General features: G+C 42.9%; 1 protein-coding gene and 1 long non-coding RNA gene across 5 annotated transcripts; both read left to right on the forward strand.

Annotated features, from left to right (window-relative positions):
• The first annotated feature begins 7826 nt into the window (after nucleotides 1-7826).
• Nucleotides 7827-18951, forward strand: LOC121331810 (UAP56-interacting factor-like). 3 transcript variants are annotated; one of them, XM_041396575.1, is made up of 9 exons: nucleotides 7827-8070; nucleotides 10385-10528; nucleotides 14219-14361; nucleotides 15637-15758; nucleotides 16578-16659; nucleotides 17073-17116; nucleotides 17198-17272; nucleotides 17905-18095; nucleotides 18772-18951. In XM_041396575.1, exons 1-9 carry the CDS (start codon nucleotides 7989-7991, stop codon nucleotides 18789-18791), a joined length of 903 nt encoding a protein of 300 aa, XP_041252509.1. In that variant the 5' UTR covers nucleotides 7827-7988; the 3' UTR covers nucleotides 18792-18951. The 3 variants fall into 3 exon arrangements, with proteins under 3 accessions (XP_041252509.1, XP_041252511.1, XP_041252510.1); XM_041396577.1 differs by having other exon boundaries at nucleotides 7832-8070; nucleotides 16581-16659; nucleotides 17905-18016; XM_041396576.1 differs by having other exon boundaries at nucleotides 7834-8070; nucleotides 17905-18016.
• A 2709-nt stretch (nucleotides 18952-21660) lies between these two features.
• LOC121331879 lies at nucleotides 21661-25350 on the forward strand. Of its 2 annotated transcripts, XR_005952075.1 has the most exons (4): nucleotides 21661-21816; nucleotides 22357-22684; nucleotides 23030-23094; nucleotides 24841-25350. It is a non-coding gene; the product is annotated as an uncharacterized LOC121331879 (long non-coding RNA). The 2 variants fall into 2 exon arrangements; XR_005952074.1 differs by lacking the exon at nucleotides 21661-21816 and having other exon boundaries at nucleotides 22341-22684.
• Nucleotides 25351-71686: the final 46336 nt, after the last annotated feature.

Genomic DNA, 71686 nt, shown 5'->3' on the forward strand with positions numbered 1-71686 from the left:
AACACTGAGATTTAAAATAAATGGACAAAAAAAAAAAAAACTCTACCAAAATGCACACAGCAATAATTAGAAGCAAACAAAAAGTACAGACCCTTGATGCTCCAGCTTCAGGGTACATTAAGTCTTTTTAATAACAGATTGCCTACATGCCTAGTGCTTTGGTTACTGAATATCTACACAAAGCAGTGACCAACAACATTGCTAAATACACTTGTATGCTACTACAAGGAAAACTCCAGCTTCTATTATTTTCATATAACCACTTTTTATTTCCAGCTACCACCATGGACAGTTTCCTATTCCAAACAATATGCCAGCTATTCATAACCCACGGGGAAAGAAAAGCCCCAAACAGCATCAATTCACTCAAACAATATTTTCAAAAGCCACTACTATTTGTGAACAAAAGATCCTGGGCCTCTCAGTAATATTTTCGTCTAGCACATTGTTTAAAATTATCCATTTTCAGCAACTACCCCAGCAGCAAAAAACGCTACAAGCAAATGGAGATGAGACACAATACGAGAGAACCTCCGTGGAAAAGGTAGCTTTGTTTTCCAGGAAGCATACAGAAAAATGCCTCCATATTTACTTCACCTAAAAGCCTGGGTAAATCCAGGCCCACACGCACTATATCCAACACAGTGAACGCACCAAGCTCTCCACACGCACTGCTGGATGGTGACACATCCCTCGCACCCGCACTTGGAAGCACCTTCCTGCTGAGCGGGGACGGCGATACCCCAGGCGACACAGCTTTTGCTGCAAGGGATCCGACACCCTTGAAGGTACAGCCCAGCCACAACACGGATCTCTCATTCACTCGAGCGCGAACTCATGCGCTCCCCTCACCCTGCACACCCTGCTCCCGACACACCAAGGCAATGCCCCATCCTCAAGGCACGTATGGACCAACACAAGGGACAAACGCCCGATTCCCTGAGACACACAGGGAATCGGTCACACTGCGGGCACACAGACCGCAGCACCTTCCCCTCGCCGCGCACGGAGCCGTTCTCCGACCCGCACAGCCCGGGCACACCGACAGCGCCGGCTGCGCTCCCACCACCCAGGGGGACAGCGACTTCCATCGCCGGAACACCGAGCACCACTGAGCTCGGACAAGCAGGCCGGGCTGTGCAGGAGCCCCTCCGCCGGCACAGCCCCGTGCCCCGCACACACAACACACACACACACAGAGCCCTGTGCCCTTCCACACTCACACACGCCCCTGTGCTTTCGCACACGCTCACACAGAGCCGCTCGCCCCCCCGCCTCCCCAGGCACCTCCGGGTGCCCCGCTCCGCTCGCACCCCGCAGGCTCAGCGCGCTCCGCTCACAGGCCACACCTGCACGGACACTCGCCCCACACTCACGCGGCAGAACCGCCCCAGTGCGCCCAGCTGGGCTGCCCCGACACTGCAGCCCCACATCCTCCACACCCCGGCCCGGTGCCTGCACGAAGAGCCCCCCAAAAGCGGAGCGTCCCCGCTGTCCCTCACCGCCCGCACCCAGCGGGATCCCCGCTCACCACCCACAGCGGCCGCTCCCGTGAGCAGGAGCCAGGACCAGCTCCAGCACATAAATTCTACTAAACATTAGAGATAGTTGCTCGGAGTTTCCAAAGCGTGTGGCACGGCACAGGGCCAGCTCAGAGATGCAGTTTGGCTGTCCTCCCTCTCAGCCACATCACTCAGCCTCTTGCTCTTTAGAGCCCAACTTAGATAAAAAAAGCGGTTTAGCTCTCTTTGTATGAAATAGCCCTGACAAATTACCAAAGAGTTCTTTTGTCACCAGAGTTCTCACATATTAGGGGCCTTTTTATCTTTAACCAAATACTCACTGTACCTGCAGGTGCTCATACAAAAAGCAATCCAAGCTTGCTCAGTCTCACATCTCACATCTTCAAAGGAACTGAAGTTTCCCATACCGTAGGCTGCAAGCAATGTCTGAGGTTTTTCCTAACTGCTCACCAAAAATTCCCAATCTGCAAACTGCCATGAGCAAATTGCTGCTGATTCAGGCAAAAGCTTGAAAGCTGACTGCACGTTCCTGTGGTAGAGCAAATTTACCTGTGGGGGTCATTTATCACCTCCAGTAGCTGCAGAACCAGAATAGATGGCTGGAATGCTAAGGTCTAATTGCTTTTATTTATAATTTCACAACCTTTCAACAGTTCTTTTTTCCCATGTCCTCCTTTCTTTGTCATTCCCCAAGCAAAACCAGTGTTACTAGTCTAGTGGCAGAAGGCTCCTCAAAGCAACCTTCTTGGCACAATGAGCAGTGAGCCATAGCTGTGCCATCCCTCAGTTTCTCCTGTAAACCAGAGATTGTTGCATTTTCGTATTCATTATGGAAGTTGAGTAGAGGAAGAGGTGGAAACGCTCACATGTTGTCATGAGACTGCACAAGACAAACATATTTTCTTGCAGCTATGCCAGAGTTGAGTTTCAGGAGTTTGAAAATTTCTGAAAATCCCACACTTCCATGAAGAGCTTCCACTTTAAAAGTCTTTGTGGCTACCCACATCTGCTCTAGACGAGATGAAAACTCATAAAGATATGACTTAAACAAATTTAATGTTAATGCCTTGAGGAATGAGATCTTGATCAGGCTTTGATCTATCTAACTTTCAACATGGGATGCAAGATGTGGTTACTCACAGCTCTTGCAGTGAGGTAGCCCGAGGCACAGCTGGCCCAAGGCATGCTCAGAACAAGGGAGTGAGGGCTGTGTGTCCGTCCTGCTGCTCTGCCTGCTGCTCCTCCTCAGCCCTGCTCAGCATCATCGCTCACAGACCCAGAGCTCCCCAGGGCACTGCCTTCTGCAGAGAGCCAGACTGCATTCTCTGTAGCGTTGGTGTGAAATTGATTGTGACAGCAGGGACTGCAAGAGTGGAGTCCTCGGTTATCTTTGTCACTGTGCAGCGTGTGCTGCAGGCTGTGTCCCAGGGCAGGCCAGCGCCTGTGGTGAGGACATCAAAGCACAGTGACAAACTGAGGTGCTGCCCAGGGCGTTGTGCAGAGTGATGCTCCCTCCACACCTCCACAGTGCTGGCAGGCCTCTGCCAGGCCACACAAGCTCTGGCACCTCTGGCCAAGCAACAGGGATTGTCAACAGCAGGGAGACCCCTGAAGCTTTCAGTGTTCCTGAGTTAAGTCCCTGAGGTGAACACACAGTGGGGGTTTGTCAGTCTAGATTGCCATTTGCTTAGAGAAATTAAATCCTCCTGAAATGTCAGCAGAGCTTTTTTGCATCCTTTAGAGACTTCCTTTTGTTTTAAGCAATTAAACGAGAGCTTTCCTACTGTTCTTGCTGTACTTCTTTATAAGTACACTCAGTACTCCTCCATGGGTGAGCCACTGAGGTAACATAGTCACTGTTCCTTCAACACTCGCATGATCCTTGTGCCATCTCCATGATGCCTCTTCAAATCCTTTGTGTTTACTTTGCTTATCAGCACATGCTCTATGTGGCATGGATATTGCTTTTCTACTTCGAGACCTGCAGGTGTGCACAGCTTCCCACAGGCAGTTAAAATAATCTCCAAATACCTGGATTCAAGATTCATACTAAAGTGGCACCATCTGGCCCATTTTGAAAGTGAAGCAAGCAAATTATACATATATTCCTTCTTAGATCAAAAGGCAAATGCCACTCTATCTCTGCTAAAGGGCAGTCATTTATCTGAAACACCATTTTAAAGAGCTAGAAATAGCTCAAAATACTCCAGCATCTGATGCTTGAATAGAAAAGAAGCAGGCAGGATTCTGTCTAGCTGCCTTGGCAAGCTATATCTGTTCTTTAAGTCTTTTTGTACAGACCACAATGAGAGAGCAGATCCATTAATGAGAATATTCCCAATACCTTTCCCATTGGGAGCATCTGATTCATTGCACTAGCAATGCTTCACTGAGCATGAGGAAACAGTTCTGAAGGCAATGGGGAGGGGAGCATCTCTCCTTAAAGTCATCATTTCAATCCCCACCTATTCCAGCTACATGCACTGCAAATATCTTGCAGTGCTGCAGAGGCCTTTGTCCTTTGCTGAGCATTTTGGTGTGATTTCAAACAGGATTTGTCCTTTTATTCTATTCTGAATAACTTGTTTGCTGTGCAGTAGCATACTTGTCTTGCTTGTTTCTTGGAGAGATTAGAAATGTAGCCCTTTCAGTGAAGGTTTACTTTAACACTGAGAGATCCCTAAAAGCAGGATAAACTGAAACTACTCCTACATGACAACAAGCAGCACAGCCAAGGGTGGTGTACCTGTGGATCTCCACTTACTGGAATGTTGCTTGGCTGGCTACAGATTGCACTGAAACTTCCAGGTCCCTGACATCCTGTTCATGTGCTTTTTTATGGGATGATTGTGGGACACTCTGCATAGTCCAGAGGTACAGATTATGGGTGTTGAAGCAGTGTTTTTGCATGTGTCAGGCTGAGATGACAATTTTAATACATACAGAGAGAGAGGGGGAGAAAAAGCCAACAACCTCTCTATAAAAAACTCAGTTTTGCTCTATGCAGGCTGCATCTGCTAAATTTGTTAAGAAGCAAAGCAAGGATTTTGTCATTGTCCATGGCTGATCTTTTTTTCCCTAAGCAGAGCTCAGTGATGTGTGTACCTCAGCCACTTTATGGCACACAGTGCATACATTCTGGATAAAAACTGAATTATTATCATCAGTGTAGTTCATTCTGGGAATGACTAAAATAAAGAAATATTTGTGTAACTGGAATTTTCTTCCAAGAGCCTGAAGAAGTGTTTTGTTTTCTTCCATCTTCTCAAGAAGATGATTTTCAAGTGGTAACATATGGTTGAAATGCCATGTTCAGCATCTAACAATAAAACATAAGCTCTTTCTAGTGGTGGTTCACCAATTTTGGAGCAAGCTATTGTAGCTGTACTGCTGCCACTGTGCCTTGTGGAGAGCTGAGAATGATGGGCCTGGGGTTCTTATAAATTAAAAGGACTAAACATCCCCCTTGTGGGCAAAATACAGTGTCACAAAAGTGATCAGAGTTTTGGCCCATTGAATTAAGTGATTGTTTGTGCTTTGAGCAATTCTGGGAGAGGCTGGAAAGCTTCCACACCCTCAGATAAAAAAATGTGTGCATGTAGATTTACCTTGACACATATTACTTTACTTGTAAGCCTTACCTTGACACATATTCCTACAGCCACCCGGGCTTAGTTCCCAAGAAAAAAACCTTAAACACCTATTAGCATTTGAGTCATGTAGTTTTGGGTCCGTTTCACTGAAAGGGAACAATCATATATTTTGCAACTTTGTATTAAATAACTGTGATATGAGGTACCCCTGAGGATAAAAGACAAAGTGGCCAGTGTTAATTTTGCAATCACAGTGTAAGATTTGTTACAATAATAAATCATGACAAGTAATTTAACATGCAGAAGATTCACTAAATCTACTTAGAGACCAAGAACACATTTCAGATAATACAAGTGTTTGGTTCCTGGCATGTGTCCTTTCTCCCACTGAGTTTATTTTTGTTTAGTTTTAACTAAAAGCCTTCTAGGGCTCTTTGGGGTTTCATTGTATGACAAGCAGAGCATCTGATAAATTGAAAGGCCCAGTGCCCCAAAGTAACACTTGCTCTTTTGGAACAAGTTGGTCCTGTCTGTGCCTAAGAAGGGGAAGGATACCTGGCACCCTTGGCAGGGGTGCCCCAGTGCTCTTTGGGGGCTCAGCTTGATGGTTTGTTACCACAGTATCAGTGAGTCAACACAAAACACTTCTAGAAGAAAGCATAACATAAATATTTCCCCTCCCCCCTTATTTGATTCTTTTTTCATTGTTCATTTATTAATCTCCCTTTTTAGTTGTGAAAGTCACATTCCTGATGTTCATTTTTTTAGGATGCAGAATCAAGTCTGTGTGCCAGACACCTGCAATCTCTCCAGGGCAAGGGGATTGTGCTTTAGAGGAGACTCTGGCTCTTCAGCCTTTTCACCAACTCCAGCATGTGTCACCTCCACTGTTGATGTGAGAAATTACTCAGGACTAAGGTGATGGCAGTGCTCAGACATACTAAGCAAATGGGACACTTGCCAAGATGTTAAGAGGTCACAGACTGGCAGTTGAGAGATAAGAGCACATATCAGCTCATACTTCCCAGATGAATAAATATGGCTTGGAAAGGTTTTATCATTGCCTTTAATGCTATGCACTTGAAGGAAAGCAGCTAATTAAACCTCTCAGCTGGTGAAGTGGAATTTGCTGCAAAAACTGCGTTGTAGTTCCACGGAAAAATGTCTTTTGAATATTTTAGAAGTTGCCATTTCTAAACTCTGCCTTTGTTTTCTTTAGCCCCAGATGTTTCTTTCACTAAATGTGATCAAATAGAAACACTGCTGGAAACCTCTCAGCTGTTGCTTCCAGAGTTTCTGAAGATACAAGTGTCCAAGATTTTACAGTAAGCCAGGAAAGTTCATGACACAGAGTGACCAACTCCAGCTGCTGCCCTGTGTGGAAACCTGGTTCATTCAGCTCACGGCTGGCCTTACCCGAGGAGATTCCAGACCCCTGCTGCAGCCCTTCCCTCGTGTCTCTGGACAGCTCTGCTTTTCAGGACACTGCCCAGAGCTCTGCTTCAGCACCCTCTTTGGGTGCTAGGAAACGATACAGCTCCTCTCTCAGTACATCACTAAAAGCTGGGCTTACATGGATACTTCCAGCCCTTTCCCAGCAGCCACAGCTTCTTGGGATACTCTGGCTAAATTGCTGGGAAATCTCAAGGATTCTTTTTGGAGGAAAGCTCTTGGACTAGGGCAGCGTTAGAGCCAGGCTCCCCAGAGAACAGCAGAGCCCCCAGCACACCTTGTGTGCCACAGAACATTGCAAACAAGGTATCAACCCCAGCTCCTCACATCTCACACCAATCCGCTTCCATGGTCGCTCTGCAGCATCACTGCAAAATACAGCAAAGGTTATTTGTTGCTCCCTCAGCACTGTTCTATTGTTTTCTTTCATGAAAGAACAACTCCCTAAACCAACACTTTCAGAAGCACTTGATCTTCCCAAGAGCTGTACACATACCAGGAGGCAATTCTTGCCCTGATTGATCTGCTTGTAGAAATTTCTCTCCCATTTGAAGCGAAGGTGGAAAAAAACCACTGTATTGAAAACACAGAACATGCAGACACTGTTCACTATTTATGTGGCCCCTATTACATACGTGGTGAGAAAGTTTATTTCACAGCATTTATCTTATGGAAACTTCAGAGAAAAGCATGCTCCTCACTTGATGCACGGCAGCCCTTTGGAAGATACTGTTCTCCTATCTCTTTTTTATTTCTTCACCTGTCTTTTAAAGTAGAGGAAGATGGTTTAGCTCACATTTTGTATTCAAACTGTAGAATAGCTTCGGTGCCATAACCAATGCTGCAGAGACTGAAAGATGCCTGAGTTCTGTGAGTGATCGGGATGCTGCCCCAAGACCAGTCCCAAATGGGTGCTTCCTCCTCCGAGCGCTCACAAATACAAGAACATGCACGAATATGAGCCACGAGTATCTCTGTTCGTAGAGTTGCCTTGTTTTTCTGGCCTTCAGAAGGAAGCAAGGTCATTCTATCGTTCACATGGCTCAGAACTGACTGCCGCGTTGTTAAGATACATCTGCTGCTGGCATAAACCCCGGGGGAGGGTTCGGGGGGAGAACGGGAAGAGTGTCAGCCCGGAGGCTGGGGCACGGTGCTTTAGGCAAACAGGGGTGGAGGGGAGGTGCTGATGGAAAGGATCGCCGGGGAGGGTGCGGAGGGCAGGCAGCCAGGGCAGGGCTGAGCGCGGGCGGGGAGCGGCGCTGGCCGCGGGCGGCGCAGGGGCCGCTCGGTGCGGGAAGCGCAGCCGGGCACAGCGGCCGGGACAGCCGGGGCGAGGCCCGGGGCGGCCGGGGCGGGCGGGGGCCGCCGCGGGGCCGGCACATTCCGGGCAGGCGCAGTGAGCGCACAGCGCTCCGGGCCCATGGAGGCGGCGGGGCCGCAGCCCGCGCCGGGCCCCGCGGCGGGGCCGCAGCCGGGGGCCGAGGAGATCGACATGTCCCTGGGTAGGTGCGGGGCGCTGCCGGGCGGCGGGGCCGGGCCGGGCCCTCCGTGCGGGCGGGGAGCCGGGGTGGCTGTGCGGGATGGCTCGGGCCGGAGGTGGCCCCGCCGTGCGGGTGCCCCTGTCCGGGTGGCAGCACGGGCCGTGTGCGGGGCAGTGTGCGGGGCCCGGGCTCGGCGCTGGGCTGGCAGCAGCCTGGGGCTCACGGGAGAGCGGCCCGGGGGGCTCAGGCAGAGCAGCCCCGGTGACAGGGGAAGGGGGGCCATGGCCTCGCCGTGCTATTTATAGCAGCTTGCTCCGATGCTCGCCATTCCTTTGGCACAGAGAATGTGGACTGAGCATAAACAGCCAACAGCCGCCCTGTCATGAACTCCCCAGGCCTGGATTCTGACGCATGGATGAGAGATCTTGGTGGATTATCGTGTTGGTGTCTGTGCTGCGAAAGGAAAGGCCACCAGCACCTTTTGTTACTGGATCAGCTTCCTAACTGAATCCTTGTGTCATTTCTTCCCAGCGAAGAGTCATTTGTTAGGAACGAGGAACATTTTCCACTGCAAACCCAAACTGATCCCTTGGCTTATGCACCCTTATTTTAATGTTTCTATGAGGAGCTATAGCAACAGTGGATCCCTCATTTTTTATTTATTTTTCTCCCATAGTGTTGCACACCCTTTTTCTCTTTGCTGATGTGTGATGCTGCCTTTGCTTTTGCTCTCCCTTACTGCTTCCCTCAGTCAGACCTCCTGTGGTCCAGCCCCATATTCCATCCAGAATACACCTTACTCAGCGTAGAAGAGAGAATTGGAAAACAAGAGGCCCCTGGTGAAGAGCTTTTTCCAACAGGTGGTTTTTCTATGCTTTCAGATACATTTGTGCCTTACATGAGTTAGCAGTCACAAAAAAACTTCAGGAGCTGCTTTAAAGCTGCCCTGATAGATCTAATTCTGCCTCGAGGGCATAGATGTACCATAAATGACCTCTCAGGATCCCCTTGCAGCCTTGTGTGGTAGTCCATTACAGTGCTCTGTTAACCCCATCATGTTTATGAGCACAAAATGCAGTGTAACAACTCATACCGAAACAAAAAAGACACTGAAAGGTGACAGATCAGGCACCTGAGCATTCAGCCCCTCTCATGTTCCTCCTCATGCTGTGGACAGCCCACCCTTGGATGAGTGTGGTCACCTCCCTGCAGAGCATGCAGGGATGCTTTCAAAACGCTTCAAAGCATCCTGTGCTCCAAATCACACATGTCCCAAAGGCACATTTAGCTGAGACCATTAGCAAATTCATCCCAAGAACATGGCCCAGCATCTCCCAGCCTGTTCTTTTCCTGGCAGACTTGAAAGAGAAATCACAAAAGCAGCGTGTTCTTACATGTGCTCTTGTTTCTTTTCCCTGGGCTTTGTATTCATTTGGACACAGGAGTTTCTTGATAGGAAATGACAAGGGAGCAGTGCTGGAGGTCTGATAACTTACAGAAAGCACCCACTGAAAGCTGATGGTACTTCTGCCCTCTGACTTCAGTGATACATTAAGGAGCTGTAGTAGCCACTGGCTGGGAAAGGGCCTGTTTTGGATGCTTCATTTCTTGCTAATTCGTTCAATTTAAAACATTCTGCCTGCAGCTTCACAGATGTGCCTTTATTATTTTTAATTTGCAAAGATTTGCAAAGTATTTTCTGGAAGATTTGAGGTTAAAAGAAGAAAATATTGGAAAATACGAATTAATGAAGAGACGTCCCTTTGCCTTTGCCATTCCTCTTCATCAGAACTGCTTGAATTAAGAGGATCCCGTTGATTGCAGACCAGCTGATTGAGATTGAGGGGCCTGAGCTGTTTCTTGATAGAGCTCTGCATCTGACAGTACTTTGTGCATGATCCAAGTAGCTCAACAGCTGTCACATCCTCCCCACTTTGGCCACCTTTCCTACAACAGTTCAAGTCAGACCTTCTCAGAAAAGTCTTTGCCTAGCACTGAGCTCCTGGTGCCCCTGCAAAAACATCCTCCCTTAGGCTTGTGGGAAGCCTGCAGGATCAGATCCCTCAGTGGATGGGGTCTGAAATCTCTGTCCTGCCCATGGTGGGGACCTGCTGGGTGGTGGCACATTTGTAAATCATTTGCTGCACTCTAATCTCCAGCCTGCAGGAGCCCAGTAAATGGATCCTATACTTTCTAAGCTGAGCTTAATCTTTCATTGTCTGCCCAGCGTAGCTCACAGAGCAGCAAGCTCCATGGACAATTCCGAGCCCCCAAAGAGGGAATGACTGTTGGTGGAAAGTGCAGTTTCTATGGGTTTCTCCTCATTTCATTCCAGATGACATCATAAAGCGCCACAGGAAAGAGCAGACAGATGCCAGCGCCGTGGGCGACAGCAGAAGGCAGCAGGTCAAGAACAGGAGTTCAGCCTCCGGCTATGGGCGACCCCGATACCGAGCCTGGAAGCAGAGGAATTTGCAAGGTAGATGGGCACTTGGGGCAGCAGAGGCTGGCCAGGCTGGGAAATGCATTTTTAGCAAAATCCAGCTCTTAAATCCTTCTCCTGTCCAATTTCTGTGTGCGTATAAGATGCGCTCAGGCTCTGATTAGCTTTTCTCCCCATAACAATGGAATATCAGGGCCCTTTCAGAGCATAATTCATCCATTTCTCTCCCTTCCACTCTCATGAATTACTAATTTAAAGTGACTTAATATCTATTCTCTATTCCCCTTGGCTTTGCATATTTTAATTATGCTTCTTCCTAATCCTCATTTTCCCAGAGCAGACTGAAATTATCCAAATTACCCCCTCAGTAACTGTATTTGATAGCTCAGTTATTGAAGCTAAATTGTCACTTTTGCCAAGCATGCTATTTTTATGGTGAGGCTTTTTTATAATACCGAGTGATCACACCTTCGTTTTGTTCCACTGGCTTTTACCTACAAACCAAAGTTATCTGCTGCATGAAGTGACATCTCTATGAAATTTTTTCTTTTTAATTACTGCTAAGTCACTGCCTGAAGATTTTAGTGATATTTTGCAGAAGTATCTTTTCAGTCTTATATTGGAGTGCTAATCACAGATCAGGACAGTGGGATCACTGGGAGCAATCCTGCCTCCTAGTTTTGTGTTCTTGGTGACCACCACAGACTCCCTTACAGAGGATTGTTCTAGTTCAAATCATAATGGTGATAAATGCCCTTAGCAAATTGATTTTTCTGTCAAAACCCACATGCTTTGGTATTCTCCCGCACTCAAGCAATTACTGCACCCAGAGGCAAATCCAAGAAAATATTTTTTCCCTATTTCTTAGATGGGAGAGCTTTTCTGTTAATTGATGTAATTATTCCTGCTAGTTTTAGTATTTCATAGGTTATCAGGGAGTCTGAATTCAACCCTGCCAAGTGCAGAGACCTGCCATGCTGTGTGGTGCTGATTGTCAGTAGCAATTTGGGGAATCTCAGCATGACTGGGAATTTAGCCCATAATTCATCAGGAGCTCAGTTCACTTCGGTCCCTATTGAAATGCAGTCCTGTCTGGGCTGAGATGTGATAACCATTATCAAAATGATGATCTGAGGAGCCCAGCACTGCAATGACAGAGGAGGGGGAAGGGTATTATGCTGATTAAACCAGCAAGCAAAGTGCTGTTAATCCCTCTTGGAATATGGCTTAAACCTTCTCCCTAGTGGGTGAAAGATGATTTTTAATGATGAGAAATTTGAATTTCAAATCTCCTTGGAAAAAAGAGTCTGTCCGACATGGGAACTTGTGCTCAGACTGGACTGGCTGAGCAGAGGTGCCTTTTGGCCATCCCAGGTGTGCTCAGAGCCAAGCTCTGATCACACACCCAAACATGGGGTGTGTGTGTAGGGGTTCTTTCCCAGCTGCTGACGCTGTGGGGTTTTATTGAAATGTTCTTACATTATTAAATATCTGCCAGACCTTTTGCAGACATGAAGCCTCCCATGTGTCACACTTCAGGACGCAGATGACAGAGCGAGGCCTTGGTCCCCAGCTGGTGTGATGGGGTTCCCCTTGGAGGCTGATGGCTCTGTCATGTGTTATTTGTGTTGGGTGAGCTGTGCCTGAGTGCACTGCTGAGCACAGGCTCTCTAATAGGAACAGACTGACAGGGACACGATTTTCTAGTCAGAGCTGCCTTCTGCAGCAGTCCCTCCCATTGCCCTGATGGAGTGTCCAGGAAAGGCAGCTGAGCTCAGTCCTCTCCAGGGTGTAGGAGAGCTGTGCAGCAAAGCTGAGTGTCCAGGAGAAGAGCAGCCCAGCAAACAGGCAAGAGATAGGGACAGGCCCACGGTGGGGGCTGAAGAGAAACAAGACAGGGCAAAAACAGACTGGGGGAATAGAAGCAGGAGAAAAAATCAAAGGGACATGGACTACAGAAAGTCCACATGTGGTCAAAAAGAAACAGTTTACCGAAACTGAATGTTTGTCACGAGAGGAACATTTACATACCTGTACTTCTGCAATGAGAGGGTATTGTCTGCAAAGGAAATAACAACTGGCCCCAGAGCTTGTGAACTGTGTTGTGTTTTTGTGCACGTTCCCAACCAGCACCTCTGGCCATGGGACACAAAGTACCCCACCATGGTGTTTGGTATCTGCTTCCCAAGGGCCTGTCCTGGTGCCCTTCTGTTTTAGAGCCAGAGCAGCTCAAATCATCTTCAAGCATGTTCCAGTGTAAGCAGCTCAGGCTGGTGCTGGCTGGTGTTACACCCTGAGGCTGGAGCCTTCATTCATTGTGGCAGTGGTGGCCCCACAGAGCAATGCCGCTGCTGCCTCAGAGCACTTCATTTCCAGTTGCTCCAGGGCAGTATAAATTGCTGTCACGTAGCAGTCGTTGTAAGATCAATATATGCACCTCACTGCTCTGTGCTTTGTGTCAGTGAGGTTCTGCTGTGAGATCCAGGGTCTGAGTGCACTCCCATTGCCCTCTGCCATGCACAGCTTTGTGCCTGATTTATTCACCCCCAAGGTGTGGGTGCATCTCACTGGTGTAGCGGCTGTTGGGCGGGAATGGGCTGAAAACAGAGGAGCTTCAGTGACCTTGCAGCTGGGGATAGATAGCGAAGTGTGAAGCAGCAGTGAAGGAAAACACACATCTACTGCTGTTTACCCTCTGTGTGCACTGAGAAGTAGAACATCTGGTTATAGATAACGGAGGCGTTTGGTAGACTTGGACATTCTTGAGCTCCCTGCCTCGGTACAGAGATCAGCATGGTGGTGACCCTATGCAGGCGAACCCTTGAGAAACTAGTGTGAAGGGCAGCCTGGTGATTCTCCAGCAATTGGCCAAGCTTAATGGTGCTGGTGCCCAAGTGGCTGTGCTTAGGTGTTGCTTCAGGGATCTGCTGCTTTGTGAGGTAACAGAAAAAAATTCCATCTTGGCATTCCAGCTGTGGGTTTGTGATTGTTGTTGTGCCTGTGTCAACTCACAGAGTGACTCAGAAATTTGCTGTCTCATTACGACTACAGAATTTTATTATGTGGAGTAATTAGGTTTGGAAGCACTGTGCCTCAGTCTGACAGGGCTTTCCTCTTGCTCAGCACTTCACACTTCAGCACTCAAAATCATCAGCAGGCTTAGGGGAGAAGGTTAAATGCAGGACGAACAGCGCGTGTGTGTGTATCATAAAAGAGCACCAGGAGACTTCTCCTTCAATACGAGAAGCTATGGTATATCAAGCTAAAAGAAAAATAAAAATTATACTATATTATATTATATTATATGATGTGGGCCCTTAGAGCTGTTTCAGGCTGCTGTGGGCTTGGCTTTGGGATGCTTAAGTCATGTGTATATCTGTATCTAAATGCTTTTTCTGTTTCATCGTTAATTCATAGCAGTGTGAGCTCTGACAACAGATTGACAGGTCTCCTGATGTGGGTGTTCCTGTCTTTATGAGGAATCAGAATTGTAAAAGGCTTTTCTCTTCTGTATTCTTTCACATCAAATAATGTGTATGGCAGTCCTATATACAGTAAGAGTGCTAGAGAGACATTGGAAAAAATAATTATTTAATATAAATCAGCGTGACTTTTGCACCACTATTTCTGTAGTATCAGATTAAGTTAATCTTATAATCTATTTACAAAACTGTAGTCATAAACCAAATTTTGAAAGATGCTAAAGTAAGAGGGCTTTGTTTTTAGGACCTCACCGTTTCAGAAGAGGCTTTGGACAGCAGCAGTTCAGTCGGAGACAATTCAGGAATGCCCTGCCTGGTCGCAAGAGGAGAGCAGCTGCTGCGTTCGATGGAGTGAGCCCTTTAAATCGCCAGGCGTCGGCTCAGGAGGTAGGGCAGTAAGGAAGGTATGGCTTTTCCCAAATGTCATGTGGAAATCTGCTCAATTTTATGATCCTGGAGCACCCCAAAGAACAATCTGCATAAAAAACATCTTTTAATGCCTGTGCACAGCATTTGTATGCATAGGTACAGAGTACAGACATACATGAATATGGAAAAGCAATTTTACAGTTAGCTTTATAAAGCTTCTGACTTAGCATAATTTTACTGATCAGTTCCCATGGGCTTTGCTAAAAAAGATTTTTTAAAATTGGTATGAAAAGGTTTAAAAATATTTCCATAAAATTAATTCCATGGCATCTCATCTTACTATTATAATTTAGAGGAGGTGTGTTAAGATTCTTTGTTATTTGTTCTCCACCCAGAGCATTTTCCAAGTTCCTGTGAAGTCAAAGGACAGACTTGGTGACTTGTCAGGTGACTCTGGTTCAGAGATATACTTTCACCAGAGACACTGATTCCCAGTACTGTGACAGATAGTGTGAGAGGCAGCTGGGTTTTCCTGCACTGATGAAAATCCTCTCAGTTAGGAGGTCATAGATGTTCAGTGAGCTTTTTAACAAAATGCGAGTGCTGAGGAGGATGGCACATTTAGTGAATGTGTTATAGGGGTATAAATAAGAAAGCCCTAACCTGAGCATGCATGTGCAAGGAGTGAGGTTATTCCTGAAAAGAAAGACCGGGATGACTCAGATATTGAGTGTGGCTGGTATTTACAGAGAGTAATAAGCAGTTGCTAGGAGGCAGAATTCTACAGTAACTTGCAGGAATAAACCAAGGGGGAAGAATATGGAAATAGACCTCAGTTAGTTGGTACTAACATGATGGTAGCTGTCCCACAGAAGTCACCAGGCTGGAACCTGGGGCAGTGTGTGTTGGAACTGCAGGACAGACCCTGCTGAGGGACCTTCTGGTGTGTTCCATGCATCAGGGTGTGGTCCAGGCAATGCATGTGTCCAGACAAGAAAGAGCTGATGACCAAAAGGAAACTTGATCGGGGCTGTAATGCACAGCTTCTGTGAGACTTGCTCTGCATGGACTAATCTTTTATTTCTTCTTTGGCTTCTGCAGCATTAGAAGAAGCATTCTCCCTGGCACCTGTAGTTCCATGTGCAGGAAGGGAGGCACACCCCCTGACTGATTGTTGTCAGCAGCAGTCAGCAGAGAGCTGCCCCTTGTGTGCTGTCCCTTGCCCTCACCCCCTGTTCTTGTACCAAGATTGTGCTGCAGGTGACAGCTGCTGAGGTCTCGCTGCTCTTTCAGGGCACCAAGAGCAATGCTTTTGCCAAAAGCAGCAGTGGGCAGCAGGAGGAACAGCCACAGCCATCTCCAGGCCCCAAGAGATTCAGAGCAGATGCTGCCAGCATCCACACCCCAGGGAGAAGGTAAAATCTTTGGTAACTCTGGGTTATTTTGGTTTTCAGTGGTTTTCACCTGTGCAACTCATGGGATTTCTCTCTTTGCATGTGCCAGCTGGGTGTGGCTACAGCCATGTGCATGTACAGCACCAGAAAAATACCCCTGGGTATGTTAGGAAGGCACCTGGAAAGAAAACAGTCTCATGCTCATAGTTAATAATGGCAGTTTTATTTCGGGAAGCACAGAAAATGTGACCTTTGTATTTTTAATAAACTTTGTCACTTGGGGAAACACTTTTGAAGGGTGAAATAGCATTTATTTTCATACAGGCAGGAAATACAGATTCCAGCCATAAGGGATGGGCAGAGACAGGGCGTCTGTCCCAGCAAGGGGCTGCAGGAGCAGACTGTGCCCCAGGAGCTGTGAGGAAGGCAGTGTGCCAGGTGCTGGGCACTGTCTCGGTGCCTGTCTCATCGAGATCATTATGTTCTCTGAGCTCAAAAGGAAGCTCCTTGCAATCCTTCATCTGCTCTGAGCAGAACAGGGACGGAACAACATTGAGAGGTCCTTGCTGACCTGATTTTTTTCTATGATTTTCCTCCCATGTTTTTTGCTTTTAATGAGCAAAGCTCAGAACACACAAACTGTTGCCTCATTTGAGCAGAAAATCAAGTTCCTCTGAAATCCTTTGCTGGTGGAAAAACCTGTTGGGCTGAACTCGGTAACAAACAGCCTCATTTGCTTCTTACACTGCTTTTTAAGACCAGCTTGGGTTAGATATTTTGGCATTAAATGTTAGAGAGACCTGGTATCATCCTCACCTCTTTGTCTCTCTCTTTTACCAGCAGGCCTTTCCTGCTAAACAGGGGACCAGCGTTCCAGCAGAAGCGAGTGCAGCAGTGGTTCAAAGCCCGCTTCCAGAGAGGGGTCAGTATTTGAGATTTTCCTCTGCAGTCTGCTGGTAGTGACAAACCTTCACATTTTACCAGCCCAGTTGTAGCTTTGCTTCCTAAAGTGAAGAGGTGGAAGACCTGAACGCTGCATGTATTGGTAGGAAAGTATTTGCAGGCAGTTTTTAATGCAGCTTGGTATTCTGGCAGCTGGGAAGTAAATCCTGGGAGGGTGATAAAAATAAACCTTGCTGTTTATAGAGCAGCACAGGCAGGGCAAGGTAAAGGCACCCCATACACATCACTGTGCCACTGGGAAACCCCAAATTAGTTTCTTGACAACTCACAAGGAAGGAGCTCTTCAGATACACCAAACAAAATCCTGGAAAAGGAATTACTGTTTCAGAAAGCTAATTCTTTTAAGTAATTGCTTTTAAATATATTTTACAGCAGATGGATTCTCAAGGAGAAGGGAAACCGCCAAGGATGAGAAGGTAATTGGTGAACAAAGGCACAATGCAAATAGACAGTGCTCTTTCAGGCTTGAAGCTGGATAAATCTCCCTGTCTCGGCAGGTGGCAAGTGAAACCCAGCCCGGGAGCAATTCTGACGGTTTCTGTGGTTAATCCCCAGGCGGGCCAGCCCAGCCTGTAAGTAAATGAGGTGATTTGTTAGAATGGGAGCCCTACAAAAGCCATTGCAAATCCTTTTAGCATTATTGCAGCTTCACTTCTGTAATGAGTGTGCAGTGAATGGTTCAGATCCAAAATGGTTAGCAAATAATGTCTGGTTCCTTTCCCAGCATATCAGAAGGAGATAAAAATCTCCTGTATTTACCTGTAATTACATGGTAATCTGTAATTACCATGCCCTCATTTGTTATGCAGAGTGAGGAGAAATGGAAGCACCATTGTGGGAAGAAGTGGCAGGCTGGTTGTGCTGGTTGTGGGGTGTTGGGAGGAACAGCGTGCCCCAAAGGGACACCTTGTGCCCGCTGTGTAAGAGGAGCTCAGAGGCTGGAAAGGGGCAGCTGCAGGACCTGGCACCCATCTGGGGGCAGAGAGAAGGGTGGGTGAGGGCACTGTGCGTGTCTGGGTGCAGAGAGCACCCTCAATAGCCTGGATGTGACAGTCCCCAGTGCTGGAACTCTGCCTGCATAGCTGCTCTCCTGGCTCTGCCAGGGGCCAAACGCGCCATGGGACGGGTGGAGTGTGCTGCTTTGCAGAGGATGGGAAGTGTTGCCTTAGCATCCTGAGTGACAGCAGCTCTGTGCTTTCCCCAGGCCTGGATCCAAGCACCCATTCCTGCGAAGCCAGAGACCCCCAGCACGGGTGGCCAAGCCCCAGCCCAAGGGGGTGCTGCTGAGGTTCAACTTCCGCGCCATGGCCAACCAGGTAGAGGATTGTCGACGGGACAGGAGGCACCTGGCTCCCTGCAGCAGCCCTGCCACTGAGCTGTTAACGTCACACTCAGGTTTCTGGGGCTGCCAGCCGGGTTTATCTAACACAACCTGGGAGGAAAGTCCCGTAGCTGTGTTGGCCAGGTTGCTTACAAAACTGAAGGCACTTGAGAAGACTGTTCAGCAACTACAGACTCAGCCCAGTTTTCCCCATTCTCATGGCCTGTCTTGGCCTGTTCATGTGCTTGCTTGGAGCAGGGAGGTCCTGCTGATGAGTAGTCCTGGCCAGAGGGGACTGTTTCACTGTCAATGCTTCCCATTCCTCAGAGACATGTGGCACTTCTGGGCTTTGCTCGCTCTTTGCTTTGGTGCCCTTCTTGGTGTCACATTTTACACTGAAGTATGGTCCAAGAGCCCTGGGGCAGCTGAGAAATCCTGTTCCACCTTCTTCATTGCCGGCGTTTCTTGTCTGGACAGTTTGGTTTTACCTGATGCCTTGTGCTCAAATGCCATCTGCTTGCTCCTGTTCTTGCCGAGGATGCCCTCTGTCTTGGGGCTGGGAGCTGCTTGGAGGTTTTCCAGCCACACACAGTCTGTCGAGCTCCCTGTCTCTGTGTGCTGAGTGATTTAATTGACTAACCAGCTGTGATCACCAGCCTGACTGATGGGCTCTAATCAATACCCTGCTACAAGTTTGGCTGTGCTTTGCCACGAGACAGGGGACTGACTCGCTCTCGCTTTCCCCTGCAGACCAGCCTGACGCTGGATGAGAGGTTCTCTGGTCTGAGGAATAAGAGGCGCTTTACAGCGGCCAGGAGCGCCGGACGGACGGTCACCATGCCTTAGGACCGCGTGCTCGTCACAGGGACTGCCTGTGACAGTCCAGGCTCCGTGACAAGGCCTCAATAAAAGTTGCTAGATTCCCTTTGAGATAGCTGATTTGGCAATGTGCTGTCTCCTTCCTTACACATAGAGTGCATGAGTGATTGAGGGCAGGGATCAGGCAGGATGAGACTTTGGGCCAGAGCACAAGGCAGGTGGGACAGGGACAGGGTGGTGGAAGGGGATGAGTGGAGATGGATTTGCTGAGAGCTGGGAAGCTGTAGGGCTGGCAGCAGCCCTGTCCCCCTGCCAGGGCACCCTGTGCTGACCAGGGTGATGGCTGATTGTGGGAGGGTGTCCCACGGAGCCTTCCCTACATTGTCTGGTGGGTGGGAGGGTTTGAGGATGATGTGCCTGCCCACATAGGAGACAGAGGAAAGTGGGGATGCTGCAGCTGCCCACAATCACCAACATCCATCTAACTGCCCAACTTGTTGTGCTTGCAGGCATCCCTGCCCAGAGATTTGCAGTGTAAGACCCCTCTACCCTGAAAACCTGTTGCTTTGCCCTGACAGTCAGGCCTGAGCACCTTGCATTTCTCTGTGGATTGCGTGCTGTTCTGACTGCTGCTGCAGGGACGGGGTGAGATGTGCCATGCCGTGCTGCTGGAGTAACTGTCCTCAGCACGGAGCAAGACAGGCTGCCCCAGCCCAGATCACATTTTCCAGTGCTGAGTAGTTCTGCATTAGGGTTTTTGTAGTTGCAGCTCCACCCATGCTCAAAGCAGCAGCATAATCAAACCAGCAGCAGCACTCTGATAAACATTGGGTGAGATGTTAATGAGCTGGGTTTAGACATTTGTTAATGAAGCCCTGCATCAACCCTGAGTAACTGCTCCATTCTCCAACCACTGCTGGAACCCAGCACTGAACGTGCTGGACACAGCCTGTTAATGGGCTCTAAGCTATACTTATAACAGGAAATATTTGATAGACTGCTTTACTTTTTACACTGAGCATCTTTAACAAGAGACTGGACTTGGCATTGGTTTTATAGGAATGTGTGAAATGTTGTTAGTTGATGAAGCAGCGATGTATGAGTCCAGTGCACTGAATAAAAAACTTAACTTGTCAAATGTCACCTCTGGTTATTTCCTTTCCTTCAACAGCTCTTTGGTGCAAGTTCAGCTTCTGTGTGACACTGCATGGCCTGGTGCTTTGGGGGAAACTGGTCCCCATTGGTGCCCACCTACAGGCAGTTTACTGCTTTAAAAGCTGGCTTCAAAGCAGTGTGAAGTTTTCAGTAGGTATTGTGTAAAATCTTTGCTGTGGTCTCTTATGCCTTGAATGTTACTGGCAAAATTATCAGAGCAGTCCTGGCTCTGGGTATGTTCAAAATTAAACACATGCACTCCAACACCCCAGTTAATGAACTCTGTAGGAGACATCACCCCTTCCTGCAAATAATCTGTATGTCACAGAAGTTAAAAAGTTGAACAAGAAACACAAATGGCAGTATCCCTGATTTCAGTTACCTCCTGACTGTGAATATGGACAGAAGACAGCACACTCACTAGGAAAGCCCGAGCACTTCTTCAGTCAGGTTGCAAAGGGATGGAGCCATTCAGTCCTGAAAGAACAGCTGAGTGGGAAATATCCTTTTGCTGTTCAGATTGCACCTTGATTCTGTTCTCCAAAGAAACATTTTTTAGCAATCTGTACCTTATGATCTTTTAACCACTCTTTATATTGAGGGCTTAGGTGATAAAAACTGCTTTTTTTCCTATTTTGATTCCCTTGCAGTGCTGGGTGACTTTTTATGTAGCAGGAGATATAACAGGCTTTGCACTGAATTCACAAGCAGCCAAAATGCATAAGCATCACACAAAAAAAGTACTGTGAGAGGGCACAGTGTGAGCTCAGCCCAACAGGCATAAAATACCCCATTATGCCACAGTACTAAACCCACAGAATAATTGTCTCTAACAGAATTATCCCCGCTGTTGTGCACAGGGTGAACTGCTGCACAGGGCTTGCCTGTCCTTTGGGGAGGGTATTCATGTGACACAGTTCAGCTGCTTCCTGAGCCATCCCTGGGGCACATGTGGCCTCTGCTCATCCAGTGTCTGACAGTTCCTGTGCACTGTCCTGTGAGGACAGGTGGCCTGGCAGTTCCCCACCTGGGGAGTGACAGCAGCTGCCTTTGGCCGAGCTCCCAGCCGGGGTGGCTGCACACAGGCTGGGGCCACTGTGAAGGGGCAGCTCTGTGACCTGGAAAACTTCTGCTCTCTTTCAGGCCAGGCAACACCACCTCCAGAGTAACATCTCCAATGGTGTCTGAGAAGTTTAAGAATGAAGGAGCAACTGCACAGGGTTAGAAGAAAATCTCCACAGTGCATCCATGGCAGGGAGGACACCAGCATAGCTGTGTGGCCCTGTTGGTCACTGTACTGAACCCACAGTACCAGTGACCTATGTCTTTAGCCACTTGTATCATTGCATTTCACAGCACTTGGTGGAGAATTCTTCCAGTATTGTTTTTTGCTTTCTATTTATCTGTAATTCCAAAGGTCCCCTACACTGCTTCACTCTTGCCAGCTGCAGAGCCACTGTGCCTCCTGCTCCATGTCTGCAGACAAAATCATCCTACACACTTGGCCCAACAGCAGTCTGAGTTTATTCACCCTCCACCCTCTGTGGCTGGAACCTCAACCAAGGGCAGCAGGCAGCAGTGTTTATACAGGTTGGTCTTATTTTCTTGTTGGGAATCCAGGGAATGATCGTTTTTTCAGGGCAAGAGCAGAAGCTCTTTCAATGAAAGGACTCCTAGTGGGATATTGTGAAAGCAGAACGCTCTCTCGGGACTGCCTTGTTTTCCAGCACGAACAGTTTGTTTTCCTGATAGCATCTGGTTAATTTTACGTCTCTTGTTGCAGGGCACCCCAGGCGTGGCTAACGAGAAGCTCCTCCTTTCGTGAGTGGAAAGGAACCTTTGGTGTGTTGCAACCGAGTGCCAGCCTGGTGGGCTGACCCAAAGTCCCTGTCAGTGTCTTTGCAGCAGCAGAAGCTGAAGGATCCCTGGCTGTTTTCCCCTCTTCTGTTGAAGAGCTTTTGAACAGCTGCCAGAATGCTTTTGCAGACTGAAGATTGCATGATGGTTTTAGCCACAGTGGAGAATCTAGTTCACAAGCATAAGTGGCAATGTCTACTTTAGCCTACTGTTAGTTTGAACACCCCAGAATGCTATTTCTCCTTAGTGCAGCTGGATGTGTAGCTGAGGATAAATAAGTCCATAAATGTGATACAACTGCCTGTCCCTCACGCTACTGTCTGTCCACAAAGCACAGAAGCTGCATCAGGGGCTCCTCTAGCTCTGTCTGCCTCCAAAGAGCAGAAAGACAAGAAGGCTGGGGAGGAGGAACAATGTGAACTTCCCTCTGTTCTAGGAGATGACGGTGAAACTTGAAGATAGTGGTGAATTTCCCACTGTTCAGTGAACTTCCCTCTGTTCTAGGAGACGATGGTGAACTTGAAGATAGTGGTGAATTTCCCACTGTTCTGGAAGATGACAGCTGAGCTCCAGCAGTGTGGATCGAGGACAGGGAATGTCTTGCAGTGTGGGATGAGGAGTGGGAACATCCTGTGGCACAGGAAGAAGGAGAGCAAAGATCTCACAGTGTGGGAAGAGGAGGGCAGACAGCCAGCAGCTTGGGACCAGGACGGGGAACATCCAGTGGAGTGGGAAGAGGACAGCAAACATCACACCATGGGGGAAGGGGAGCAACAACATCTCTCTGCGTGGGAAGATCACCATGAACATCCCGCTGTTTGGGAAGAGGATGGTGAGGCACTGCCTTTTTAGGAAGAGGACATTGAACCTCCCTCTGTTGAGGCATCATGGGCTGAGCATTCTGACAGCAGCACAGCCTCGCAGCCAGAGCGGAGAGGAGAGAGGTGCCTGATGCAGCTGAGCACATCTTGTCTGCCAGAGCAGAGCGTGGGGTGTGTGTCTGAGCATCAGCTGTGCTCAGTGCTCCTCTGCAGCTGAATGTCACAGAGTCCTGTATTGCTCTTGCCCACCTGAGTACAAGGGGCTCAGAATCCCAGAGAGTGCAGCTGCATTTTGGCTCTGCTGCAAGGCGGGATCTCCATCTTGGAGTGACCGCCTTTCCTGTTGTTTTTTTCAGGAAACACTGTGAGCGTGGGGGGAGCCTGCCAAAAAACACACTGAAGTTGAGCCAGTTGGCCAAGGGTAAGTTCAAGTCAGTGACTTCTTGGCAGTGATATCTTTCAGAGCAGGACATGCTGGTATGGTCTTAATCTCTAAAAATGTTAATGCATCAGCTGGTGGAGGCTGCCATTATTGAGGCCCAGTTTATCTCAGTCCCAGGTTAGAACAGTAACACTGTTAAGCATTTTTTCCATCCTGCATTTCATCCTCAAAGGATACTGCAAGAACTAATTAAGGAGAGACCTTGCTTGGGATCAGTTTTGGGTTTTGGTCCTCCTGCAGCAAATTCACAGAGGGAGAGATAAATGAGAAGACATATATCAAGAGCAAAGCTCTGTCCTTAACCAACAAACAGTTGTGTTTAGGTCTGGTGTCGGCGACAGCCCATGACAGTGATCATATTAGAAATGTATGCTGCATGTTTGCTCTCTTATGCAATTCCAAACAGCAGCAGTGGCACTTGAAATAATGACCAAACCCCTTCCCAGTAGTTTTGCTGTATTTTCACAGGACCAGAATTGCTTCCTGCTTGCAAAATGTGTGTGAATATTAATAATAGTGGTGATAAAGTAAGGCCCTTTGAGAATGTAGGTGCAGAAAATGTCATTAGAGCTTTGTGGGTAATGGATGAGAGACCATTTCTCCAGAGCTTCCAAGGCCAAATGTCTCTGGCCATGTGTCCTGTAAGTGGCCCCTAAGGGGGGAGTCAGAACCCCTGACTGAGCTCTGGTGTCCCATCCCAAGGCAGTTTGGCACAACCTGGCTCCATTGCTCCAGAAAGACTTGTTGCATGTTTGTTGTGGTCTCATGCCACAGCCTTCTCCAGTTAATGGTCTTCAATGTCCTTTTAGGTGGCCATGAAGAAAATAAATAATGAACAGCTGTGAGGAGCCAATTCAGTTTTGCTATGCCTGACAACAGTGGTTGTCAGAGGCACGTGGGGGAGGGCTTGCATGTGTGCTGTGTCCTGGAGGTAGCCAGGAGAAGATGGAGGAAAGCCTGGTTTCTGGGGGAACTTTGCCTGGCAACCTCTCATATGGGGCACTCAGTAGGAGAGGCTGTGGAGGGGCTTCTCCAGCCAAATAGTGAAAATGTCTCCACAATGGGCAGCCCAGAAAGTTTGAACTGGAGCAATGGTCTCCTGTCCATGGGCAGACTTTGGGAGGGGTTGGGGTGTATAAAAGTAACTGCATCACGCTGGGCTGCTGCTGCTGGGGCCTGCCCTCCCTTGCTCCCTCCTCAGCCCTGGCCCCAGCCTGCCTTCTCTCCTACTGCTTTCTCTTGCTGTGGATACCAGGAAGACCAGATTCTTGTTTACAGAAACACCTATTTTGCCCATTTTTCAATTGTCTTGCCTGTTTCTGAAGGTTCTTTAAGCAGTGTTTTCCTGGCAGTTGACCACTTCTGTGTTAAGTGGCACATGGCCTCCTCCCGTGGATAACGCTGAGAGTTGGGGAGTTACTGGTGGAATTGCTGAGTTAAGGTGGTGAACCGGCTGGTGGCAAATGTTGTAGTTCCAGACTGATCTTGAGGGTTCCTAAACCACATTTTTCACATGCTTGCCATGAAAAAGGCATCTCCTTTTTCACAGATGTCTCCTCCTTTAGACTGTGCAGATTCCAAGGACAGTGTAGCTACAGGAATGTCTCTCCATTTTACTCTGTTTATTTACAAGTGACCTGGAAGCAAAACTCCTGTGCAGTCTTTTCCATAAGGTAATTTAGCTGTAAGGTAATTCATCTCCATGCCATTGTCTTCTTCTTTCAGCTGCCTTGTTGATGAAGATCTCTCGTTGGTGATGGAGTACATGGGTGGAGGAACTTCACAGGATGTTGTTAGACAGACATGTCTGGCTGAAGGAGGGATGGCAGCTGTGAGGTGAGGGCTCCAGCTTGTGCTGCCCATGGCTTGGACGTGATGGTTTTTCAAAGAGATGGTGAGAACAGGAATGGCTTCATGCTCAGAGCTTTGTTTCTCTGTTGTTTTTATGCCCTGGAGAAGAGAGAGCCTCTTAAATGAACTGCCTGTCAGTATCTCTACACTTCTGCTCTTCTAGTACTCTTTCATACTATTGTGCTGTCACTTTTTCTTTTGATTCTGTTCGCTGTTCTCAACTTTGCCTTGGACCCTTTGTCTGGAGTTTGTCTGCACTGCACTCCTTGCTGGTCAAAGCAAAGTTGCTGGTGGCATAATTGTAAACTGTCCTTTCTTCTGTTGTATATTCAGGTTGTTAATTTTTATCCTTGTATTTTTTGAATAAAAACTCTGTTAAACCTTAACTCCCTTGAAGTATCCCTTCTTTATCACCCTGTGATTCAGCTGACCGGAGCAATGTGAGGGGAGAGTGGGCCCAGCCATGCTCAGAGCTGAGCCCCAGCAGAGCCCTGGCAGAGCCCAGAGCAGCCTCGGCATCTGCAGAGCCGGGATGGAGGGAGTCCCTTGTAGGCTTCTCAAGTGCATCTGATTCTTGTTTACAAATTCTGGATGGTGAAAAATGCCCCTGGTGCTGGAAGAAGGCAGAAGGGGCCTGGGGCAGGCCCAACTGTTCCATGCAAGGGAAAAGCTCGAGAAAACCTGTGCCTTTATCCCCTCCCACTTCGGCCAAAACCTTGAATCATAAGCCGAGTCAAAAAAGGGCAGGGGAGGAGCTGAGGCCGCTCCGTCCCTGCCAACCCAAGCGTCCTTTGCGCGGTTCTGAGCCCCCCGAGCTTTCCTGGCCCCACGGGTGTTTCCGTCGTGCTGGCCCCCCGCAGCCCAGGCCCGTCCCGGCACAGGGGGGTGCTGGAGGCTGTTGGCAGGGGCATGTGATCCCGGGATACACATTTTGGTGGCCACCTGCGAGCCAAGAGAGGCATCGTTGTGAGCTCACCGCCCGTCCTGTCCTCCTGTGCCCTTCTCGTCCCTCCGGCCCCGCCGCTCACCGGGGGTCCCCGAGCAGGTGCTCCCGAAGCAGGTGTGAGCTCACCGCCCGCCCTGTCCTCCTGTGCCCTTCTCCTCCTCCGGCCCCGCCGCTCACCGGGGGTCCCCGAGCAGGTGCTCCCGAAGCAGCCGCTTCCCAGTAGGGAGCCCACCCGTCCTGCTCCTGCAGGGCCTCCTTCGCCTTCCCTGCGGGCCAGACGCGTCTGTCAGCGTTCGGCCCAGCTCCAGGGCCCGCCTTCTCCATCGGGTGCCGGCGGCCGGGCTGCCGAGCGGCGGAGCTCGGGCCGGGCCCCCCGGGAGGCGCGGCAGTGTCCGCAGCTCACTTGTGTGCCCCGTGGAGCCACGGCGAGCCAGGTGGAGGCAGGCGTGGGACAGCTCCAGATGGCATCAGCTCCACCGGTGCCCACCCAGCAGCGCCGCCAGAGCCGGGCGGAGGCGGCACCGCGGCGGGTGGAGCGGGAGACCGCGAGAGGGACAGGGACCCTGGCAGAGGGACGGGAGGGAAGGGGAGAGTAACAGCGGCAGCAGGGCACTAGAGTCCGCGGTGCTGCCGGAGCGCCGAGACCGTGTGTCCGTCAGTCCGTGTGTCCTTTAGTCCGTGTGTCCGTTAGTCCATGTCCGTTAGTCCGTGTGTCCGTCAGTCCGTGTGTCCGTTCCCCACCGGCCGAGCCCCGGAGGCAGCACGGGCCACGCGGTGCCGCTGAGTTGGGGAGGACCCGCCAGGCTCGTCCATGCATCATTCGAGGCTAATTAAAGACGCCGTGATTGACAAATCGACAATGGATACCTGCCCCCCTTAGGTTTTTAACTATCTAATGGGAGGCTAGATGCCTTTATGGGGGCCTACACTCGCTGTTCTACACTTCCTTGAAAGTAAAAGTCCTTCATTGATTGTCGGAATTGTAACCGTGGTAATGCACAAACATGCCGCGAGATGGCGAGTTGTGACTGCATTAGGCTCCTCGTCCTCGCCTCACAACTCCAGCGAGGCAGTCACAGGGTTCACAAAACTAATCTAATGTTCCTTTTCTCAAGATTAAAAATAGTTTTGAGTCTATTCCTTTTCTCTGCATTTTAACTTGCTGGGGTTCTCTGACACACGAGAGCTATTTTCCACAGTAGTTTCTGGTTTGTTTTAAAAAGTAAAAATAAAAATTGAGGCAAAACCTGATATTCTGTTTCTTAAATATATGCTAAGTATTTTGGGAACTACTTGTTAAAGTAACAAGTAATGAACCTAAGTTTATTGTTTCTTTTTGTGGGAGACACATGAGTCAAAAGCTGGAGACCAGTGATTGTATTCAGGAGTAGGAATACAAGAACATACCTGCCTCTCCATTGCCATTCCTGTCTGATTCTTACACCATCATTCTTGCCACTGGAGGAAATAAGTTCAGTTTTGGCCAATGATGACTCACAGGTAAAATTATTTTCAAGAGAAATTACCTATCAAAATGTGAGGTAATATAATTATTGAATAAAGGCAATTATTACACATCTTATAGAGCTAGCATTTCAACAGAAAGGGGACTACATTCTACACTTTGTTAAGCCAAGTCTTGATCAAAACACTTGAAATCAGTTTAACAAACAATGTCGAGGTTGTTTATCAAACCAAAACTGCTGAAAGGCAAGGCAGGGGAGAGCAGCCGTAAGAACTTGGAAGTAGCAAGGGTCCTGGTTAGGAATCAAGAGAGAAACCCTGGTTACAATAAAGCCTTAGGGAATTCTGCCTTCAATTCCCAGGCTTTCACTTGCATGTAGTGTGAACGACCTCTGTCAACATTTATCCCTGCCCATGTTTGCTATTTTCTCCCCAGGAAACGTCTTTGCAGTTCATCGTGTCTGTTAGGATTCATTCTGTACAACAGAAATCCCCTCAAACTGCTGAGACCGAGCTCCTCCAGCAAGGAATAACATTCTCTACACTCTGTGAGTCTGAGTGACAGCCGGTATCACAGTACAGTGCATCCATTCACGATCATTTACATCATTTATATCCAGCCCTTCATCTTTCAGCAACACTTAACTGGCTCAGTGACTAAAGAGCCCTGCCAAGCCCCGGTGACAGTGACGGGCAGTGATAACCAGCCTGCTGACAGCCTGCCTCACGTGGGCTTGTGTAAAGGGATCATGAGCAGTACTACACCTCCGGTACAGCTCCACTGCTGCTGGCTTATCTGAGGTAGCCCTTGAAGGTCAAAGAAAACATAGCTCTGTTTTTGGAGTAATAGGGGTGTCTGGCTGCCTTTATTCCAGTCCGTGATGAGTGTCGAATCAACTTCAACACAACCAGGGTTTTATTAGGGCTGGACTTCAAACACCATAAAACATCAGCTACTCACAGGAAGCTGAGCTGCTGGTGGTCTGTCTCACTTCCTGTGAAATGACAGGACAAATTAGGAGAGGTTGTGCTCTAAATTGCTAGAGAACAAAATTATTTACTTGTTCATCATTTGTCAACTCCCTGCTTCCTTGTATTCTGCTTTATCTTTACAGCATGAAATGCTTCACTTCTGTTTGAGTACATACAATATATATTCATAGAAATCAACATTCACAGGCCTTTTTTCCACAGAGATTTGAATAAGGTGCAGTTATATCTACGTGTTTTATATTTAAAATACTCTATTCTGCCCATTTCTGAATTATTCAGTAATAGTTCTCTTTTGTTACAAGAAACAAAACCTTTGTATCTATGTACAGATAGCATTCCATTAACTGTAGTTACATTTAATCTTTTGCAATTAAGACATTTAATCCCGAATGCTAAGAAGATGTCTTTGGAGACCACTAATTTGAAAACTTGTTTACAATTTTTGAATAGGATCTGAGGATGCTAACTTTCAACCCTGAGAAAACCACCTCACTTTTTATTTAAATGAAGCTTTCATGGACTTAAAATCCAATTTAAATATTCATGACAAATATGCTCCTTGTTTGGGGAGAAATGCATGCATTAAAAGGCATGCTGATTAAACTGAATGTAGTTTTAATGGAAACAGGTAAACACTTGATTAGTGGCCAGTAAAAATCTGTCTTAATTTACATAAAAACTCATCTTCTCTTTGAACCCAAGGTCTAGCTCATTTAACTTTATGTTGCTCAACATAAATAATTTTAGTATTGTTACACCATTGCTAATGACTTTCAGCAGAATCTCATCACATATTCTGACACAGGGTTTATAACTTTGATGTTAAAAGAGAAGTTAAATACTAAAGGATGAAGAAAAAGATTTATTTTTGCTACATATTGAATTTTTAAATTGTTTGTGCTAAACTGCCAGTAATTGTTTTTTTGAAGTTCTTTGTTTGGAAATAGCTCTTGCTTAATCAGCAAGCCTGGTTTAACACATGAGATTTGCAGATAACAGATAGCCAGTCAGAATGAGTTCAATGTGCTGCTCTCAGTCCCAGCCATGCAGCAAGGGAACAATGTCAGCCAGTGAGGAGTCACCTGTGTGTGTGTGAACACAGACAGTGCCACTCACGGCTGTCATCAATTTGAGCTTGTGGCAGAAATAACCTGACACCCCAAGAAAATGATTTGGCAAAAAGGAAACACTTCAGAGTCATCACTCATGGCTCCAGCAGAGCAGAGCTGACTGGGAAAACAGTTTGTTGTTGTTTTTGTTTGTTTTTAAACTGAGCATTTGTGCAGTGGCATCTTTCAGTTTAGGACTCTGGATATGTCAAACAGAACAATAAGTTTTAGCATCAGCTATCAAATCCTTATTTAATAATATGTAGGGTTCAGAATTCAGCAATGAGACAAATCTTCCATTTTGTCAGAAATCAATATCTAATTTACCTTAGCAGTACTTCAGAAACATTGGAAGTTATCACTAAAGTGGGTATTTGTGCTAGCTCATTCACAACTTATAACTCAAAAAATCTATTTTAAAGACATGCTATGCTGTATAAAATATTACACACAAATGAGTTTGAAACACCAGGAATATGTTTCATTAGCAACTCTCATCTCAGAAGGATCATCTTGTCTATGCATTAATTCCACTGCCCTTTGTGCGAATGAATTTAGGTCCCTGCGCTCTGGGTCAGTGAAGTACCAAGGCCTGAACAACAGGCCCAAGCCAAAGCTGACCTCTAGATGAACTTTCCAACTAAATGTTAAATATAGTTGCTCATTAACAAAGTATTGTTATATGTGTTCATTTATTAGCAAAACATGTTCACTTCTCTGTATCTAGAAACAGGACAGGGCCACATCTGGCTTTATTAGGTGGTATAGGATCAGAGACAACTCCCTTGAATCCTCCTTGAGCCCTGGCCAGGCTCTGGGAGAAAGCTGACAGGAAGATGAAATCAGAAATGATGTCAGCTGGTTTGTTTAGCAGTGTAAAACCTGGACCACTGTCCCAGCAAAGTGGGGGAGCCTGGTGGCCTGCAAAGGAGGAGGCACTGCAGGAGCTCCCAGCTCCTGGCCTGGTTCTCCAGTCCTTGGCTGTGGCAGCTTCCCCCAGAGCTGATGTCTCTTGGGCTTGGATGATGTGTGATGGATCTTCCTTCATCACTGTAGGCATTCTTTCCTAGCAATGATTAGCATTGCTCAGCCTGTCCCTTTGCAATTCTTTGCTCATGGTTAGGTGCCTTGCTTAGCTTATCTTTTTGTGATTCTTTGCAGTTTTACATCATGGTAATGCCACTGTTCCTTAAGTTGGTGTCTGTGTCTCTGACTCTACCCACTGGCAAAAGTCACACATACATTTTCCACTCAAAATAAACATTTTTGTTTGTTTCATTGTAGTGTGAAAATTAGGTTTATTACTCAGCAGTCAGCATTTTAAAGATCTAATGATTTGTTACATTTTGTTTTTTCCACACATCCTAAAGTCATTTGACTGCATTTAACCATAGAAAAATCTATCAGTAGCTTCCAAATAGATTATGAACTACTTAGTAGATTTTTGCTCTTACCTATCACTCAGTTAAAATAAAATATTCTTGATTCCCCAAATTAATTTTATGAACACCTGGAGAGGAACTTACAGATTTTCTGTATTTGATGCTTAGAGATGTTTTCTCTTGAAGATATAAAATCATAACCAGCATAAGCCACAAGGTGACACTTTAGGACTACTGGAAAGAGATTATCATCATGACAAAATAAAAAATTTTGACACTGGAATGAACTGGGCCAATTATGAAATACACAACAAGTGTGAAATTGGTCTAGGTCTTTTCTGAAGGGGATTGATTGCTTGGCTGCAAAGAGGCAGACAGCCAAGTGCTGTATTGACCCACAAGAAGAAGAAAGGAACTGAGAAATTTTTTATTGAGGGCTCTGCTTTCCTGTTGTCAAAGACACAAACCAGTTTTATTTATGGAGATTCAAAGCAAATCAGAACAGTGTGCATGACTTGAAAGTCTAGCATTTTCAAGGAGAGCACCCCCAAACTTGGCACTTAGAAGTGGCAACATGAAATAAATGTGTGTGTAGCTGGAAATGAACTATACATTCTGCAAGTCTATAGATCACTGACACTTGTTTCAGCAGCTGTTCTCCAATATGCCTCAAGTGAAAGAAACTAAATAAGAGGATATCATTTTACAATGTGCCCTGTGGACAGCTCTGCCACAAGCTACACAATCAATACTGGGTTCTAACAGCAAAGTTGTTATTAGAAAACTCTTATTCAATACTAACCAAACTTTCTAGCCACCAGTTCTTAGAAAATCTTTGATATAATTTCCTTAAAACCCCTACTCTTCTATAACTAATAGTGCCATAAATATTGAGCACAAATATATGCATATTTCAAAACAAGGAAAGAAGAAACACCTGAGAACACACTTGTGATTCTTCTTCATGTCTTTTCCAGACCTTGATATAGTTTCCCAAAATTATATTCCTCCAAGATGCCAGCATAGGCAAAATTTATGCACTTGAGGTAAGGTGCTCATGACATCCTAACAAAGTGCCCCAGGCTCCTCAGCTGAGCAGGAACTAGAGTTCCCCTGTCACTGCTCTGTCAAGTCCTGGAGCTTGCTAAGCTGAAAAAGCCAGCTGTGGTTATGTAGCTCCTTGAAGAGGAGATGGACATTATTTTCCTGTTTGTTTATTGCTTACTTTCTACCAACTTGATTGTCCTGCTGAGACAGGTAAAGAGATAAAGGACTTGGGAATTTCTGGGGCATTATTCTGCTGTGTTAGAAAGCACAGTGCAAATCTATCCCAAGAATCTTTCCTAAAGCCACAGCACCTGTAAGACAATGGTGTGTAAAGGAAAAAGTCAAGATACAATTTTTTAAAACTCTGAGCATTCATAAAAAAGCAAAAGTAAACAAGACTAACAGTAAATTTTTTGGGTATGGATAAAAGTTGAAGAACATAGCAATACCATTTATTCTCTGTAAATCTCACAGATTTATAGATTTTAAAACACTGATTTTTTTTTTTTCATGTTAATTTTAGTGCATTCTTGTTTACTAGGAAAGTTTCCTTTCCCTACTGGTTTTACCATTTTCCATTCAAGAGCTACAGATTTGCTTTTTCCTTCCATTTCCTCCAGGGAATATACTATCATGGCAGACTTTTGTTTATTTGTTTATGTACCTTTGCATTATTAATAAGCCCTGGGAAGAGGGTTTGTTACTTAAGCTCCCTCTGCTGGCTCTTCAGCAGCAGAAACACAACGAACGAAAGGTTTTTCACTTGCACTCCCATTTCATTAGTGTTAGAGCTGGGGAGCTGCAGTTGCCAAAGTTAGCACTTCCCCACAAAGGAAGTGCGGAGGACTTAGAATACTAATGTAATCAAGAGGCTAGAGGAACTAGGGACAGCAGTATCATGTATAAAATATTAGGTAAGTCTGTACTTACTGCTTGCAGCACTCAGCTACCTGAGGAAGACACCCACAAGCTGAGAAATGCATCTCCTTCCACACTGCATTCTCACCTGCTTAGGATTTAAATACCAGTTGTGTTATTGACACTCGTAATTTGTCTTGTTCTCTTATTAGGCAAAGCTTTCTTAGTTATGAATATTTCACTCCCACCATTTCAAAATGTTACCATAGTGCACAATATATACTTTGAATATTTAGGTCCTCACAAAGACTTTATACAGACTTTGCAGTTTCTCAGACTGAAATGAGTACAGCTGTTCACAATTTGAGAGTGCATCTTTAGAGAATAATCACATTTTCAGTTGCTCATCTGCAAGCTTATTTTTACAGCTTATGGGAAAATCTAACCTATGACCTCTTCTGGACTCTGCACCCTATAGTTATCAGAATATTTTCACCATATTTTCAAGCATTTTAGTTATTCACAGTCCAAATAAAACATAGGCACTGTCCTGCCTTGAAATCTCCAGGAGCATCCACTGTTTATGACCTTTGAGTCAGATTCCCTGTAATTCAGGCACACCTGTTAAATGGTCTCTGGGTGGGCATGAAGTCACATCAGGCTCACTGACAGAGGAGCTCCTCCACAGACTGAGGCAGAATTTGGTTTTTTCGCCCTACTAATCCCAATGACATGATTAATTTTCCATTTTAGGTATCTCATCATGCTGGGCCAATCTTATTCTACTTGTCTGTTTGGCAATGAGGAAATGAGGACTGATATCCTCTCTATTCATTCCCTAGCAGAATGCTGATATAATTTCAAAAGGATAAGTATTTTACCTTAACATGTGCTTTCAAATTACATTATTCTTTTTGCTATGCTGTTTTTTATTACTTGCTCGTTCTTCATTGCAATCTCAAAAGGTATAAAATTCCTTGTCTTCATCCCTGTAAGACACTAACACATGAAACACTTTTCTTGGTTTAAAATTAAAGAAAAAGTAAAGAAAAAGTATCTTATTTTCCTTTGAATTCTGCTCCAGCTGTTCCACCAGGACTTCAAGGATTTTACTTGCCCCTCCAGGAAAATCTAAGAGTCTTTTAAAAACAAAATAATATTCTAGAATCTGCAAAGTAAAAGCCAAGAATACCATCTAACATTCCTCTTGATTCACAGTTTCATCACCTGATTTATACTAGCTCTGCACCTGCACTGAAAAGATCTGGAATAATTCAAAGCATATTGTTGCAGCCTGATACCTAAGCTATGACAAAAAAGCACCTTGAAGGTCCCAGCAAAAGCCAAGAAGGATTAAACAAACATATTGAAATAAATAGGGATGTATAAGAAGTTAAAATCCATAGGAAATAAAGAATGTTGCTATTTTGGTATTTTATTTATATTTCAGTTATATTTAAGTTCATCAAAAGGACTGCATGAATACTTATTCTCTTGAGGAAAACAGAAACATTCCAAGTTTGTTTCTCTCCTCAGTAAATAGTTTTTTAAGTCTTCTCTGAATATTCTTCCTCTCCAGGAATTTTAAGAAATGACAACACCCTCCCCAGCTGCTTTGCTACAAGGATAGGCAGAGGGTTCATAGTGCTCTTTCCCTGCTGTAGACAGAAATCCCAGCTCTCAGCTCTGCCCTGCATCTTCTCCCCTTCTCTTCAAGAGCTGTTTATACACTGCAAGCTGTTTATGGCTAAACTCATCACTTGACCAAAAGCAACGGAAGTTTTCCCATTTATTCAAAGAATGCCTGAAGGTTTAATTGGGATGGCAAATTAACTCCTTCAAGTGTGACAATCAAGTCTGACCATCCAGTAAATGGACTACTCTTTGTACTACACTAATCCTATTTCCCAACGAGTTTCATGCAGGTCTATTTTTCATTACTTGACACTTGGAGCTAAGAGGTTCTTATGGACATGCCTGAATTTTGACACAGTCACAACATAAAGATATTTTAAAAGGGTAGTCATATTGTGCAGATCATCACAGAAGGCAGGGATGCACGGGGAGAGCAAGACAGCCTTGGCTTCAGGGCTTTCTGCCATCAAAGAGCTCTGATCTTACTGCATTGCTTTTTAGAATTCCCACAAGCCTGTTTTTAACCACAGTAAACAGTTGCTGAAGCCTTTATGAACCATATGTTCAGGATGGCAAATGCTCCACTCTAAGAAAAGCCATAAATTCATTTGCATTTTTCAAAACTCCACAATCAGTTTATTCTTCACTATAAATTCTCAAATGTAAAGTCTCTTTCCAAGAATACATGTGAAATTTGTGCTTTATTGTACATTTCATGGTGGTGCACAGCCTTGCATCACTTAAAGCACTGGGGTTGTGAGCAGCTTGAGGTTTACTCTGAGCTGGAATCATGAATGGTGGCTTGAGGAAATCCCAGATCGATGAATAACCAGCTCTTTGTACTTCCAATAAAGCCTCCCTCTGTCATACACATGTGAATGCCACACGTGTATTTTTTTTCCAGTGGAAACTCAATACTGAATTTCTTCCTAAACAAAAATTTAGCCCTGTTTCACTGTTGTTTTTAGAAATAATGATTAGTAATATTGTTTCAAACTAAGAATTTGGAGCATTTGGCTTATCAGGATACTTATAACCATGTCCTTAAGCATGGTGAATACTCATCAGTATCTTATACTATTTCAAATATAGCACATGCAGGTTAAGAGCCACTGCCACTGATGACCTCTTTGATTTAATTTATATTTTCTATTTATGTTTATGTTGTTTCTTTACTATTTCTCTTTAAACTTCTCAGACTAGGCTCAATCTCTTAATCCATCTGTACGGTACCCAGCACACTGCAGATGAGTGCCTAAAGTAACAGTAATGATGATTTCCAGTGGTTGCTATCTATCAGAAGCCATTTTAAGGCTTCCAGCAGAGGCCACAATTGCTCAGCAGTTCCCAGGAATGCTTTTCTGTACAGAAAACTAATTTCTGAAATCAAGGCTAGAAGATTTTACTGCAGAGCTGAGACTTTGCTGCAACCAAACGTGCATCAGATTATTTATTGGTAAGGAAACAAAGATGTATCTAATTAATAATTGCCTCATATTTTGGGAAATTAATGAAGTAGCTTTGGTCTCTTAGAAAAATAATTTGCCATAAAATATGAAGTCTCTGAACTAAAGCAAACCATTTAATAGATTAACTGCAAATCAGTACTAATTTGCTTATGAAAAGTATACTTGTATTAGAGAGGATAGCTTTAATTTATGAAAAGTTAAGGGATTCACTACTGACAATAAAAAACTACTTAGTACTTAAACTCTGGCTATTCATATATGCTAACAGCATTTTCTGTATTCCTCTATTATATCATAGGCCTACTTTGATATATACAAAGTCAAATTATTGTCACTATTACTGGAAGAAAATTAATTATTTCTGCAGTAGAAAGAAAGAAAAGGCCCCCAAAATTACAAAGTGAAATAATGAAGAAAATGGCACCAGGCTTTTTTTAGAGTTAAAAAACCAAACCAAAACAGTACAGGCAAGATTTGGATTCTAGCTGAGTCAGTGAAAGCGTTGGGATAAAGCAAGATCAGAAAGAAAAAGCATCTGGTTAAAGAACAACTGGGAGTAAAATGGGGAATTGAAATGAAGGAAAAAGAAAAGTAGAGTAACCTGAATTGAACTAATAGTGCAGTAAGTCATACAGATCACAAAATATTTTTCTGGTAATTTATACCTGATTCTTAACCCTGGTCAAGGCTGCTGCTCACTAAGGATTTCCCCATTCATGCAGCCCTTGTGTCAGTAGAGGCTCTGCTGTGATTTTTTCCCTCCATTATCTGACCACCTCCCTGACCATCATTTCTCCTTTCTGTCCTCCTGCCTTTCTCTTCTGGATAATTCCTCACCCAATAGTTTCCACTCTAATTTACCCAGTGGCTTTGCAATTCCCATCACACCCTCTCCTGTTTTTAACAATCTGTTCTGTTCAGTCCTTGAAATACATTTTAAAATTTTAGTTATGCACAATTCTAAAGAAAACAATGTGGATATTTCTGTGTGTGACAGTCCCCATTACAGAAGTAAGAAACAGGCAGGGATACAGTTGAGCAAAAGGTCAGTAGAAAGTAATTAGAGCTGTGGAAGCTTAAAAAAAAAAAAAAATCCTCACTCCCTGCATTTTATTTTCAAAACAGTTAAAGAATTTGAGTGAATGAAATGTGTAGAATAGCTAGGCAATGGAATTCATATGGCCAACGTTAGTTCCTTTCTTCATGTCTCCACCAAAAGGCAAGCTTCAATTTTAATCCTGGCCAGCAACAAAGTGGTTTTGTTTTTGTTTTTGGTTTTGCTTTTTTCTTTTACATTTGCAAGGATGAGGAATAATTATGTGCATACCTGCCACAGCAAAGGTAAAGTATCTGCCAAGCTCTTTTTGATATTACAATACATCGGGGAAAAAGAAAGTCTTGCCACATTTTATTATGCATTTATTTATCAAGAATCTGTCATGCACACCTACCCTACCAGATTGCAGACTTGAAAGGTAAGAACAAAGCCTGTTTGTTTAGGGTAAAGTAATCTGCAGAAGAACTCTATTGCTGTACTTAGCAAATGACTTGCATCCTCTGCAAGGGCAAGAAAGAAAAACAAACCATCAACTCAGAGAGAATGAGATTTATTTCATCATTTAAAAGTTTACAAAGTGATTCAGTCTACTATTATTTATTCAGTCCTCTCCCAAGGACTATCAGATATAATAAGCTGCATAAAACTGTTTGAATTTTCCTTCCATTTCCTTTATGGGTTGCCATTTGAAGTGTGTACAGAAACTTCACCTTTTTAGGTATTAATTCAATGAAAACAGAGGTAAGCCCAAATCAAACTAACTAACAGGTTCCTGAGTCTATAAAATACACTCAAAATGTGAGGGAAAATGCTGAAAATCACCCTGGGATAAACAGCTCATGGACCAGTGTCTAATTACAATTTTCAGGACAGTTCTTACAGAGGTGGATACTGAATATAACAGAACGGGTAAAATTAATCAAGTTTTGAACACCTCTATTCATTTGCGCTTGCATTTTTTATTTTGTAGAGGCTCTTATATCCATCTTGGAAAACTTCTACTATATTAAGCCCCCTACACTGATGACACTAATATTTTCTTGATAGATGAACCAGAAAATCAGCAAAAACTTATTTGGAGCTAATGATAAATGTTATTGTATAGATCATGAATGGCAGTCTTCATACCAGCCCTAAAAGCAACACAGGACTTGGGAGAAAACATTTCTGCCACAAAATCTCTTTGGCTACTTCAAGAGCAACAGCATATCCAACAAAATCCAAATTATTACTTGCTAGAGTTATTTTACATAATAATAGAAAAAATATTGGTTTTTGAAAACTCAAAAATATGTCTTAGGGTATTGATACCTATCACATACCAGTCTTCACTGCAACACAAGGGTGTGCTCTGATGGTGGAACAACGTTCTGACCAGAGAATGATGTGTAAAAATAGAATTTTGACAAGATCTCACATCTCCCTTGAGTTCTCCCTCTCCTTGTTGCTTCCCCCAGAAGTGCAGCTTAACAGCTCTTCAGGCACTTACACAGAAGCACAAAGTAGCCTCAGGCATGAAATGCCTCAGAAGGAAGTTCTTAGCCTTCTGTACAAAGCTGGTTCTGTGAGGTGTGGGCCTCTACGTCAGTTACTCTAGAAAAAGATAAATTCTGCTTTTTCTGCAAGGTTCTGTCTGTATGCAAGACCCAGGGAGACAGGTAATAATAACAAAACCAGACAGGGGAATGGGATTCCTCAGGCACACCCCACTGACAGAATACAGGTGAATTGGGTGGGGGGTTCTAGCCCAGCCTCTATGAAGCTACATCTGAGGGAATCCAATTCTGGTCATGTTGAAAAAGCTGTAATGTGGAATCCCAAATTCAAGCAAGGAAAGGGCGCTCTATTTAGTAAGAACAGCAGCAGAGTAAGAGGAAACAACTACACATTCAGATATCAAGTAATTCAGTGAACTTTGGATGGACAGATTTTGATCTAGAAAACAATGTAAGAAAGTGAATGGACAGAATACAGGTGCTGCTTATTTCTAAAGCTTAGAAGGAGAAATCTTGCTCTCAGGTAACTCCAGGCATTGCTGGCCCTGCTACTTTGAGCTGCTAAACAAAACCCAGCTGAGACAATATGAGATCTCAGTAGAGGCAAACTCTAAAACAAAAATCAGAGGGAGAAGAAGAAGAAAAAATAAACAAGTGCCTGCAGCAGTCTGGGCACAAACTAAAGGAAGTGTTACTAACATGACAGATCATTCTGCAGTGACTGTTCTTAGCAGGACGTACTCTACAGAGGAAGCTCATTCCCAGCTGCTGTGTAGGTTCTGTAGGACCTACATGGACATGGTCCATGTGCATGGTGCCACAGGATGCAAGCTGGCAGAAGGACCCCTAAAGTTCACAGTGCACTGGGCATGGACAGCAAAACACACAAATTCTTGGCACATTCTCCACAGAGCGTGGTAGTAACATAAGATGGGATGAATCATGGAGCTTATAACAGCCTGAGTCCAATCACCAGTGCTGAAATGCCTTAACCTCAGACAGAGCTTAACCTTTAAAGCAGAGGATCTGCTGGAAGCCAGGCAGGAGGTGGTTCTCCTGCCCAGGGGAAGGGAGCACTGCCCAGAGCAGCTTTCCCTAGAGCAGCAGGGCTGTGAAGAGAAATGTTCCCTGGGGAGAGGGGCAGCACCCACAGGGACTGGTGGCAGTGAGGGCCCTCACCCCTCACTCTCTGGTGAGGGATTGTTTTTCTGCTGGATCCCCCTGAGTGAGTGGTGTCTGTGTGTGTGTGTGTGTGTGTGTGTGTGTGTGTGTGTGAAGAGCTTTGGGCCATGCTCCTGCCCGTGCAGTAACTGTACCCTGAGCACATCAGGAACCTGGGAGTTCACAGCAGCATCATTGTGAATACATCTTTTTTTGTCAGTTTTGGCCACAGAATTTGGTTGTGAATTAAAGTTTGTCCAAGTTTGTTACCTGTGAAGCTGTTTTCCATGACATCAGTACATAGTTCATGCAGAGGATGACAAAACCCCTGTTTGTTTATGTTCTTTTGGCTGGGAAACAATCTTGACCATGTAGCATTCAGGTGTAGCAAGAAGTACTGATTCATCTCTCTGGTAGGCTAGATAGCCATGATTAGCCAAATTGACTTCCCAAGACTGCTGTCTGAAAACATCTATTAGTGGAACTCAGATGGAATTGAGGAGCTTATTTCTCATAAGGGATTAGAACTGCAAGTGCATCTACAATTGTATGTTTGTGAGAGGCTAAAAATAGGTTTGTTACTCATTGCAAACAGAGGAACACAGCTGAGTGGAGGAAAAAGGATAATTTCATCTCAGTGCTAAACCCCACACTCCTATTGGTTTTTCAAATGGCGACACCTAGTTTGATTTTTTAATGAAAAAGGAAAAAGTCCATTTAAAATAGGAGATAAATCATAGTTATTCAAGACCAAATGTTGAACATTTGCTCCTAATTTTCACCTTCAGTTCAACATTCATTATCAATTATGGTGACTATGGTTGAGTGATTATACATTGAAGCCAAATTGCCAAATTCTACCCATTTCTTATGGTCGGAACTGGAGGCATGATGAGAAGCTGAAGCACTTAACCCTGAATGTTTATTATGTTTAAATACATTCCTGTGCAGTGATGTCAATACACATAAAGTTTGATAAATTTTGGAAAAGAAAATCTGTAAATGTGTACATACATTTGCCTATGTGTGTCTCTCTGTCCATGTATAAGGTGTTCAGACACACAAAGTCACTCAGACATGTTATATGGAATACCAAAGCTCGGGGCTCAGCTGCCAGTCCAATCCCACCCTTTCCAGCCAAATGCTGCAGCCCTGGACTGTGAACATCAGCTGACCTGAGCTGAATATCAGTGGATGCTGAAGAGATGAGGAGGTGAAGAGATGAGAACAATTATCTCTCTGTATGCACGTTCAGCTGTGTCTGCCAAGGCTTCATTTCTTCTATTTAATCTTCCCTATTAAGGTTCAAATCAAGATCACCATCCAGATCAAGACAGGTAATGATAAAGGGAGAGCTGTAAGCATTGCATGTAAAACTAGTTTTTCAGATACATAGACAAAGGCGAAAAAGAAATCACAGATTGTCTAGGTAATGGATACTTGTTTTAAGTTCACGGGAGGATCCTGGAACAGCATTTGTTTTAGTAGTGACAAAACAATGAGTAAGCAAATTCTGAAACAAGTGCATCCTGAGTAACAAATCTGCAATGAAGAGATACCTCAGTTCTGAAGAATCCAGAAAAATGGAATGACCTGCTCATAAAATCCCTTTTAAAAGTTAGAGCAAAAATATTATTTCAGTTTAAATTAAAAAAAAAAAAAAAAGAAAAAAAAGAAAAAGAGATAAGATAGATTTAAATGGACAGTTATATATTATTTCCACCTCCAATATCATGCTACAATTCTCTGTTGAAGAAAATATCTACCTATCTCAGGCTACCTATCCATCAGGCTGGAATAACCCTGATAATCTCTTTATGAGGAAAGCTGAAGACTGCATATGTAGTAAGGCTCAACAAGGCCATGGGTATCACAGCAGGGTATAAAGGTAGATTGGTCTTGCTAGAGCAAGACACAGAGCTAATGGAAATACTGCTGTGCAAAAAATTAGCTTTATTAGACTGAAATTTTAAGAATATGTAAGCAATAAAAGGATTTGAGTTGTTCTTCTGAAGTGTTCTCCTTATATTGTGGCCAAACAAAAGAAAGCTTTCCATTTGAGAAGCAGCTTTAACAATTTTTATTTTTAGCTGCATTAAAAGATAAAAATACAAGGAAACAAAAACATTTAAAAACAATAATTGCAAAACATGACATCACATAATGAAAGACCTTTTATTAATTTGAAGGGTATAAACTTAAAAGCAAGAGAAAGCTTTTAAAACCTTAATTTAAAATATATATTTGGAATACTTCAGTAATGATGACACCTGAACGCTAATACGAGATGAGGGCTAAAAGCTTGTACAAAAAGGTGTATTTACTAAATGGATGCATTGATCACTGAACTTTACACAGCATTACATTTTAATGAGTGATTTGAAAAGCCTTACTTGTTTATAGTTGTTGTCAGAACTGTAAAAATCCCTATGAATTTACAGACTGTTTTTCTCTTTGTAAATGACAACATTTAAAAAAAGAAATTGAACAAAACCAGAAAAAAAGTGCCTCTTATCAACACTAATGGCCATCTGGTGTAAGCCAATAAATACTTCAAAAACTGAGTGGTAAACTTCTCTGTCCTGTTCAGCTGAGAGAGAAGGGAGCCAAACATACTTTTATCAGACTGCCTGTTGTTCTTACTCTTCATTTACAGTGTAACTCAAAGGCCTCCTTAAGCCTCACTGGCTCAGCACTGAGTACTGAGCAAACCAAGAGCATTAAAATAATCACAGCCTCTAATGAGGACTGAACAATCAAAGCACATGGGCAGAAGAGAATGTCAATGGCCAGAACAGTCACAATTATTCCAATTGCCAAAGCCTGTGGATGTAACAGCCTGGTCAGAGAGAGAGAAAGCTAGATAAGTTCTCCCAGAATCAGCCTGGGAAGCTTCAGGGAGCTGAAAATAAACAATGATAACCAATTATTAAAAACAACCTGCAGGTGGTGTTTTTTCTAACATCTGTTTTCCTGTTTTTCCCAAAAGAGCGTTTACAAATGGGTGTCTTGTTAATTAGCCAATCAGGTGAATTGATTAAATGACCAGTCAGGTCCACCTGTAGTGAATTATGCTATAAAAGAAGAGAGGATGAGCTAAACAGGGCTTGTGCTACTTTGCCTTCTGATCTGACTGTGTGGCATCCCTGACTTAACAGTGACAAAAGCCAATGCGAAGCCTGCTGTGAAGAAATGTGAGTTCTTGATATTTGGAGTGGATATTCCAAGACTTTACTAATTCAAAAGGTGAATCTCTCTTTTGGGCATAGTTAGATATGGCCACATTCCTAATTCCACAACTGAAGAACATGCAAAAAACTCACCTAGCGTGGGAACAAGAACACTAGTTTTTAGTCTGACTAATGTATTAAAAAAAAAAAAATCTTACTTTGCATGTTTGAATATTATGCCTCCCAGACCCAAGATGGAACTACCACCAAATTTGGCAGCTTTGACAGTCCCAAGCACCTCCTGCAAACTAACATCAGGAACCTGGACTAGTGAGTTTTAATTCACGAGGAATGGGTCCGTGTTTGTGCTCAGGGACCTGTGGCCCAGAGTGGCTGGCTGCTTGCTGAAATTCCGAAGGGCGCAGGAAGCCTCCCAGACCCAAGCTGCCACCACCACCAGCTCAGGCTGATTTGAGTGTCCCATGCAACTCCTGGTTATTGACGTCAGGAACCTGAGCTGGTGAGTTTTGTTTCCCAGGGGAAAGGGCCGATCTTCGTGTTCAGGTGCCTGTGTTTTGGAGTGGCCTGCTGAAATTCCCTTATCACAGGGTGCCTCTCAGAACCAAGCTGCCCCCACCGGCAGCTGTGGCTGCTTTGACAATGCCAGGTGCCTTTTGGAAACTGACATCAGGAATCTCAGCTGGTGAGTTTTGTTTCCCAGGGAATAGGGCTGGCGTTTGTGTTCAGGGGCCTGTGGTCTGGAGTGGCCGGCTGCTTGCTGAGGTTCCACACGGCGCGGGTGGCCTCACAGACCCATGGTGCCACCATCTGCAACTGTGGCTGCTTTGACAGTGCCAAGTGCCTCCTGTAAACTTATATCAGGAACCTGGGCTGGTGTGTTTTGTTTCCCAGGGAAAATGGGCGGCATTTTTCTTCAGGGATCTTTGGCTCGGAGTGGCTGGCTGCCTGCTGAAATTCGCGTATCTTAGGGTGGCTCCCTGACCCAAGCTGCCCCCACCAGCAACTCGGGCTTGTTTGACGTTGCCAAGTGCCTCCTGGAAACTGACATCTGGACCTTGGATTGCTGAGTTTTGTTTCCTCAGGAAAAAGGGCCGGCGTTGTTGTTCAGGGCTTGTGGCTCAGACTGGCTGGCTGCCTGCTGAGATTCGGCACGGTGCAGGATGCCTCCCAGACTCAAGGTGCCACCACTGGCAACTCGGGCTGCTTTAAAAATGCCACATGCCTCCTGCAAATTGACATCAGGAACCTTTTCTGGCAAGTTCTCTTTCACAGGGAAAAGTTCTGGCATTGGTGTTTAGGGGCTTCTGGCCTGGAGTGGCTGGCTGAGTGCTGAAATTCCACATATTGCAGGATGCCTCCCAGACCTAAGCTTCCACCACCACCAACTCAGTCTGCTTTGAGAGAGCCAAACACCTCCTGCCAACTGACATCAGGAACCTGGGGTGGTGAATTTTGTTTCTTTGGGAATGGTCCGGCATTGGTGTTTAGGGGTCTGTGGACCTGATCTCAATTTAATATTAGGTGAGTAGGAATTAAACGAGCATGGTAACATTTTCCTGAATATTTTTCTTGTTTGTAAAGTTAAACGAACTACTGCATGAAGCTCTTTAAATTGGACGTCCTTCTGCCTATGTGATGTATTCTGCAATGCGTGCATAGCTTCTCTTAGAATGAATATGTGGGTGGAGGGTCAAAGTGAACAGAACATAAAGTAGAGACACTTTATTGAATCAGTTTAAAAATATTGTTAGCTTTATTAATGGCATGGTGCATGAGATTGCTCTCTAAATTTCAATTTTTTTGTTTTTCAAAAGACGAATTCAGAGCAAATAAAAAGGCTGTGATTCTCATACTAATGTGGAAACTGTGTAATTTTGACTTTGTGTAAAATAAGTGTAAATGTGCTCCTGAATATCTGCTACAGATTCTCTTTAAATGGAAATGTCAGCAAAGGGTTCAGAGATTAAGCAGAAGTAGCAACATTTCCAAGCCCTAATGTGTTTGTAGAGAGCACAGGAATCATTTCTCTAGAACACAATAAAAGCCCCTCAAGGTTAAGACAACAGAGGAATGCGAGTGAATCACACACCAGGAATAATTTTCAATATGGCTTCTATCTTAAGTGTCACAAATGCAGAAGAAGGTTTATTTCTGTCTGTAATAGTTGCATTTCCTGTACAAACATCAGTTTGAAGCTCCAACTGTTGCCAAGGACCTTTTAATAATGTATGTTTCTTGCCTCATTTTTATGAGTCAGATAATGTACATTGTTGGTTTAAGCCAATTATATACAGAAATACTTCCTAGATAAGTGTTCACATTTGTAAATTTAAGTTTTGTTTTTATCAAATGGTTGCTTTTATAAGCTGAAAATTCACTTTCCAAAGCATTTGTACTAATAAACCTGAATACTTCAAGTAGTAACCAAATGCAAGCAAATAGAAATTGAGCAGAACCAATATGTCTGTACAGTATAGAGACAATTATTTTGTACAATATTTTCTAAGGTCTAAGTAGGAATGACAAAAGAAATAGCCTAAGGAACACTATTTATTGTAATATTAAACGTAGCTGTTTCATGTGCTGATTCCAGAAAATATAGATGCACAAACATCCAAAACACAAAAATGCAGAAGATTAGTTAATGATCTGATTTTGGCCTCACTTGAAGATTTCACACTAGGTTAAAAGTGAGTGAAAGCAACAGGTTATCCAGGGATAATAGTAGTGCTACCAGAGCTGCTCCTGAAACAGTTGTTCTTAATCTCATTTAGCACTTCAGAAAATCACCTGAATAGAACACAATTAAACCTTCGAATACCCCTATTTCTCACTCCCCAACCAAGCCACATGTCCCATAATAACACTGCTTTACTATTTACTGTTCCTATGATTATCATACCATAAATTTTTATTGTATGTTTTGCTGTCGGTTTTGTGCTCCTGGGATGGAGTCAGAGGCGAGGAGCCTGGGCAGCTGAGGAGAAGAGGGGGCAGCTGGAGCTGTGGGGAGTAGAGGGAGCAGAGAACTCACAGCTGCCCTGGCTGGAGGGGAGCAGCACTGGGAAGGATCAGTCCCAGAAAATGAGCTGAGAGCTGCCTGGGAGCAGCTGGGGGTGAGAGTGGTTGTGAGGCTCTTGGTAAAACGATTATCTGATACACTGCTGGGGAAGAAGCCTGGCTGTTGGAGCCCTTTGATGTGGCTGATGGCTGGTTCTGAGGAGATGGAGACCCTGGGATTTGCTGCTGTTCTGAGTTGTTTCCAGAACTGTCTCATAGGAGCGTATAAGTGCTGTAAACCAATTAATCTTATTTACCAGTGAAATGATGTGGATAAATAAATCCACCAGCAGCATTAGGCATGTCTGTATTTATTTTAACATTATCCAAATATTGTTAGTCTAAGAATTGTTGCTGCTAATTATTTTGTAATCACATCTGTGAAAGGACACACTATGGAGAAATTATTTTCCATATCTTTTGACAGAACAGGTTATGAAGACTGTAGAGGGAGGGCTTCCAGCCAGACTGATTCTGCTGATGCACTGTGGGACTTCTGAGTCACAGGCTGGGGGTGGAAGTGCTATGTCTACATCAAATGGCATTGAAAACCTTTTGCCTGCAGAATTCTCCTTGTTCTCCACCTTTTAATTACAGAAAAGAGCATTTTCTTCCTCGTGGCTGGTTTATTTTGCTGTTTGTTCAGTTTTGTTTGGGTTTTTTTACAAGTCAGGAAGGAACTTTCTAAGTGTTAACTTGTACTGGTACTTGCCATGTTGTCCCGCTTAAGTCTGCAGAAATTGTGAGAAAATAACTGTTAAAAAAAATAACTAAATACACATCTGTTAGAAACAAAACTTTTAATTTAAGCAGCCAGGCATCACACATGAAACTTTTGCCCCAGGGAGGATCTGAGTTTTTAGGCAAATATGTTTTCAGGTGCCCTTTGTGTGTGCACTTGCAGGTCATGCTAAGAGTCCTTTGTTGGTAGAAGACTGATTCAAACTGCTGTATTGTGTTTTGAATAGCAACATGCTTTTTTGGATAGCACTTGCTTAAAAATGAATTTAAATATTAAATGCACCAAATGTTAGATTTAAAAACTGTGTGTGTGATGTGTGTGTCTGAACAACAGCATGCATTTACCCACTGAAGGATTTCTCTAGAAAGGGAAGTACCTGCCTGTGTACTCAGGTACCCCTCTACATTTGTAAATGCACCACACAAAGCACTTCCCCTGCTTGTCATACACTATTTTTTTTTTCACTAAAAGCTCTACAGGTTGATATTTCACTGGAAAGCTAAAATGCTGGATACCATGATTAAAAAACTCAAACCACAGGACTGTTTCATGAGCTATGAGAATGTAGAAACATTCAAAAGATAGCAGGTCAGGTACCAGTTTGCATTTTGAGCCATGACTCTTCAGCTTATTTCAGTGTTTCAGGATTCTTTTTTTTTTGGACAATCTTGTCTCTGTTATTTCAAGTAACCCTCTTGCACTGCTAAAGGAAATAGACTTGACTGATACCTGACTTCAGCATCACCTTTTGAATCCCATAATCTTCTTCAATTACTCCTACTGTGTCAGGTTATAAGTGGAGCTTGTCTGGCATTGGTATTGTGAGAAAAACCAAAACAACAACAAATCCCCTCTGTTTTTTTGTTTTTTTTTTTTTCTTTTTTTTTTCAGCAGCATTATTGCTTTTTGTTTTGCTCCTCCATAACGTGCATCATGAGGTGCAGGAAGTGGGCTGAAGTTCTTGTGGGAGCTCCAGAATGGGGGTTGTGGGTTTTATGGGTGGGTTTTATGTGTTTTGATGAAATTTGCTAATATATAGGTAGATATTTCAGCAAGTATTTCTGACTCAGCTGGTTGGAAGGCAGGGGTTTTATATCTGTCAGGAGAAAGTGTTGTTCCCTGAAGCACCCCTGTCACCTCCTTGTTGTTCCATATGCATTTTTGAGATGCTAAACCAGACTTTGGAGAAACTTAGTTGTGCATCTCTTGATTTCTGTTTTTGTCAGGACTATTAATTGTAGTTTTTTACTCACCTGATGCCTTCCCAGGCTACAAGGGGAAACTGCCTCTTTCTATAAGAGCCTGCCTCTTTCCCAATAGTAATATTTCAAGGGAGCCCTGAAATTTGCTGTTAATGCTGTTAACAAAATGAATATTTCATACCAAGATGAATGCAGGTTCTGAGTCTAAGAGACTGTGTAATACCAAACTTCAAATTAGGAAATGAAATATGTTTAAATGATGTTGAAGAAGGCTCTGATTAACAGCCATTAGCATTAAACTTGGCATTTTATTAAAAACACATGACATGCTCAGGAAGAAGTCTGTATCTTCCTAGAAGTATTTTCTAGTGTATATTTGTCTTCAGTATGCAGTGACATGCTGAGCACCTTACAGAGAGTTTTATAAGAACCTGTTTTACCTGATGCAGCCAGAACTGCTTTTAAAAATACTTGAATTTTGTGATTCTGTGGCAAGCTATGCCAAGGTAGTATATAATTGATGATGAATCCTGTCCTTGTGCAACTCATCTTGTACTTCTCTTGCTTTCAGGAAATAAATTATATTAAGTTTAGAGCAACTCATTGCTGTGGCATGCTCCCTGATTAGTAACTCTGGCCACAGAAACAGTGTGCAGCACCTCATAAACCTTGTTTTGTACCTAGACCCCAGTGAGGTAATGTGGACTGTGATCTACCCTTTAACTGTGGCACAGTTTTAAAAAAAAAATTAAGATTTATGTTTTATGTTTACAAATATGCATTTTAAGGTAATGACCTTTAAAAGTATATGTGCCTTTGTGAAGGTACAGGCAGGAAAATTAACATTCAAGAAAGAGAAAAATAATCTGCAGTCTTTTGTTTCCAGGTTTACCCACATAGCAATTGTAAAATGTATGTGTTTTTAAGAACATACTCCTTGGGTGAACAAAAAGTAATGAAACCTATTCCAGAGATATAAGCTGAAATGTTGCTTGGTTTTGCTAGTGTTGAGATAACTAAGTATTGAAACTAGAGGCAGTAAAGTAAATATTTCATATTCTAAGACATTAGGTGTCAAGGAGATAAATGAAAATTCAAATGAAACCTGTTAGTAGTGTGTCAACTTCAAAAAGTCCACAAACAGTGGAAATAGTAAGGTGAGGTTATTACTTTGGTTTTCTGCATATAAAATAACATTCTTTGGAGAGCAACTTGATACCCACATGGCTGGCTCATAGCTGGGACTATTAAATGGGAATTGGCCTACTAAGTGTTGGTGGACTATGGCTGGTGCAAATTATTCTACAATTACATTTTTGTGTGGAATGAAATAAACACAGCTCTGTATATGAACTGATCAAATATTTTTGGATATTCTTTAAAAGCGGTGCATTTTTAGGAGCCACAACCAAAGCACTTTTCTTTAGGATACAATGTAGGTCTGAAAGCTAGGTTGAATCTTTAAGTTGAAAACTTGATATTCTCATAAAAACCTTTGTGGTGTACAAATAAAGCACACAGTATTTGATTGAAAAATAATAATCATAATAGCAAACCAGATTAAGCAGAAAATCCCTCAAAATGAAAGAACCAACAGAAATGTTATTGCACATGAACTTTATTTAAAGATTACTATCATTATTTGTCTGTTGTAAGTTTTACAGACAGAACTTATTACAGCAATGCCAAACAAAGAGATGTGAGTTTAATGCTTTCTTCAGGAACAGCAGCTTTGTGCATCCTGATTTAGGAGAAGAAACTCATCTGTTCCTATGAATCATGGGGTTTTGAGTTGCTTCTTTAAAAATCTGGCTACAAATAGAACTGGCAGGTTATTGAGGGCAGAGTGGAGTTTCTGCTGGCTGGTGATAAGAGGAGCCTGGCAGCACAGGCTCCATCTGATAGAGGGAGGACAGGCTGAATGTCAGCACCAGAATGTGAGCAATGGCAGAAGTCACTGGAAGCAATGGTTTGCAGAAATTTCACTTGGTTCCTTCCAGTGTTGTTCATTTTTTGCCATCTGCTCCAAGACATCAAAACAATAAGATGAAACATGCAATTATCTGCATATGTCATTTGCATAATGAGGAGATAGATGGGAGTTGTCCTGTCTAACTGTTCAGACTGGCTGTTTAACTTGTCAGTGACCTGTTCACTCAGTGGTGAGACACGGCTGAAATAGAAATCAAACCTACAAACTCAGAGCTAGGAGTAAGGGGCTATGCAGAGAGTAAAGAGGGACAATTTCAAAAGTGCCATATTTAGTTTTGGTTTGATTGAATAATCCACTGTGTAACAGCTTAATTTCCCATGCTCCCACTGGGAGCATGTGAGAGTGAGTTAAAACCATTTACAGGGGTTCTCAGAGAGGTACAGAATTTGCCAGAAATCCCCTGCAGCATCAACAGGAAGCAAAGATCTGGGAGAAGCTAAAAGTGGTTCAGCAGGGCACCTGGGGCTGCCAGAGGTGAGGCAGCACAGGAGATCAGCCAGCAAACACCTTCCCTGTGCCTCGGGTAGGCTGTACTCATGGCCACAAGGTACTTTTATTTTACTTGCTTTAAGAGGAAAAGCTTCAAGAGAACTTTATCCTTAGTGGCTGTATTTAAAAAAAAAATAATAAAAATCACTGAAAGCCCCAGGGCCGCAGCTGTGGATGCAGGGAGTGAGAGAAGTGATGTTTTTAACCCTAACCCTTACCCTGCCTTTTTCAGGCATCACTGCACTGTCAGTTGTCTCGGTGCCCCAGAGTGATGCGGAGTTTGAAATGCCAGCGGTGTAGCCGGTTGATTTTAAAAGAAAACAGTGGTTTTAACATATTTTTGCTTGTTGTCAATCTGTTCTGAAGCCAAGGCTGGCAGGGCAGGGTGAGCCGGGAGCTGCACCACACGGTGGCACTGATGGCTCAGCTGAGGCCGAGCTGGCACTGCCGAGCATCATCAGTGCAGAACTGAGCTGAGAAACTCCCTGTGCCCTCCCTGGGGACAGCAGCGCTGTGCCACAGGCTGGCACAGCCGGGGGGCTGGCACTGAGCAGTGACACGGCCTGAGAGAGATCCCAGCACATCCTCAGCTGGGGGAGGGCACACGGGGAGGGTCGGGCAGCCGGGCTTCAGTGTCTGTATTTGCTCTGTAGTAATGCCTTCTCTGCTGAGGATTCGGGGAAATATCTTGTATTTCACCATTATTATGTTTTTATCTCTCTCTCTCTCTTTTTTTTTTTTTTTCTTTTAATGCTGCTTTTCTTAAAATGATGATCAAAATAAAATGAAAAAAGGATATTTTGACTCAGTTTTGATACAGAAGCTGATGGGCAAAGTATTCAGACCTGTATCCCCTTTGGTCACTTCTTGAGTGCAGGACTGAATAAGTTACCATCACATTTTTATAGGGCACAGTGTGTTTGAATTACTTTTTCTTGTAATTTTATTTTGTTTTGCTGACTGGATTTCTCCCTACAAGTTCACATGGGAAACTAGAAAATAGCATTCTGCAGTAATCTGATCTTATTTTCATCTCCAGCATGCTTCCTTGTATTAGGATCAGAGAAGAGCTTACAACATAGCCAAGATGATCTCTTACTCTGTGATTGAATTCTTTGTAATTGGCCTTTAAAAATGTTGCTTTAAATAGCTACCAGCATCCTGGGACAGCCTGTTTCCAGTTCTCACTTACTGAGAACTGTCTTCCCCAAATGAAAATTGTTTTTATTGCAGTATTATTTTTTTTGTCAGTGTTTTAGTGGTGTTTTATTATTACTTTGAACCTGTCATCCAAGTTACTGTCCACTTTGACACCCTTGGCCTTTTACTTGCACTTTGTGTGACATGCAGAGGACTTCCCTTTTCACCAGCATTTGTACCAAAAACCCCAGGAACCTGTGGGATTCAACAACCTGCAGATTAGTAGTGCTGAATTGCTTGTCCAAGAGCTACCCCTACAGACCCTGCTAAATCAGGTTTTCTGATTGCAGGATCTGCTGTATAACCTCACCACTGACTGTATCTGGGACCTTTTCCTATTTTATTTCCTACTTGGTCGTTTTCAACTGGTACCAGTCATTCTTTATAAACTGGATCTCAGAGTAAACATAACCCCCTTTGCCATGCAGTTTTTTCTGTTCAGTCTGAAGAGGAGAGGGCTTTGGGGAGAGAGTATTTTGGCCTTTTAGTATAGAAAAGGGACTTGTAAGAAAGAAAGGCATTTTACCAGGGCCTGACAGGAAAATGGGGTGAAAGAGGGTAGATTGACTTGGATATAGGGATTTTTACATGATAAGGGTGGGAAGACATGGGCTCAGAGAAGCTGTGACCACTCCATCATTGGAAGTGTTCAAGTCCAGGTTAGAGGGGCTTTGAGCAACCTGGGGTGGTGAAAGATGTTCTGTCTGTGGCAAAGAGGTTGGACTGAAGAGGTTTTGGATTACAGTCTTTAAAAATTCCTTCCAACCCAAACCATTCTATGATACTGTTAATATATCATCTTAATATAACAGTTGAGAGAAGCATCCATGAGAAGTTAATCTGTGTTAGATCAGTAAGAGGGTTACCAAAATGTTTATTTCTTTCAAATATCAAGTCTCATATTTATTTGCTATGCAGTAAGTGTAATTCATGTTTTATGGAAAATATGCACACACATTTGGAAGATCTGCATATGTCACTGAAAAAAAACCCCTGAAAGTAATTGCTGCAGATGAGAGTTAGTGCTATAATGTATCTTGGGTTGTAAAGTAACATTAGACTGTTTTTCTGAGCTTATGTTTTGGAGTTGGGGAAAGAGCGAGTTCAGTAAAGGGTTCTGATTTATATGGTGATTTTCCCCCCAACCTGCTGTGCAGTCTTTAAACAATGTTAATTATTTTGCTGACATGAAGGAGAGACAGGAGGTTGTTTCCCATACAGACAGGGAAGAATTCTGAGGAGAAAGATTTATATCCTTCTCCATGTTAAGCCCATACATCTGCCCTTGCCTGGGACTGCATAGGAAAAATTCTTCTAAGTGATCCTCTAGCTTGGCTACACAGAGGGGAAAAGGACAAAACCGTGGTGTTCTGAGCTAGATAAGACCAGCTACAATGGGCTTTTAGACCTGTGTGAGAATGGCACAGTCCTTGAATGTGGCAGCCTCAAAGGGGTCTTGCTGGCATTTTGCCTCTGTGTTTTCTATTCTGAGGCATTCCTCAGAAGCTTGTAGGTCTATACAGCTCTTGAATTTGGATTATGTTTGCTGTGAACTTGCAAATATTTAGAAAATGCTTTTTCATAAAACGCAGAAGATGTTTCTAAACTGAACTGACACATCCCAAGTTCTTACAGCTTTTGCTCACCACGCTTCTATTATTTTCACATGTTGGGAGGGAAATGTTACTTCAGAAGCACATTTATGTTCTGACAAGGCTTTTAAACCTTATAATTAATGAGGAAAGCACTAGATATTCATGTCCTAGATACAATGTACCTGGGCATCTTACAGACAACAACATCTCAAAGCTGGTTAACCATTATATGCTGCTTTCTTTAGTGACAAGCATATTTTCAGACTTACACAGGAAAATGTATAAGACCTGTGTGATAAGAATTAATCAGAAAGCTGAAGATTTAAGGCTTAATTATAATTCTGTTCCAAAGCAATGGACTGTGTGAACTGCTGGTACTAAACTGTACTGTGCAAACACTGCATACTGATGGAATGTGCTTGTCAACCCCAGTGGCATTTCTTTACACTGAGCTTGTTGTTCTGTCACTCAACTGCATCACGGGAAAAGATGAGTATCTCAGGGGAATGTGATCTGCATTTTTAAGAAGAAAGTCAACCTCAAAGATGTCACAGAAGGACTAACACAGATTAGAGATAGCTGGTTTATTGACTGTGGATTCTGCATGCTTCCTAGGTGATGACACACGTTTAGTTGCTAAAACTTCAGCTGAATGTGTCAATTTTTTTGTTTCATTGCTGATGAAATGATTGATTTAAGAGTGCAGTGTTATAGCATAGGAAACAGTCACTAAATCCAAATGATTCTCAAAACTTTCATAGATATTCCAAAATTTTTTTTTTTTTTTTTTTTTTTTTTTACTGCTCAACCCTAAATTTGTGTATAATGTTCTCCTCCCACAGAAAGACTCATGACAGGTATCTTAGCCTAGTGTGTACAACAGAAAACTAGACTAAAACAGTCAAAGTAAATGAAATAAGACTTGAGCAAACTTCTCTTCTGCTTGCTTACAAGTTAGAACACTAGATTATCCTCAGAATAAAGAAGAAAGGGCAAGTTGAGGTCAGGCTGTGATCAAAAACAGTTCAGAGCTAAAAGTCGAGGAGGTAAAGTGATACAGCAGCTTCTCAATTTGGTGAGATAAATTCTTTTAAACTTCATTGGCATTAGAAGGACAAATGTATGTCCTCGGGTGTGGGCTGCAGGGATGTAATCTGTCTTTTCATGCACTTGATGATGAATACAAGCTTTTTTCTAGTTTTCTGCTAACAACTATTACTTGACTCTTCAAATTTACCTCAAGACTTTCTTCAGTTATGGGTTTTCATGCTACACATTAGAGTTTCTAAAGAAGCAGCAGAGATGTTTTGCCTCTCAGCTATTTGTGCTGCAGACGGGCAATTAAACTGGGAATATTTATGGTGGAGTTTTGTACCTTTGCTTTAATAGATACAACAGTGCCTGATTTTGCTTCTCTCCAACTTTATGGGAGATTGTAATTGATTTTGCTATTGGGAACAAAACTGGGCCAGGCATTCTGAGCTGTAAATATCATTGGCATTTTGAAAATGGAAGTACTGTTAAATTGCAGTGCTGACAATGGATTATCCCACATTAAGCAGGTTTCACTAAGTTTTATGTGTAGCCTAGTCATTGTAATTCAAGATTTCTGTGTGTGTGGGAAGCCTAATACACTATGTTTTTTACATAGTCCTGTATATATGTAAATGGAATTGTGGAACTCCCTTAATGCTCCAATAAATATGCCAAATGTCTGTAGCAACCTGCTGCTCACTGTGCCCAGATTGCTTCTTTGTAAGTAGGTATCAATCTTCAGCACTTGCTGCATTCAGCCTCTCCTGGTCCCTGAGCAGGATCCATCTGTTCCACTGGATTTGGTAGCGTGGATTTTTTAATGATAGATATAGGTTTCAAAAATGTTAATCTCCAAGTGGTGCCTGATCCCTGCTGGGTTGTATTTGTCAGCATAATAGTTTCAAATTGCAAAGAGATAAAGTCATGCACTTCCAGGTAAGAATGTGTTTTGTTGCTTGGTACATTTACACAGCCAGGGTGGATTTTTTTTTTTTAATTTTTTGTGACTTTTTTTCTCCCACAGTTATAGCTTTATGAAGCTTAAAAACTACCACTTGTTTTTATTCTGATTCACTGGAATAAAACTGAAATATTTTTTCTATACGGATATTGAATATTGGAAGACAAGACTGGATGCTTCCTGGGAAAATAATTTATTTGATTTTTAGACATTTTATCTTTTTCTTTGGTCTCTACTTTCTTTCAGAAATGCTGGACCATGTCTGTTAATATGTGAAAAGTGTGGGAAATCTAAAGTGAGCTCATGGATACATAACCTTTGAGGATTTATTTGCAAATATGATGTTGTACAAATGAATTGTTGAAGCACGGGTTCAAATTTAGAAAACATATTATAGGTGTGCAAACGGGTAAACACAAGGTTCTGCTGGGAATACTTTTACAGATGTATTTGTGATGTACTGTCTGCACAAAAATGCAGTTTTGTTCCTGATCTGATATGCTTGTAGCAACAGAAGACATTATCATCTGCAAATAGGCAAATGTTATGTGTGATTGTGAGCTTGACACTGCCAGCAGCTGTGCCTTGGGTCATGGTTCACAGACATTAAAGCCCATTAATGTTCTGATGACGCTGGGATGGCAGGGCTGCAGCTGCCTGGCAGTGTGTGCCTGTGTGGAACTCTCCATAAAAGTGAGAGATGGCCAAAGGGAGAGGCCAGGAACAGCCATGGGGAAAGTGCCTGACGTCTGACCTGGCCTGAGGATGGTTTGCAGGCAGAGGTTTTGTTGGAAAAAAGGGTATTAAGGATTACTGTGATTTGAAGTTTATATGAGCAGTTTTTAAAAATGAAAAGAGGTAAAGAAATTTACATGGATGCATTGCAATGCCAGGTAAGACACATTTTCTAAATAGTGAAGGATGCCAGAAGACAGCATTTAGTCCTTTAGTTTAAATTAAATAACCTCAAGCATTCACTTCATGCTATGAATGGTCATATACCTGGTCTGGATACTTAGCAATCCTGAGGCAAGAAATTTATCCTGAAGCTTTGCAATAAACTAAGCTTTCCCTTTCAATGAATTATGCAAATCAGCATAAAACTGAAATTCTAAATTGAATATATGCTTGCATATTTTAAATGTTTCCAGGTTAAAAATGAATATTTCATACTCACATATCCCTTATAAATAACATCTAAGACTTGGTTAATAGGATACATAAAACTTCTGAAAGGCACAGCAGGACTGGCATGTCAATGGGAGGGACTAGCCATGAATTCTTCTGCAATTTTACAGTGCTGCACAACTTCAGAGAGGTGCAGTTGTTCCTTTGCCATGCACAGAGGGGAGCTTTCTTTCCTAGCAAGTACCAAGGACAGGGTCACCACAGACAGACTGCACAGAGCTGGGCTTTTTGTCTGTTTGACTGGGAGCTCATTGCATCACTAATTAACTCATTTACTCACATGTTCAGCATGGTGGGGCCAAGGAGAAGCAATCACTCTGCTGGGTCCTTGTCACCCTGTTCTTTTGAGTTCTTCTAAGCCTTCTGATGTTTACATTCTTGTAATGAACTTTCTCATCCACTTTATGTAAATAATTAATTGTTTTACATTCTTTTCTGGAGGAGGAGAAACTTGATGGACTGTTGGTTTGTCCAGTGTCATTGGAGAGGTGGCACTGTCATCCTCCAATCCACTGTCACTTTTGAAAATCTAGAAATCTTGGAGTCAGAAATTAAACTTCCCTTCTTTCACCTTGGAACTTCCAGTGTGTGTGTCGTTTTACTTTGTGTCCTAGAGCAACAGGTCCTTTTGCTGCTTTTGCTGCTGGGGCTGTGTGGGTGACACGTCCTGGGCTGCTTGTGCTGCTCTCTTTGGGGTTCTTGGCTCACACAAGGCACTGCAACTGCTTTAAGTCTTCTGAACATTTATTCTCATTCTTATTTTTCTTACCAGTCACAAAATAATCTGAGTTTCTCCATCTCTTCCACCATAAACTTCTGTTTCGGGGACTTAATATTTATTACAAATCTTTGTAGACCACTGGCATTTGAAATAGCTGCTTCAACTGATAGGTTCTGCTCTTGGGAAAATATTTGCATTTTTTAAAGTTTAGTCATAAACTTGGCATCTTTTTGGCTTTTTTGAATTGGCCAGAGTGGTAGCCTTATTTTTAAAAATGTTAGGAATCTTTCAATATCAAATGTTAGCTTTTATTTCTAGGAAAATACTAAATTCAGGAAGAAGATATTTTGATGTATGTTTTTTAGGCTTCTACAAATAGTTAAATTATCAAAAAACCAGTAGAGGTAACCAATGTTAAAAGCAGAGAAGGATGTAATTAGAACACAAAAAGGAAAGCAAAACATCAACTCTCCTTCAGACTATAAGAGTGCTCTTTTCATACTTTGATTTTATAATCACTTTCTCTTCTACTTCATCAGACAATGAAAACAGTTTTTAATGTAAATTTTCAAACCCCCATCACAGCTACACACTCAGATGTAACAAATACATATAACACACATAAAGAATACAGGAAAATTATTATTTTGGTGTTTTGTTGTGATTCAGGTCAATGTCTACAATCCCAGTGCATAGGCAGCACAGGCAAGCTGGAGGAATGCTCACTGGGACAGAAGCTGGTTGACTTTTACACCCCAGCATTGCTCACATTCATCTCAGCCCTGACTTGCAGCTTTGACCTCTGTCTGCACAGCAGCACTTTCCTCTGAAACATCTGGCTCTTAGCAGGAATGGATCCCTGCCAAATGTGCCAATGTAATGCTGCAGTTCTTGCATCCCCTTTTTTTACTGGGAGTAGAGTCAATCTATAAATAACTTGGAAATTTTGTGTTGGTCTTAATACATGATTAATCGCGTTACAGAAAAAAAAAGTCCAAGTAGTATGTGGAAATTAATGTTTCCACATACTACTTGGACTTTTATTTATTTTATTTTATTTACTAGATTTCCTGTAAGAGTACAATAGGAAACACAACTGTTTTTCTTTTCCCTACTGAACATCAAGCACTGATGGCAACTGAATAGCTCTGTATCACAAACTACTAAAGTATGATATTGATAAAGAAACTCAAGTATTTATTTCTGTGAGGTTGTTTTTAAGGGTGATTTTCCAAAAGTTCAAAATTGCAGATGCCTTGTATAGTGGCATATAAAACTCAACTTTGAACATGTTTTAATCCTGACATATCTCTAGAGGGAGAATGATAAAGAACCTGCTAAAGATTATTCCTGAAATTTCCATGAGTTTTTATAAAAACCTGCAATGAGGTGAGTTTGTGTGGGCTGAGTGCTTAGCTAAAGCATGCCTGAAATTTGCTTGAAACTTAGCATGGGATTCTCTTTTGTTGTGGGGAATTTTCACTAACAGCACCTGATAAAGTCACTGCACTTTGTGATGCTGGCCCTAATTTTCCCTGGCATAAAAAGAGAGAGAGGGAGACTTTCATTTTCCTAAATTCTTTGTGGGATTACAATTTGCCTAGGCAACAAACCTACTTTGTAGTGCATCCACTGCTCAGACAGGCCATCTATAATATATGAACTGATTGGTTTTTCCTCTGCCATTTTTACAGAAGCAGCTTTCTAAGCAGAAAGTTTGAAGCCAAACATTTTCTGTAGCTAAAACTGAGTGGATCACGATTTGACCCTTTTAAAGTTGTTTTGCTTTACTTAACATCTGTTTATTTATGAAATGTTATGGATGTTTAGCTCTTAGCTATCATGTATCACTTTTCAGAGCCCTTTAAGTTTATAAATATCCAGGTCTGGGGCACCCAATATAGGAAATTAACCTGCTGGAATGAGTCCAGAGGAACCACTGAGATACTCAGAGGGCTGAAGCATCTCCGTGGTGAGGACAGGCTGAGAGTCAGGGAGGAGAGAAGGCTCTGGGGAGACCTTAGAGTACCTTCCAGCACCTACAGCAGAGCTGGAGAGGGACTTTTGACACGGACAAGGGGAGATGGCCTTAAGCTGAAGGAGAGGATTTGGATTAGATATTAGGACAAAATTTTTTCCTCTAAGGGTGGCGGGGCACTGGAAGATGTAGCCCGGAAGGGTTGTGGACTCCCCATTCCTGGCAGTGCTCAAGACCAGCCTGAGCAGGGCTTTGAACAGCCTGGTTTAGTGGAAGGTGTCCTTGCCCATGGTGGGGGATTAAACCACATGTGGAGGCTGGTTCCTTCCAGCCCCAAACCTTCTGTGATTTTGCATAACTGCTCAACAGCTGTTTGCCCCCCAGCCTGTACTGATGGATTTTCCATCCTCAGCACAGGACACTGCATTTGTCTTTGTGTCAGCAGGAGATTCCTGTCAGCCTGTAGCTGCAGCTTCTCAAGGTCACCAGCTCATCAAGCACTCCTCCTAGTTTGTTCCTGTAAGCCACATCTCAGGGTCTGACAGACTTCAACCCACAGGGAAATCCTGGTCCAGTGTATTGATGTAGATCCCAGCTGCGGTGACCCTGCTTTTTTTCTCTGTTGCAATGAGTGTTCATAGTTCAAACCTTTGCGAGCTGCTGTTTCTCTGCAGAAACTCAGAAAATCCTGAGTAGCTTTGTTCAATTTCTTCTCGATTCTGCTGGTGCCAGGAGCTGTAGGATGCCTCTCTTTCCCCTGAGAGCCTGATTCAAAGGCGCAGGGATGACGATGAGGTTTTATGCTCCTTAGGGTGAGTTGGTTCATACCTACTGAAAACCCTCTAAGCTGCTTCCTTGCCTCTGCCCTTTTTCCTTGGGACCCACAAAGTGGGAGCAGCTGCTTTGCATGCCCGGTGCTCAGCACATGTCACCCACGTTGCTGTGTGTGACTACACACCAGTAGCAGCTGTGGGCCAGGCAACGTACATCAAAGGGAAGAATAAACTATACTGGAGTTTCTGGTATTAGTGCTTCCCTCAGTTTATCCACTCTAATATTTTCCCTTGAAAAAGAAGTGATAAAGAAAATCAGAACTTCTGTGTGATTGAAAAGTCATCATGCACTATTCAGATGAGCAATATGGTTACTGGATATTATGTCCTGGTCTTGCTGACTGAAACCACACAGCTATCCTTACTGGCCAGTTTGTTACACTTTGGCTCTTTTAATAACAGCTTTTTTCTCTCTTGCATTCAGTGGTTAATGATATTTGTACAAGAAAAACTGCTCCTTGGTCTTCAAAACAATTTTACAGTACTGTGCTCATCAACTCTGAAAACTCAGTGTGAGTCACTGTACCTAAAAGATACTGAGATGGAGAAGTAAAACAGTAACAAATGGAAATTAAAAGTGGTAGAATGTCTTTTTTAATAGCTCTGAGGGATGATGTGCTTATGTAGTAATGAAAAGTTACAACTTCTCATTCTTTTTTATTTGAGACAGTGAAATTGCATCTGGAATTTCGGAGCAAAGAGTGAAGCACCTCCACAATTCAGAGATGCCATATTAAACCTTCCATCTCAGTAGCTACTTTTTCTGTTATTTGGTAGTCTATACAACATATTATTATATTCCTTTGGGAATTCAGGTGTGACTTTCAGAGGAACTTAAGAATTTTGGTACTGATGCTCTGACTTTCTTTGGAAAGCTTAGGTAACTCAGAGTTCAACATTAAGAACTGAACCATATGTTTTCCAAAGTCTATCCCAGTACTCCAGCATACCTGATGCTAAAGCTTTGTAACCATGTCACAGTGGTGGTTCAAATTCAAACTTGAATTCCTTCCAGAACCACATTTTTACCTTTTAGGAAAGTTTAAGATCTTGCTTTCTATCTGATAGAAAACAGTAGCAATGAAGGAACTCAAGGGAATACAGGGAATTTTCTTGTGTTTCTACAACTTAGAGTGCTACAAAACAGTAAACAGGACTTCAGAGTTGCAGAATGATAAGAACTAACCTGCCTCTGACTGACCACTCCTCATCTGGAATCACCTCACCTTATCTCCTGAGTTTAGTTCTGGGGCCTTCACTTAAGGAAAAACCTTGAGGGGTGGGAGCTTGTCCAGGGAAGGGAACAGAGCTGGGGAAGGGTCTGGGGCACCAGGAGCAGCTGAGGGAGCTGGGGTGGTTGATCTCTGAAAAGGAGTCTTCGGGGGACCTCCTCACTTGTACAAATACCCAAAGGAGGCTGTAGGCAGGTTGGAGTGGAGCTCCTCTCCTGAGTAAGGAGTGCCAGGACCAGAGGGCCCTGGCTCAGTGTGCACCAGGTGTGGAGGGATGCTCTCAGTGCAGGTGACTCTGGGTGGGAGCCCCGGGGGAGAGGCTGGGAATTGCCTCCCTTTGGCTAACAAAGGACACCTGTGGCTCCTCTGACCCTGAGGCTTCTGTGCTTGCTTCATTCAGGATCCCTCCTTAGAAGCACCAGCTTGAGTGTCATTTTATTATTTAGTTATTGCACCAAGAGTAAATAATTTTAAGGATCTGGATGATTGAGACTCTGCTGTGGGAACCCAGAACTTGAGCTGACAAGCTCAAACTGGAAACCTGGGGTGGCTATGAATGTGGGGTGGCCTCTTTCACAGTTCAGCAAGTGCTCCTGGATACTCTTAACACAGGGGAGGTTTAGATTGGAAGTTAAGAAAAATTTCTTTGAAAAAATGGTCAGTAATGGCAACAAGCTGCCCAGGCCAGTGGTAGAATCACTGTGGCTGGAAGTGCTCAAAAGCTGTATGGATGTGGCTTTGGGGAATATGGTTTAATGGTGACCATGGTGCTGCTGGGTTACAGGTTGTACTGGGTGGTCAGAGAGGTCTTTTCCAATCCTAAGAATTCTATGGCTCTGTACCAGCTTTCCTTTCAGAATGTGAGTAGTGATAGCCTCACAATAAAATCAGTTTTAAACTGAGGAATTTAAGAGGCAAAATAGCACTCCATAGAAAATAATTTAGAGAGTCATCAAGAAAATAAGAGAATGGTTTCTAGGGGTTTCAAATTTCGTTGCTCTTTAGTGCCTTTCCATTGGGCCATTTTTCACATCTGGTGTGAAATCCAGCTGAAGGCAATTTGAATGATTACATTTGCCACTGTCTGTTACCTCAAAGGCCTCCCCTGCAGCATGCTGTAGTCAGCTTCACCTGAGGAGCTGGTGGGTTAATGAGGGAGACTGAAACACCTTCTGATCCAGACAGGTGGTATTCCCAAACCAGACAGAGCTGGCAGGACAGCACAGGGAAGCTCTAGCTGCCACTGCCTGCAGCTGGAATTCTTTGGTACCCAGAGCTGTCAGTACAGAACTGCTCATGGACTCTGAGATCAGGATGTAGAAAGGGAAGCAAGGACTTCAAAGCTATGCTGTGCTCTGAGTTTTTACATGCAGCTTGAAGATCCCATTATTTCTGAATATGCATGTCTTTAATCTAAACGCCATATGGTTTTGCTGACCTATGCAATGTTGATATTTCTACCCTAATTTGTATGTGTTTCTCTGTGCACTGCCTGGTTTAGTTCTAGGAAAATGGTTGGAGTGCTGCTGAGTCAGTGCAGCTGGGATAATGAGTCGACCTACTTTTCCTGTCTCATTGGGACATCCATGCGTTATTGGAAGAAAAAATTAATTGCTACAGATAATCCTTTCCACGGTAAAGTCAATGTGGAAAATCACTTCACCTATCACTGTATTTGTCCCCAACCCCATCCATAAAAGCAGCCTACAGCAATTATACAAGGAACAGCACTAGCTGAAAAAAACATTAAAGTAGTATTCATGTGTAACAACTGTGCAGCCCAAGGTCATAAAGCAAGTACACAAGGCACCAAAAGGTAGGCTGAAGTAAACTACTTTTTGTAAAGTTTGCAAAGGAATGGTGAATAAGTGGAAAGTCTTAATTCATGCAGGATCTTTTGATACAAGATATTCACTTTTAAAATGAGTGGGGATCTATGCAAAAGAAATCTTGATTCTTATCTGCAAGTCTTTTATGTGCTGGCTTTAAGAAAAAACACTGTGTTTTCTTATTCTGTATGTATTCTGTGTTGCAAAAACTAGGATTTATTTCAGTAAAATAGGTCTGAAATCAGGGTGACTTCCAGGTTCATGGAGTTTTATACATTTAGTTACACATTGTGCCAAACACACCTGACAGAATTTACCACTTTATCTGAGAGTTTATCTGACTTTGTGGAGTTTTTCAGCCACAGAACTCACCTATGGTAGCAATGTTAGGAGAGAGAAGCAAGACTTAGCATAGCTTTTTGATAGTGATAGGCACACCATCAGTTTGGGGATTTCTGTGCTGTGTGCCTGCTCAGATTCATCCCTAAAATAGTCCTGGGATATTTGCCAGGTCCAGGGAGCCATGTCCAGTTTCATGCAGAGGTACTGGCTCGGGTCCTGGCAGCAATGCAGTGCATCCAGCACACCCAGTGTGCTACCCCAGGGTAGTTATCCCTCCAGTTCTGGAATGAGGTTTATGGTGAGCTGTCCCAGCATGGTGGATCCTCACACAGTCATGAAATATCCATAACAGGATCTGTGCAGAGAGATCCCAGCATCCTGACTACTCTGATCAGGCAAGGGAACAAACCTAAGCTGGTGTGGAGCATGCTGCTCTGGAAGAGATGACATCAAAATGATTAAAAAAGAAAAAAGGTGGTCAAAGCACAAGAGTTTGTATGGAAATGTGGACATGAAAATTACCTGGATGGCAGCCATTTCACTGCTGAATTCACCGTGGTACCCTGTGTTTCTAGAGCTCATAAAAGGGTATAAATTAACAATGCCAGCTGTCTGCATGGAGCACATTTCTGGTATTTGCTATGTAACAATGTCTTTCCTACAAAGCTACTCAATTTTCTGTGCTATGGGCAGAGCTCTATGTTCCTGCCATGCTACCAGAATATCTGCTGCTCTCCTGCCAGCAGAGTCTGGCAGTAAACCCAGTGTGCCTGGCACAGGGAGATCAGTGCAGATTTTCTTCCCTGGGTGGAACAGGTTTGCCTGCTGCTCTGAACACACCTGGGCCATGAACCCTCATTGTGGGACCCACATGGAAGAAAGAGGCTGCTGCTCATCCATTCTTTTAGCAAATGTAATTTCATGGGTTTTAACAGCTTAAAGCATCTCTTGGGCACTTTATACCCATATGCAATGGTCCCTGGGCTGCTGGTATAAAGAGTGTTGGGATACTGGTCCTTCCTGGCTCACCCCATGATCTCTGAGCTTGTCTTTCTCCTGAAAGCCTTTACCTGGGTGAGGAGTCACAGCCTTCTCGGTTCCTACCAGTGATTCACTTTATCTGTGTCATCTGTCCTCCCTCTGGTAGGAAAGGGGCAGATATATGTTTATCTCCAAGGACCACTTAACTGATGCTGTTTTTCAGCATTGAATATTAAAGTTGCAGAGACGGTTTATGTAGCAAAACAATAAAGGGCTCATAATTCTGCCTCACATGAGAAATAAGACAAACACACAGTTTAAAATAAATCTTCAGCTAACTCTAAACATATGTAAAGTTGCTCAATATTATTAGTTTTTCTCTTCCACAGATGTACAGTCATTTTCTTCATTCTCTTCTGAGATTTCTGCCTGCAATTTCTCTCTAAACTCAGCATTAGATATTCTGTTTCAATGCAGTCCTGAAAATTGTGCATTTCTTTATTCTAACCCATGTTTCAGACATACTGAAACATGCTCTTGTACACTGCTTCATTTGGCAGATGTAAGGATCTTATAAGTGAACCCTCTTCCTGTGCTAGGATTGGAGAAAATATGATGGGGAAGAAAACCTCTCATTATTCATGAGAGAAACATATTTCCAATTAAAATATGTTCATATAGTGAATAACTGTAGATTTCAGTATTCATTTTCTGTTGATTTCCATACCCCCAAAGCAGACATACTCTTGCAAGTATGAGCAATCCTGGAGCTGTGAAACTGTAATATTCAGTATTATTTGGGAAATAATGCTGATATTTTTGTTTGAATTCTGTTCAAGATTTCACTTGGGCTGTATGCTGGTGGATTAACATCATAATAGGAATGAATGCACACATCAAGTGCATAGAAGAAATAACAGGTAGACACACAGAAAATACATTTTGGGTTTTCTGAATGTGAATGGTTCACACTGTCTGAAAGTGTTAATGAACCCCAGAGACCTCTGCAAAAAAGGTGGCACTTCAGAAACACAGCCAGGATTCTGTGTAAGGAGAGGATTCTGAAACTGACCCACGTTAGGGAAATTACTTGAGATGACATTTTATTCTTTAGGCCTGAGGGATATTTTAATCCTATGAGGATTTAATCAATGTTATGGGTGCATATGAGGAAAGAAAAAATAATTTTGGATAAAGAATGCTCATGGTGTGCTCTCCATGACTTTGGCTAAATTCAGTCACCCTTCATGAAGGCTAAATCTAATTAAGGTATGTTTTTCCTTTACACTTTCACTGGTCTGCTTTTAGCTTTTAAGGTCAGTACAAGGTAAAGTTATCCTGCTTGTGTGTAACAATGTACTTTCTGTCTCTTCATATATTTGCAAGAGAAATTCTTGTTTTCTTTGTTAGGTTTTGAACCTTGTCATTATTTCTACAATATTTTTTTCCTATTTGCATATTTTTCAGTGATAGTTTGTATTTGGAAGCATTTTTATTTTCAAGAGCAACTGCAATGCAGTCTATTTAAATGCATTGCAAAGCATGTTTGGCATGATTGCAAAGAAAACACAGTCTAATTGTAAGATATTCCACTTATTTTTAATTGGAGTACTGGCACTACAGCTATGGTGAAGTGTAGCTGTGAGGTGCTCTGATGGGTAATGTGTCATTATACATGCATTGAGTTTTCCTCAATAAAGCCAGATAGAACAGTTACCAAAAAGCTAGAGAGAAATCACACCACTTTTAGTTTCTGGCACTATAAGAGAGTGTTTCCTGCTAAATTTTGTTATTTATGATACTGATAATAGGAACATCAGGCTTGGTTCTGATATATGCTTACCAAATATTGTTGAAAATAACATAGAAGATTGCTTAAGCAGAAAGTTTTTCTTTGTTTTTCTTGATTTATAAGAAGTGCTTTTTAGCTTGGTTCTTTCCCTTTTCTATGTGCATCAAATTTTCACTTTGCCTTTTTTTTTTCTCAATTATGTACAATGTTCCTTTAGGCCTTTCAATGGCAGTTCTGTAAGGGGATACAACAATGTTCAAAATCTCTCTAACCATGAAATTATCCATTTGTCCAAACAAAAGGCCAATGTGTTACATTCTTTGGTGGTGCAGCATTTTTTTAAATGTTTTCATAAAAAGACCTGCTTAGCTAATGAAATTTAAAATTAAGACTATAAGTATGTAAATAACCTAATATTTAACTTTCCTACTCTAGATGCATCTTATGCCCACTTCACTAGATTTCCAGTCTCATTAAAAAAATGGGTTTATAATGAAGCTGTGGTAAACCTGTTATGTTTGCATGACAGGTCTGTTTGCAAAGCTATCAGGAATTTGATAGATTTATCACAGTAGTTCTTGCAACTCATGCTGCTACATGTACAAACCATAGTTCCAGCTATTGGAGCTATTCTTAGGGTAAAACATCTTTGTCTTTCCCCTAGCTCTATTTGTATCTTACTGAGGAAGAAAAAGTTGTGGCATCCTGTTTTCCTTCTGTCACACCCCCATTCTGTGTGATCTCCTTCCTGTGCCACTTTCTCCTGCCTTGGAGAAAAACTTTTCTCCAGAGCTTTAGACATTTTCTTGCTTTCAGAAGAATTGATAAGGGAGTATTTCCAAAAAGGTTTCTGGACTCATGAATCTCTTCCTGGATGCAAACTTATGCTCCTGATTGTTGAGATACTCAGAACAGTATTACTCAAAATCAGCTTCATCTATTATTTAGGTATTGATGAGACTCAAATTCCTCCCCTGTATTTTAGTGGGCTGGGTGAAGAGTTAGTTATGGAGACTGAGAGGCAGAAAAAAATGTGGTGCTCTTATAGTGCATTGTCATGAATAGAGAAATGATTTCCTGGGGAAGGAGAATCAATTGCATTGTCTGAAGCCCCACACTGAATGCCAGTGATTCTTCCAGAGCACACAGAACTGTGCAATTAACATTAATAATGTAGGGGATTAAACATTTTGAAATTGATTATACAGTACCAGATCTTAAGGCTTTTATTTTATTACTTCAACAAGTTCCTAGTTTAAATTTGTCTTTAAAAATAGTGATATTCAATTGTATGCACAGCTGGTCTATGTAACAACCTGCTCCTTTAACACGCGTTACCTCTCATTCCCTTCTCATTCACCACTCTCCCCCTTAAATTAACTTCCAAACTCCTGAGGGCTGGTAGTGAAACAGAAATTGTATTTGGATTTTTCAGCACTTTCAGTAAATGTAAAATGTGTAAGGGCTGTGTGTGCCCACTGTGAAATTATGAGGGAGGAATGACCAGGAAATACTTGATTTAAACAGTAAGGAATGACCTGTGAGTGAATCCAAGGCAATGTTATGGTGTTTAACAAAGTGTTACCCTCTGATGTGACTGAAGATGTAAGTTTGCAAGTTTTCCTGTTCAGCAAAGCAACAGGGCAATTGATATGTTAGCTGCTGCAAGAGCTGGGACAATTTGCTGCCTGAAAGGAAAATTTTTGAGCACTAATTAAAGCTCCCTATTTTACAATCTTTTCTATGGTTTTATTTTTAATTTGTGTGAATGTACTAAAAACTGAAAATGCTTATCTTGACATTGTAGCTTGTATCTTGTAGAAGAGTTACAATTTGAGAGCCTCTGATAATATCACAGCTCTGCCAGCTGAAGGGGATGAAGGGTCTTGGCTGGAGGGGGAAGTGTAAATTCAGGTTACACAGCAGCCACTGAAACAGAAGCAGAGCTGCTTCTCCCAAATCCTGGTATTTGCTGTTGTTGCTTCTTGAAGGTGTTGACTATCACAGCCAAACTCTTTTTTCAGTTATTTTAGGAAGAGGTGTTGCCCTGAAGCGATGGGTGTTTCTCAAACATGGCATATTTGAGTGTGATTACCATGTTTGTGCTTCTCTTGCTAGTGAGGAGCTTAACCAAATCAGCAAGGGTGCATTTCACTGTTTCATGAGTTGTTGGCAGGGATTCAGAGGTCTTGCAGGGCAACTGGGAAAACTGAAGGTGTTCAAGGACTAAGAGAAGAGCAAGGTTAAGAGAGCTTGGCTGTCTGCTTGAAAATGCGGAGGAAATGTACAGGGAAAACAATGGTGCCATATGGGGGCTACACCATGTAAGTATAACTGTGCTGAATTGCATTCCAGAATAAATAACTCACATCTGCTTCATGATGTTTGTAGTTCAGTGTGGCCACAGCTGCATCTAGATGTTTAGAATTCTGATATTATTTTTAACTGACTAGAGCAATCTTTAAATTGGGTAAGTATATGAGCAGATTGAATGTACTCGTCCCATTTTACAAGGATAATTGTTCTTCAGCTTCAAATTCTAGGGATATATAGCAGGATAACTTTACCAAATTACTATTATGACTTATAAAACATAACAATATCCTTTTGATATAAAGTTTATATTAAAATATAATTTGTATTTTCCTTCTGGAAACAATGTAACTAGACAATGCTACATTAGTTGGTTTCTGTTCACACCTTTCTTATTTTTTATATTTTTAGTGAAAAATGCTGCCTAATCTAGATTACTTTCATTATAATCCAAATAGATTTTTATTTTTTTAGAGTATCATGTAAAGGAAATGAAATGATGAAAGGAACACCCTATCTGCGTGTTCAGGTCATGACTTTTATGCAGTGCTTTCATTTGAACAATCAGAATTTATGCGGCATTTTAAGGAACTTATTTAATGATATGGTTTGCAATTTAGATTAGTTTATCCCTGAATTTTCCTCTAAAGTTATATAATGTCTTCAATTACACAAAAAGCTAATAAGTAATTAGTCCATTTTGCACACATAAAACCTGTCGGTGAAATGCAGTAATTTGTAAAGTACTTGTAATAAACCCTATTTTACACTAATGAAATAATTAAATGAAAATATCTCCATTATAGATTTCATCAGAGATTTTGTAGTGTACTTATTTGTGCTGCATACAGATACTAACGGGAGAGGGCATTCCATTTTGCCATTTTTTATGGGTGGATTTTTTGTTTTAGATTCTGCAAGCATGCCTTTCTTAGACTTTAATGAACAAAATTTTTGAAAACTCCAGGTGAATCAGGGATGAGGTGAACAGCTGATGAAACTGTGGAGCGAGAAAGTACAAACTGTTTTCATGGAAACTGGGAGCATCTCATGGTGCCAACTGTCCTGTACAAAAAGGAAATGCAAATATTCCTATTTTTAATCCAACTGTTAGCTTAGAAATTCCAGCACCAAACTTTAAAGCCCTTTCAGGGCTGGTTATGCTGAGCTGCCAGAGTTGAGCTGTGTGACTTCACCTCCCTGCCCTGCTGCATCTCTTGGATAGCAGGAGATTGGTACAGGGAGAAGGGCACAGGGTTATTGTTACAGGGTGAAAATGTAACTGGGAGATTGTTACAGGGTGAAAATGCCTCTCTTCAGGCTGAGGATGATAAACTGTCTCATCGAGTGAGAGTGTGGGCTGGGAGAAATGAGTGTAGAGGCCTTTGAGACATGTCACAAAATGCAGGTGAGAAACAAAAGTCATGGAGGGGTTGTCACAGGATGGATTTTATAAACTCGATGGTTAATTCTTCTGAGCACTCTGGTATTCTCTTTTGCTTTTTTCCATGCACTAGGTAAATATTCTCCTAACTCTGTAAAAATGACTTTTTTTGAGTTGGAGCCAAAAACCAGGTGAGCAAAATATTTTGCTCCACTGCTGTCCTTAGAGCAAACGCAATTCAAGTGCCTTTCAAAGCAGGAGCATCCTAATTACCTGGAGAGTCTCTCAGCTGCTTGTAGGATTTCTTCTGCTGGACAGAAGCATGTGCAAAACCATCCCCGTTCCCACTGCTGCAGCTCTGGTGTGCATAACAGGGATGTTATTTTCTATATCTAATTCTTTTAGCCCCTGTTCTTTCTGGGTCCTCTGAATAATTTATTTCCAAACTTTAAATCTGTAAAAACATTGTGTGGTGCTTTGCAGTTCTGTGATCACCTTGTCACTGGTGCCTCTGCTCCCCACACTGGAAGGTGCACTGCTTTCTGCTCAGCCCCGTGATGTGAGCACTGGCTGAGGATAATGGAAGGGCCATCACCTCCCCTGCTCCCATCCTGCAGTGAATCCACTCTCATTCTGGTGTTTATTCCTGCTGTGAGCAGATTCCTCCCACACAATGCCAAAGCTATCTCAGAGTGCTGCTCCTGTCATCAGCATTTCATTTTTGTTGCCCATTTGGGTTCTGCAGCTCTTCTTGCCTCTAAGTCCTTTTCTCTATTTCTTTTTTTTTAGTTCTCTTTATACTGCTCTTTCTGTTTAGGATGGGATGCACTTCTCAGTCCTCAGGAATACATTTCTTTTCTGTTCTCCATTATTGCCCTCAAGCTCAGAATTTGATGCTGATTGTTTTAGCCTTAGTACTTCATTGTGCTTAAGCAGCTGCTCAGATTTGAGTGTAAGAAGTTAAACTATTAAAATTTTAACACATGCTTTTCCCAATTCAGAATGGATGGCACATTAACATTTTCCTGAATGGGAGCCTAAAGCCTCAATAAGAATATAAGTTTAAATAAATCTTAAGTGAATATTGAGGAGATATCTATAATATATATGTATTTAAGTGCTTTCCTATGCATAGGTATTTTCCCCTGATTTGAAGTTCTTCCCAACAAGAAACATATTCCTGTTTCTCTAATTAACTGCAGTTACTGGCTGGAAAAAAGATATAGTACTTTTACAGCTAATTAGGGGAGGGTGTTTTGCTAGTTCACTTCTATATTTTCTCATTAGACAGGCATCTATTCATCATTCTTAGGTTCTGTAGACAAGATTTTTCTGCTGACTTTGTGCAAGTGTAACTTATACAGAGCTGGCAGCTAAACCTTAGTTAAAGCATTATTTTGTTGTTGGATGATATTCCTGAACTGCTCTTGTTAAGGAAAGGGTATATATATATTTACTTACCTCTTTCATGGTGTAAGAGAGCATTTGAAAAATAAGGGCCAGAACTGTAAAATTAATGTTTAAAGTTAGATTTTAACACAGTCTTATTGCACATTATTTTTATATGCACTGAATATAAAACTCTCCTACCCCAAATTTTTTGAATACTCTGCTTTACTTCCTTGAAAATATTTGTTTATGGACAGCAGAAAAATCAAAATAAGTTCATACTATAGCAACAGAATTAATAAAAAATTAAAGTTGAAAAATTCTCAGAAAATATTTCATCTTGATTTGCTTTGAAAATCTTGCTTGTCTGAGTAGAATGACTGGAAAGGGGTATTGTGTAGGAAAAGCCCTGTTATGAATGCATGAAATTTTTGAAGTTATTTTTGAATAGATTGATTCATATTCAGATGAGCTTCCTGCCAGATGGAGGGAATTTACAGTAAATCAGTTCTTGGCAGGAGAGAAATAAAAAATGAACAACATCTGCTTATTTATAAAAGTTGTCCTATTCTTTTTCTATATTGGTGGGGCACAAATTACCTACCCAAAGAAAGTTTTATGACCAATAAGCTGTGGAATGTTAAAGCTCACAG

This window comes from Onychostruthus taczanowskii, unplaced genomic scaffold (assembly GCF_017590055.1).
Source record: "Onychostruthus taczanowskii isolate IOZ18803 unplaced genomic scaffold, ASM1759005v1 scaffold13, whole genome shotgun sequence".
In the NCBI taxonomy this organism is placed as follows: domain Eukaryota; kingdom Metazoa; phylum Chordata; class Aves; order Passeriformes; family Passeridae; genus Onychostruthus; species Onychostruthus taczanowskii.

Coding starts and splice junctions, on each gene's coding strand:
- LOC121331810 (XM_041396575.1), top strand. CDS start 7,989: ATGGAGGCGGCGGGGCCGCAGCCCGCGCCGGGCCCCGCGGCGGGGCCG. Junction 8,071..10,384: donor GGAGATCGACATGTCCCTGG/GTAGGTGCGGGG, acceptor ATTTCATTCCAG/ATGACATCATAAAGCGCCAC. Junction 14,362..15,636: donor GCCAGGCGTCGGCTCAGGAG/GTAGGGCAGTAA, acceptor CTGCTCTTTCAG/GGCACCAAGAGCAATGCTTT.